General features: G+C 39.8%; 3 protein-coding genes across 3 annotated transcripts; all 3 read left to right on the top strand.

Moving 5' to 3' along the window:
• The first annotated feature begins 51,477 nt into the window (after window positions 1–51,477).
• Window positions 51,478–53,259, top strand: LOC127112070 (uncharacterized). Its single transcript, XM_051046260.1, has 2 exons — window positions 51,478–52,315; window positions 52,427–53,259. The coding sequence occupies exons 1-2, from the start codon at window positions 51,478–51,480 to the stop codon at window positions 53,257–53,259; spliced, it is 1,671 nt and encodes a 556-aa protein (XP_050902217.1).
• A 3,236-nt stretch (window positions 53,260–56,495) lies between these two features.
• Window positions 56,496–57,333, top strand: LOC127112067 (centromere/kinetochore protein zw10 homolog). The gene has a single exon (XM_051046258.1). It carries the CDS (start codon window positions 56,571–56,573, stop codon window positions 57,258–57,260), a length of 690 nt encoding a protein of 229 aa, XP_050902215.1. The 5' UTR covers window positions 56,496–56,570; the 3' UTR covers window positions 57,261–57,333.
• A 3,607-nt stretch (window positions 57,334–60,940) lies between these two features.
• On the top strand, window positions 60,941–62,788 carry LOC127112069 (uncharacterized). The gene is made up of 3 exons (XM_051046259.1): window positions 60,941–61,192; window positions 61,373–62,362; window positions 62,477–62,788. The coding sequence occupies exons 1-3, from the start codon at window positions 60,941–60,943 to the stop codon at window positions 62,786–62,788; spliced, it is 1,554 nt and encodes a 517-aa protein (XP_050902216.1).
• Window positions 62,789–72,089: the final 9,301 nt, after the last annotated feature.

The following is a 72,089-nucleotide window of genomic DNA, read 5'->3' as shown; positions in this document are numbered from 1 at the left end:
TTTCCATGAAAATAAATCAATGGAAAGACTCAGTTGGGGAAAAAGGAAAACTGCATGTATTGGGATAACACCAATACAACAAGAAACATCTGTTGGGGAAATGCATAAATCAGAGCAAAGCTGAAATACTCGAACGCGACAGGGCACTGACGACTTCACTAGGGAAATACGCACTCAAACTCAACTAGGGAAGAATAAAATTCAACACAGGAGTAAAAGAGATGTATTATCTACTACCGGTTACTGGGTTAGAAGATTAATACAATCGGACAGAAGGACATCCATTAGCGGTTAGGGTAAACATACCAAGGATGACTCGCTGAGGAAAATGAGGCATATTTGTTACCGGTTAGGGTAAACATAACCTACTGGGAAAAGATGTCAAAATAGGATTTACAAACACCTGTTACTGGGCAGAAGACCGAAGGGAGAGTATCCGTCACTGGTTAAAGTGAACATGTCAAGGATAAACTCACAAGAAAGAATATCCGTCACCGATTAAGATGAACATATCAAGGATAGACTGCCAGGAAAATAGGAGTTACAACTGCCAGTTACTGGACAAAAAACCAAGCAAAGAGAAAATCTGTCACTGGTTAAAGTGAACATATAAAGGATAGACTCTAAGGGGATAATGGGTTTAATATCTAATATTCACTGGGCCGAATACCGCAAATAGGAATTACAACTACCGGCTACTGGGTAGAAGACCGAAGAAAGAGACAATTCATCACCGGTTAAAGTAAACATATCAAAGATGAACTCTTATGAGGAAAATAGGAATTACAACTACCTTTTTACTCGGTAGAATACCAAACAGGAAGAATATTCGTCATCGGTTAAGATGAACATATCAAGGATAGACTTGCTGGGGAAACGAAAAAAACATTTCCGCTGGAGAAAAACAAAGGAGTAAATTACCTTTTACCTGTTACTGGGTAAATTAACACATGTAAAGTACTCAACACCAAGAAGAATATTACCAGTTACTGGGAAATGAACTCTCGGGGGACCAAAAGATCTATCTAGTTAAGAACTAGAAAGAAACGGTCAAACAAGACTCAACCCAATGAGGATATAACTCAAGGGGAGGGGTTCCATCCAAATAATGAGCCGGAGAGGAATCTGAAATAGTAATCGTCCACTAGGAAGTAACTCAGTGGGTAAAAGAGAAAAGGTAAACTTTTTCCGCTTAAGGGGCTGACACTCTACAATTGAAGGAGAGACACACCAAATCTGCATGGGGAGACAACGTCACCAATGCAGGGGTTTGGAAGAAAAATCAAATGCAATAAAATGCACAATGAGATATCTGATGATGTGTTTTATGCATGCATATGTACGTGTATGATCATGCCAACAAACAAGCACAAAGGATACAAGTAACAAAGATTTGAATCATCATAACTAGATATTCGGCTAATCTCAACAAGATGGAGCACCAACTGGAGAACCTGCTAGGGATGAAAATAAATCACCGAGGACATAAAATCTACTCAAAATGACTTCAACTCTGGTTGGGGAAGTGGTGGAGAACATGCATCCAACCAACATGGTAAAATCCGCGGGGGAAGAAAGCATTACTGAAAAGTATCACCCAATCATGCTGAGGAATAACGAGGGATCTGTCGAGGATCCTATCAAGTCCATGCTGTGGGGAATTTTAAGTCACCACCATATCAAATGGGGGACAACCTTGTAGGTGACATCACTAATACTGCTAAGAACCGAGCACCTATTGGGAAAGAGATCCTATCACAAGATGGAAGTTCATCGGGGTCTTAAATCACAATCAAGAGATAAAGCTCTGAGTGAGGAGAGCCAAATGATCTACTGGGGATTTCATTACTAAACACTTTTATGAAGCTTTGTTGGGGACACTATGATCTGCCCGGACACATCAAAGACCATAAAAATTCAACGATCATCAAATTCTTCTTGGAGATTGAGAAATAAACCAATTCCAAGGCACAACAACAAAATCAACTGGATCTGCTAACTCACACAGGGGAGAAACTGTCATGGCTATGCAACATTAATAAGTGCACTGGGAATCTGAAGACCAAATAAAGGTTCCAAGATAATCCAGGTTTCATTCATCAAGTCATAAATTGGGATATGAGAATGTCTCAGTTGGGGAAAGATGAATCGTAGAAGGAAACATAACATCAGCTCAGCTGGAAGAAGAATCGTCCACCAACTCTACCAGGGAAACAAATTACTCAAAAAGAAACTTATCAACCATGATGGGAATGAATGACGAACTGTGGGTGAGACTGAAGTCATCAAATGCTCGGGGAAGACCAACGAGTACTTCACATATCAAGACTTACCGTCCTTGAAATTGATGTTGACATTCCTTTTTGAAATCGATTGATCTTAAAGCAAATGCCTTATTATTTTAAGAAAAAATTATTATTCATTGATTGATTTATTTCTAAATTATCATTATAAAAATTCAATTTTAAAACAGAAACAAATAAGAATAGAAACAACTGGATAAAAGCTCAACTTTATTTAATAGAATGATAGTCCGCAAATGGCGGGACTCCATGGATATTTATAAGGTTTGAAAATGGTAATTTACATGGAAAAAGGGATACATTTATTACAATGATCACTACTCTCTCTCCCAACTTAAAAATCCATTGTGTTTGCCTTTAGTTGATAATGACGAATCAGAACTAAATGACCGCTCAAAACTGCTTCAATGATCAAGACCAACCGAATGCAGTTACTTGCCATAATCCCTAATTTTTGCCTAGATTTCCCCAAGGTGGGGTACTCAATCTACCGGGATAATTTTTATATTTTATGTCTCTAACTTTTGCCTAGATCGCCCTTTCGGGTTTTCAGTCCACCGAGACGCTCATTTTTGCCTAAGCCGCCCTTTCGGGTTTTCAACTTAGCAAGCTGTTATTTTCTTTTTAGGCGAAGTATTTCTTGACTGCATCGGCATTCATAGGACAAATGAACTCTTCACCATCCATAGTTGTAAGAAACAAAGCACCGCCTGAAAAGGCTCTCTTAACAACATATGGGCATTCATAATTAGGAGTCTATTTTCCCCTGGCATCAGGTTTGAAATATAAGATCTTCTTGATCACGAGGTCAACTTCTATAAACACACGAGGCTTAACCTTCTTATCAAAAGCTTTCTTCATTCTCTGCTAATACAACTGACCATGACACATGGCAGCCAATTTTTTCTCTTCAATCAGATTCAGCTGGTCATACCTGGTCTGACACCATTCAACTTTTGTCAACTTGGCTTCCATCAAAACACACAATGATTAGATCTCAACCTCCACGGGGAGCACAACCTCCATGCTATAAATGAGAGAGAAAGGGGTTCACCTATTGAAGTGAAAATGGATGTATGGTACCCATGTAAGGAAAATGGGAGCATCTCATGCCAATCTTTGTACGTTACTCCATCTTCTGAATAATCTTCTTAATGTTCTTGTTCGCAGCTTCAACAACCCCATTCATCTTGGGTTTGTAGGGAGAAGAATTATGATGTGCAATCTTGAAGTATTTGCAAAGAGCTTCCACCATATTATTGTTCAAGTTCGATCCATTATTAGTAATGATCTTACTTGGCACACCATCACAACAAATAATTTGATTCTTGATAAACTAGACCACCACCTGCTTGGTCAGATTTGCATACGATGCCGCTTTAACCCACTTCATGAAGTGGTAAATAGCCACCATAATGAAACGATGTTCGTTTGATGCTTTAGGCTCAATCATGCCAATCATATCAATTCCTCACATGGAGAATGGCCATGGAGAGGAAATGACATTCAAAAGTGTCGGAGGAACATGAATCTTATCCGCATAAATTTGACACTTGTGGCATTTTTTCACAAACTTGCAACAATCAGATTCCATTGTCAACCAATAGTAACCCACTCTCAACATCTTCTTTACCATAGCATGTCCATTGGAGTGAGTACCAAAGGACCCTTCATGGACTTCAGTCATCAACAAGTATGCTTCGTGTCTATCCATGCATATGAGCAAAACCATATCGAAATTTCTCTTATAAAGCACATCACCATTCAGGTAGAAGTTACCAACTAATCTTCTCAAAGTCTTCTTATCTTACAAAGATGCCCCAGACGGGTAAATCTGACTTTGGAGGAAATATTTTATATCATAATACCATGGCTTTTCATCTTTGACTTCTTCAACAACAAATGCATGAGCTTGCCTATCAAGATGTATCACAGTCAAATTAGGAACCTCATTCCAAAAATTCACCATAATCATTGAAGCCAACATTGCGACAGCATCTGCCATCCGGTTTTCATCCAGAGGGATATGATGAAACTCAACTTTTGTAAAGAAAGTTAATATCCTTCTCGCGTATCTCTGTATGGTATTAAACCGGGTTGATTCGTCTCCCATTCACCTTTGATCTGATTTACAACCAAAGCTGAATCTCCATAGACGTCAAGATATTTAATTATGAGATTAATGGCTTCTTCAAGCCCCATAATACAAGCTTCATACTCATCCATATTATTTGCACATTTGAAGGTCAATCTAGCTGTAAACTAAAAATGAGTGTCGTGAGGAGTAATAATCAATGCCCCAATGCCATTACCATATGAATTAACAGCTCCATCAAATACCGTGCCTCAACAGGAACCACACTCTGGACCTTCTTCAAGCAATGGTTTATCACAATCTTTCATCTTCAAGTATAAAATCTCTTTGTCAGGAAAATCATACTGCACAGACTCGTAATCTTCAATAGGTTGGTGGACCAAATGGTTAGCCAAGATACTACCTTTAATTGATTTTTGAGATCAGTATTCAATATCATACTCGGATAACAACATCTGCCAATGGGCAATCCTCCCAGTTAAAGCAGGCTTCTCAAAAATGTACTTGATCGGATCCATCTTGGATATCAACCATGTAGTATAATTCAACATATACTAGTGCAGACGCTTAGCAGCCCAATCTAGTGCGTAACATGTTTTCTCAAGCATAGAATAACGAGTCTCACAGTGGTGAACTTCTTACTGAGGTAGTAAATGACATATTCTTTCTTTCCAAATTCATCTTGCTGACCAAGAACACAACTCATACTTTCTTCAAGCACAATAAAATATATGATCAACGGTCTTCCTTCAATAGGTGGAGACAGAATAAGAGGCTCAAGCAAGTACTCCTTGATACTGTCAAAAGCTTTCTGGCAATCTTCGGGCCAATCACATGACTGATCTTTCCGAAGAAGCTTGAATATAGGCACACATGTGGCAATCATATGTGATATAAATCTTGAAATATAGTTCAAGCGACCTAGAAAACCTCTTACTTGCTTCTAAGTTGTTGGTTCTAAGTGTTGGCAGTAATTTTGGTAAAACAAAGAGTGTTCATAAGATGTTATGTGTGATGTCTTAACATGAGATATCCTATGTACCTGCTGGAGTTCAAGAACATAATTATGCAGGATTGTTTCAGAATGTCATACACAAGGTCATGGCATCTGATATGTGTACCTGCTGGAGTTCAAATGGAAAACATGATCATGCAGGATTGTTTCAAGATGTCATACACAATGTCATGGCATCTGATATGTTTGTACCTGCTGGAAATTACTAATGGAATTATGGAATTATGTAGGATTGTTCCAGGATGTCAGACCCGATGTCATGACATCCTGTACACAGAACATTCAGTGTGAATGTCTGGTGTTTTGTGATTGCACAATTAATGGCAATCTATGTATGATTGAAGATCTGATTTGCAGGCGCATTCAATCATTGATTACAACCTGATTTACTTATTTTCCAAGGAGATCTAACCAGCTGTCATGAGAAGATTTGATTGGAAAATAGATTTAGGGTTTTCAAGATATCCAAGCCCAGCTGAAAGCTTCTATAAAAAGGGACTTGGAAAACATGTTTTAACACACAACCAATACTGAGCGAAATACAGAGAGAGAGCTAGGGTTTGTGTCTTGCTTAGTCGTGAGACTTGTAAGCCATTCAAGTCATCATTTGATGATTGAATTGGTCTGATTTGTGGTTGTAATTTGTCACTCTAAAGCTGTTAAGCAAGAGTGTGTGTCTACTTGATCAAAGCTGTTAAGCAAGATCAAGTGTGTGTCTTCTTAATCAAAGCTGTTAAGCAAGATCAAGAGTGTGTCTTCTTGATTGAAACTGTGAAGTAAAATCAAGAGCGTGTTATTGAAAAGTGTTTTCTTTTCTCAAGGAATTGTTGTTTAAGACCACGGGTGTGATTGTAGGGAAGTGAGTGGGTTCTCATATCTAAGAGTGCTTAGGTAGAAATTGCATGGGTAGAGAGATTAGGTGAGAAAGACTGTAACTTGTTGAAGTGTACGGAGAGTCTTTGAACTGATTCTATTTTAGTGAATTTCCTTCCTGGCTTGGTAGCCCCCAGATGTAGGTGAGTTGGACCGAACTGGGTTAACAATTGCTTGTGTCTCTTGCATTTACAATTCTCTATATGTATTCTGTTTGCATTACTCAGATATTAGTGTCGTGACATTACCTTCGACATCTCATATCTGATACCAGAATTTCAATTGGTATTAGAGCAGGCATCCTGCTCTGGTTCTGGGTGAGATCTAGGGACAACACTTTCTGGTACAATGGAGAGAGATAGAGGATCTATTCACAGGCCACCAATTTTGGATGGATCTAACTATGACTACTGGAAACCTAGAATGGTAGCCTTCCTAAAAACTCTTGATAATAAGGCTTGGAAGACTGTGTTAACAGGCTGGTAGCATCCAGTAATTACTAAGGAAGGAGAAGCCACTGCTGATAAGAAGTCTGAAGATCAATGGTCCAAGGAGGAGGATGATCTAGCCCTTGGAAATTCCAAAGCAATGAATGCCATCTTCAATGGAGTAGACAAGAACATCTTCAGATTAGTAAACAACTGTGAAGTGGCTAAAGATGCTTGGGACATTCTTAAAACCACTCATGAAGGCACCTCTAGAGTGAAAATGTCTAGACTACAGCTGCTCACCACCAAGTTTGAAAACTTAAGGATGAAAGAAGATGAAAATATTCATGAATTTCACATGAGTATCCTTGAAATTGCCAATGCCTATGGAGCTTTGGGAGAGAAGATGTCAGATGAAAAGTTAGTAAGGAAAATACTCAGATCACTCCCTAAGAGATTTGCTATGAAAGTAACAACCATAGAAGAATCTCAAGACATGTCAAATATGAGAGTTGATGAGCTAATTGGATCCATCCAAACATTTGAGATGGGAATATGTGATGGATCTGAAAAGAAAGCCAAGAGCATAGTCTTCATGTCAAACACTGAAGAGGAAGACGAGGAAGGTGGTCAAGATATTGATGAAGATCTGGAAAAAGAGGTAGCAATGCTGGGAAGACAGTTCAACAGACTTATGAAAAAGATTGATGTGAGATCTAATGTCAAGAACACCGCATCTGACATCAGTAAATCCAACAGTCTTGGTAGAAGAACAAAGTCTAAAGAAAAGCCCAAAGAAGTTCAGTGTTATGAGTGTAATGGGTATGGTCATATTAAAACTTAATGTGGGACCTACCTTAAGAAACAAAAGAGGAGTTTTGCTGCTTCTTGGTCTAATGGAAGTGAAACAGAAGAAGCTGCAAATCATGTTACTGTATTGACAGGAAGATGGGATTCTGATGAAGAGTCAGGAGATGATGAAGTAACCTTTGAAGAGCTGGCCACTACCTACAAAGAGTTGTGCAACAAAAGTGCAGGAGTGTGCAGACAAGTTGAAACTCAGAGGAAAGTGATTGCTCAGCTGGAAAATGAAAAGGAAGAATATGTGGAAACCATCTCCAAGTTGAAGACTGAAGCAGTACTCTTAAAATCTAAACTAGATGAGATGACCAAGTATGTAAGAATGCTTAACAATGGATCTAACATCTTAGACAAGATTCTCCAGACTGGACAAATAATAGGGGACAAATCTGGCATTGGATTCAATGAATCTAAGGTTGAGTGCAGTTACACTGGTTGTAAACCAAAATCCAAACCTAAGTACAGCCATGTTAAAAACAAACCTGAGATGTCACATCATATGTCTCAACATCAGAAGGGAAAACAGCAGAAAGGGAAGCATCAAAAATGGATATGCCATTACTGTGGAAAATTTGGCCACCTGAAGCCCTTCTGCTATAAGCTATATGGTTATCCTACCCCTGAGCAGACTCAATATCAATCAAGATCCAAACCTCACAGGCCTGTCAACAAAAAGCAATGGATTCCTAGGACAAAGGTTACAAGCCTAATAGCTCACACTTCCTTCAGAGTTTCAGCCAAAGAAGATTGGTAATTTGACAGTGGTTGTTCCAGACATATGACTGGAAACAAAAATCTGCTAACTGACCTTCACCCTCATGCCATGAGTTATGTTACCTTTGGTGATGGATCAAAGGGTGAAATCAAGGGAATGGGTAAGCTGTATTGCCCTGGAGTTCCTGACCTTGACAATGTCCTACTGGTTAAGGGCTTGACTGCAAATCTAATAAGCATCAGTCAACTATGTGATCAAGGTCTGAATGTAAACTTCACTAGAACTGAATGTCTGATTACTAACAAGGAAAATGAAGTTATCATGAAAGGAGTTAGGTCCAAAGACAACTGCTACATGTGGAGCTCTCAAGAAACTGGTTACTCTTCAATGTGTACCTTAGCCAAAGAGGAAGAAGTGAAGATATGGCATCAAAGATTGGGCCACCTGCATCTTAAAGGTATGAAAATGATCATATCTGTTGAAGCTGTTAGAGGAATTCCCAACTTAAAGATTGATGAAGGAAAAATCTATGGAGAATGTCAGATTGGTAAACAGACAAGGATGTCACACCAGAAGCTCAGACATGACACCACTACCAAAGTTTTGGAACTCCTCCATATGGATTTGATGGGACCCATGCAAGTAGAAAGTCTTGGTGGGAAGAAGTATGCATATGTGGTGGTGGATGATTTCTCCAGATACACCTGGATCACTTTCATAAGAGAAAAATCTGATGTGTTTGAAGTCTTCAAGGAGCTTTGTCTAAAACTACAAAGAGAAAAGGAAAGCCTTGTCATCAAAATTAGAAGTGATCATGGGAAGGAATTTGAGAACAACAAATTTGCTGAATTCTGCTCTTCAGAAGGAATTCATCATGAGTTCTCATCTCCCATTACTCCCTAGCAAAATGGAGTGGTGGAAAGAAAGAATAGAACTCTTCAAGAATCAGCCAGAGCTATGATTCATGCTAAGAAATTGCCCTACCATTTTTGGGCTGAAGCCATGAACACGACCTGCTATATTCACAACAGAGTGACATTGAAGAAAGGGACTCCCACAACCCTATATGAAGTCTGGAAAGGAAGAAGACCTACAGTCAAATACTTCCATGTATTTGGTAGTAAATGCTATATCTTGGCTGATCGTGAGCAAAGAAGGAAGATGGATCCCAAAAGTGATGAGGGAATATTTCTGGGCTATTCAACCAACAACAGAGCTTACAGGGTCTTTAATTCCAGAACTAATGTATTGATGGAATCCATTAATGTTGTGGTGGATGACCAACATACTGATGTCATAGACGATGTTGAGACATCTCTGAATGATTCCCCAGCTGACTTCTTAGACAAAGAGAAGGAAAGTGAATCTCCTCAAGCTAAATCTGAAGATGACAAAATCAACAAGGGACCCTCTGTCAGAGTTCAGAAGGACCATCCCAAAGATCTTATCATAGGAGATCCAAATAAAGGGGTCACTACTAGATCTAGAGAAGTGATCTCACATGGTTGCTTTGTGTCAAAGATTGAACCTAGGAATGTCAAGGAAGCCTTGACTGATGAGTTCTGGATAAATGCCATGCAGGAGGAGTTAGGCCAATTCAAGAGGAATGAAGTATGGGAACTGGTTCCTAGACCTGAAGGAGTAAATGTCATAGGTACAAAGTGGGTATATAAGAATAAATCTGATGAACAAGGGGTTGTTACTAAGAACAAAGCAAGATTAGTAGCTCAAGGATATACTCAAGTTGAAGGGGTGGACTTTGATGAAAGATTTGCTCCTGTAGCTCGCCTTGAGTCAATTAGATTATTGCTTGGAGTGGCTTGTATTCTGAAATTCAAATTGTTCCAAATGGATGTAAAAAGTGCCTTCTTGAATGGCTACTTAAATGAAGAAGTGTATGTTGAACAACCTAAAGGATTCACAGATCCAAATCTTCCACAACATGTGTACAGATTAAAGAAAGCCCTCTATGGGTTGAAGCAAGCTCCCAGGGCTTGGTATGAGAGACTCACAGTGTTCCTCACTGACAATGGATACAGGAAATGAGGTATTGACAAAACTCTATTTGTGAAGAATGAAGGACGGAAGCTCATGGTGGCACAAATATATGTAGATGACATTGTATTTGGAGGGATGTAAGAAGAGATGGTTGAACATTTTGTTAAACAAATGCAATTTGAGTTTGAGATGAGCCTTGTTGGAGAACTGACCTACTTTCTTGGGCTACAAGTCAAACAAATGGAAGACTCTATCTTTCTATCTTAAAGCAAGTATGCCAAGAACATTGTGAAGAAGTTTGGCATGGAAAATGCAAGCCATAAAAGGACACCTGCTCCTACACATGTGAAAATCTCCAAAGATGAAAATGGTGTCAGTGTAGATCAAAGTCTATACAGAAGCCTGATAGGCAGTCTGCTATATCTCACACCAAGCAGACCTGGCATTGCATTTGCTGTTGGTGTTTGTGCTAGATATCAAGCTGAACCAAAAGTCAGTCACATAAACCAAGTGAAAAGAATACTGAAATATGTCAATGGCATCAGTGACTATGGGATGTTATATACTCATGGATCTGGATCTATGCTGACTAGGTACTGTGATGTTGACTGGGCTGGGAGTGCTGATGATAGGAAAAGCACATCAGGAGGATGTTTCTTCTTAGGTAACAATCTAATATCATGGTTTAGCAAGAAACAAAACTGTGTATCTCCATCCACTGCTGAAGCTGAATACATAGCAGTTGGAAGTAATTGTTCTCAACTGGTCTGGATGAAACAAATGATGTCTGAATACAATGTCACACAAGAAGTCATGACATTATACTGTGATAACCTGAGTGCTATAAATATCTCCAAAAATCCTATTCAGCACAGTAGGACAAAGCACATTGATATTCGGCATCACTTCATTAGAGAACTTGTGGAAGAGAAGATCATAGCGCTGGAGCATGTTACTACTGAAAAGCAATTAGCTGAGATTTTCACTAAAGCTTTGGATACCAATCAATTTGAATGTTTAAGAGGGAAGTTGGGGATCTGTATTCATGAGAACCTATAGCAAGTAAAGGAGTTTGTGGTTAATATCCCAGAGGATATTTCTGGGTTTTGCAAGGTGTGTTGTGATGAAGTTGTAGTTGTTGATGTTATGGAAGCTATTCAAGATTTTACTGTTGTTTTGAAATATGTATAATTTGTGGCAGTCCTTATTGATGCCTTTTTTAATATTTTGGGCTCTTGATGAGTTCCATGGATTTGTTCATCATCTCAGCTATCATCTCCTGAACAATTATGTTTTAACATTTTGAATGTTATAACATCTGATCTGACATTCTCTGCTAGACTAATTGACATTTATTTTGTCTAATTGGTCACCTTTGGTCAATTTTGACTAAAAAGGGGGAGAAGTGTTTATGTGGAGCTGGAGCTTTGAGGAGATGTATGTGGCTGAACGGATGGACAACTATTATTGGAGGAGATGTGTTTGTTGTAAAACAGAATGCTGTTATGTTTACAGATGTCAAAGGGGATGTCTGATGTGGTGGTGCACAGGTGTTGATGTTGAAGCAGATGTCAGAATGACATTCTGATTGTTACAGGTGCTATGATTACATGTGCTATTATTATCAAAGGAGATGTTTGTGATGCATAGATTTAGGGGGAGAAGAAGTACCCTTGTGCATTTGTGTGTCTTACTAGTTGCATCCATAACTAGTAATTTTGTTTGTGTTGCACAGATTAGGGGGAGGAGAAGTACCCTTGTGCATGTGTGTATTACTAGTAGCTATAGCTAGTAATTGTGTTTGCTTCTGCTGCTGTTTAAACTGTTGTTTAACTGCTGATAGTTTTCTTGTGAACAAAAAGGACAGATATATGTTTTAGCCAAAATTTGCCAAAGGGGGAGTTTGTTGGTTCTAAGTGTTGGCAGCAATTTTGGTAAAACAAAGAGTGTTCACAAGATGTTATGTGTGATGTCTTAACATGAGATATCCTATGTACCTGCTGAAGTTCAAGAACATAATTATGTAGGATTGTTTCAGAATGTCATACACAAGGTCATGGCATCTGATATGTGTACCTGCTGGAGTTCAAGTGGAAAACATGATCATGCAAGATTGTTTCAAGATGTCATACACAATGTCATGGCATCTGATATGTTTGTACCTGCTGGAAATTAATAATGGAATTATGGAATTATGCAGGATTGTTCCAGGATGTCAGACCCGATGTCATGACATCCTGTACACAGAACATTCAGTGTGAATGTCTAGTGTTTTATGATTGCACAATTAATGGCAATCTATGTATGATTGAAGATCTGATTTGCAGGCGCATTCAATCATTGATTACAACCTGATTTACTTATTTTCTAAGGAGATCTAACCAGTTGTTATGAGAAGATTTGATTGGAAAATAGATTTAGGGTTTTCAAGATGTCCAAGCCCAGCTGAAAGCTTCTATAAAAAGAGACTTGGAAAACCTGTTTTAACACACAACCAATACTGAGCGAAATACAGAGAGAGAGATAGGGTTTGTGTCTTGTTTAGTCGTGAGACTTGTAAGCCATTCAAGTCATCATTTGATGATTGAATTGGTCTGATTTGTGGTTGTAATTTGTCACTCTAAAGCTGTTAAGCAAGAGTCTGTGTCTACTTGATCAAAGCTGTTAAGCAAGATCAAGTGTGTGTCTTCTTGATCAAATTTGTTAAGCAAGATCAAGAGTGTGTCTTCTTGATTGAAACTGTGAAGTAAAATCAAGAGTGTGTTATTGAAAAGTGTTTTCTTTTCTCAAGGAATTGTTGTTTAAGATCACAAGTGTGATTGTAGGGAAGTGAGTGGGTTCTCATATCTAAGAGTGCTTAGGTAGAAATTGCACGGGTATAGATTAGGTGAGAAAGACTGTAACTTGTTGAAGTGTACGGAGAGTCTTTGAACTAATTCTATTTTAGTAAATTTCCTTCCTGACTTGGTAGCTCCCAGATGTAGGTGAGTTGGACCGAACTGGGTTAACAATTGCTTGTGTCTCTTGCATTTACAATTATCTATTTGTATTCTGTTTGCATTACTCAGATATTAGTGTTGTGACATTACCTTCGACATCTCATATATGATACCAGAATTTCATAAGTTTTCAGCGCATGCATCTCTTGTATTGCTTTGACCTTGGCAGGATCAACTTCAATACCCTTCTCACTGACAATGAAGCCCAACAACTTACCAGAACGAACACCAGAAGTACACTTATTGGGATTCAAGCAGAGTTTATATTTCCTCAAACACTGGAATAACTTCATCAAATGCTTAACATGTTTTTCTTCATCACTTGATTCAGCAATCATATCATCAATATAACCTTCAATCTCTTTATGCATCATGTCGTGAAAAAGAATGGCCGTATCTCTTTAGTATGTTGCACCAGCATTCTTCAAATCGAAGGGCATCACTCAATAACAGAATCTTCCCCAAGGTGTAATGAATATGGTCTTCTCCATATATTAAGGTGCCATCTTTATATGAGTATAACCGAAAAATCCGTCCATAAACGAAAAGACTTTCAATTTAGTTGTATTGTCTACCAACATATCAATGTGTGGTAGAGGAAATTCATCTTTCAGACTAGCTTTATTCAAATCTCTATAATCAACGCACATACGGACTTTTCCAGCCTTCTTCGAAACAGACACAATATTGGTAACCCATTACGGATATTCGGAGGTAATAATAAAACCAGCATCAATCTTCTTTTGCACTTCCTCTTTGATCTTCACTGTATTATCAGGATGAGTTCTTTTCAACTTCTGCTTAACTGACGGGCATTCTGGCCTTAACGACAACCTATGCTCCATAATCTCAGAATCCAAACCAGGCATGTCTTGATAGGACCAAGAAAACATATCAGAATACTCTCGAAGAAGATCAACCAAACCCTTCTTAGCTTCCGGACACAATTGAGACCCAATCTTGACTTCCTTCACATCATCATCAGAACCTAAGTTGACAAATTCAATCTGCTCTTCAAATGGATGAATGGCTTTTTCCTCGTGCTCAAGCAAACAGGATAACTCATCAGATACTTCTTCATCACCCTTCTCTTCCTCAGCTTCAAACACAAGGAAATCAAAGTTTGGAGAAGGAGTAAGATCATTGCGTTCAATGGGTTTGAGAAATAACCTGCATAATGATTTGATGTTTTGATTTTACAGAAGTGGAGTGCGAACAAATATTATGCAGATGGAAAATTATTATTTATTTATGTTTCTTGTGATTACTATTTTCAGAAAAAATAAAAAGTAAAAGTAAACATCATAGACGTGGATGAATAAAATTGTATTTTATTGATGATAATAAGAAAATACCCAACAATGTTTCACTTCTCCCTTAGGCATAGGAGAAGGATTTTTCTCAAAATAATAAAGCAACAAATTACTTCGAGCGGTGAATTATAATAGGAATGTCAACAACAACCCAATTGTTGCAAGTCTGGCCATGCGTTACAAAGTTGGCGCAAGCCTCGTCTTCATCATCACTGTCTTCAATAATGGCAGCTGAGTGTTGATCATCCTTCTGAATGAATCCTCCACTATGGAAAACTGGTTGCATAACCTTGACATTGGTGTTAAATGGCCCTTGCTGAAATCCCAACCTTGTTTTGTTCTTGTTTTCAACGACTTCCACGAAGCGACCCCATCTGTCAGTGCTACCAGTCTGAACAATCTCTTTTACATCCTTCAAGGAAGACATGGGTGCCCCAGCCTTCTTCAATTCATTTAATGATGACCCAGTATCAACCAACACATTGGACAAAGCGTCCTCCTTGCAGTTCATTGAAATGTGAAGCGCCAAATTATGATTCCTACCTTCCTCGGGAAGTTCTTCATCATAAAAACTCAGGTTGTTACAGGAAGTGATGTTGGCAACAATGTGGTCAAATTGATCCATAGCAACATCGTGTTCAACATAAGCTTGTTCCAACACTTTCTGTAAAGCTTCTCTGTGTGGCTCAGAATTCATCAATAATGACAACACAAAAATCTTTGATGGCGTTTGGAGCAGCTGCTCCACAATGTTAAATTCACTCCTTTTGATCAGACTTAATATCTCATCATCATCATTAGTCTTCAACTTGCTGGACTCACCAAACTGACATCTTAGAGCACTAACTAGATTAACTGCAGGAATATCTGCCTTCTTCCCTACGGAAACATCTTCCACAATCTTAGGTAAAATCGGACTGAACATACGACCATTACGAGTCACCTTCACTACATCTGTGATATTTACCACTGAATCTGCAACTGGGAGAGGAACCTCTTGACCCTTTTCAAGCATTATGGTATTATACTGATATAGCACAACTTTATTGAATGCATAGGGGGTAGGGACGCTAACCGTATAACCAACAGTGATATCGATCTGTTGACATTATTTTTGTTGCTGCTATCAAATTGAATGACTAACCACTCAGGGGTCTTGAACACTGTCACGATGACATTCACATCATCTCCCATATCCCTTGACTGTTGAATTTGGATAACATTCTCATCCATCAAATTTTGAATGTCCCTTTTGACAATTACACATCCACGGGGGTTCATACTGAAAATGACACAACCATCATGGTCATGTTCACAATCGCTAATCAAACACAAAGTTCTATACATCTCCACCAAAGACCTACGGATATGACATACATCAAAAACTCTGAAATTCTCTAGACAACCATCCACCATGTTGATAGAAGTGTTACCATGAGCAGGCAGCGAGTTGGCTTTCACATTCGGTGCTCTATCCTCAATTGACACCATACCACTCTTAACAAGCTTCTGAACTTCGTACTTCAAAGGGTAACCGTTTTCAATGTCATGACCAGGGGCTCCCTGGTGAAGAGCACAATGTAAGTCTGGTTTGAACCACATGGTAGTGTCTCAGGTATTTGAGGAGGGTTCCTTGGTTGGATAAGATTCTTATCAACCAAGGAAGGGTACAATTCTGCGTAGGTCATAGGAATAGGGTCAAAAGAGACCTTCTTCCTCTCAAAATTCTACTGATGATGATTGTTGTTGTTGTACTTGGTACGTTGTTGCGGTTGTTGTTGATGTTGTTGTTGCTGAATAGGAACTGATTGATTCATTGAATTGTTGAAAAAGATTGGAATTACTGATGAAACTTGGTGTTGATGTTGGCGTGACTGAGAATTCTTCCTCACACGAGGCCTCCTTTGCCTCCCAACTGATACTGCATTAGTTCCTCCTTCCTTCGTTTTAGAGGAACTCCTACCATACTTCTTACTTGTTGACGCTTCATCTTTGGATAAACGTCCCTCACAAACTCCTTCTTCCAATCTCATCCCCATGTTTACCATCTCGGTAAAATCATTGGGGGCACTAACAATCATTCGTTCATAGTAAAATGAACTCAGCGTCTTCAAGAAAATTTTAGTCATCTCCTTTTCGTCCAAAGGTGGACTAATCTGAGCAGCCAACTCCCTCCATCTATGGGCATACTCCTTGAACGTCTCTTTGTCTTTCTGAGACATTGACCTCAACTGATCTCTATCTGGCGCCATATCCACATTACACTTGTACTGTTTAACAAAGGCCTCTCCTAAGTCATTGAAAGTACGAATGCTAGCACCGTCTAGGCCCATATACCATATAAGGGCAGCTCCAGTCAAAATATCATGGAAATAGTGAATAAGCAGCTGGTCGTTGTCAGTTTGAGTAGACATCTTGTTAGCATACATGACAAGATGAATCAACAGACAAGTATTCCCCTTGTATTTTTCAAAGTCCAGGACTTCGAATTTCACCAGAATTTTGACATTAGGAACTAAACACAACTCAGCAGCACTCTTCCCAAACAAATCTTTCCCTCTTAGAGTTTTCAATTCTTTGCCCAACTCAAGGAATTGGTCATTCATTTCATCCATTTTCTCGTAAACATTCGGACCTTCAGACGACTCAAAGTGGTATATGGTGTCCTCGACACGAGGCATAGTATGAACAATAGGAGGAGGCACTGACAGGACCGAGCTAGATGCCAACACAGAAGCAAAAGTAGGCGCATACCCTTCAGGCACAAAATTGAGTGGCATTCCCCACGGGAATCCAGTTGGCATGGCAGGAACAGACTAGCTAGCCACCACAAGCACAATTGACGAAGTAATCTTTGAGATGACAGTTCTCTAAGGAGGAGGAGTTGCAGGAGATGGAGACTGTTGGTTCTGAGAAGCTATTACAGACTCTATCAGGGCTGTGAGTCTGGAAATCTCGTCCTTTAGGTCTCTGTTCTCTTGCTCGAGGTGCTCCATTCTTTTCAAATAATTAGCTCGGGTGTTGTAAGGATGAGTCAGCTTGGCTGATACACAGAAGAAGAACTGATAAGACACCTGGCGGGAGAAACCGGCTATGCAAATGATGCATTAAATGCAATGTTCTTTATTTTAATTTCAAGGCACATATGAAGTCTTATTTGCAAATATTAATAATAATAATTCAATTGACCATAAAAATATCTTTTTATTCATAAACTTTGGAAGGATTACACAAAGTATAATTTCAGAAACCAAAGTACAAATACAAGAGAAAAGGAAACTATCATCCTAAGGAATCCCTAGAAACTGTATCATACGATCTGGCTATGGGAGCATACTTCCTTCGGATGCATCGAATCTCGAACTCAAAGGATGTCTTCATCTGAGTCTTCTCGAGGACAAGCTGGTCAACAATCTTCTTCCAAGTACCGGAAGGTTGAGGCATACTAGAGGAAACTAAACCCTCTGCTTCTCTCTGTCTCTTTACTGCACACTCCTCAAGAATCTCAATAAGTGCATCTTTGTCTTTCGACTCAAGATGCAACTCCTCATGCTTTCGGTTCAAAGCATGGAACCGCTCTTCCCACAAGTCTCTCTCTTGCTTCTTGGCAAGTGCGTCTTCCAACTCCTCTACATCTTGGTTAGGGAGAGTTGACGGCTAAACCACAACCACAAACATAGGTCTCTCACAAGCGTATGACATCTTGAGCTCCAAAGCTCTCTTCTTCACCCAAATAGTGTAAGCTTCCAAAGCTACACAGTTGCATGGACCAAAATCGGATCTTCCTTTCCTATGCACATTGTGCCAAGCATGCACCATTCTAATCTTCATAAGTTGGGGATCTTTACCCTCTTGATAGAATAGACCTTCTAACTGAGTGTTATTAGGTTTATCTCTAAAGGGGAACCCAAGTTGACGGTGGACCAATGCTGGGTTGTAGTTGATTCCTCCTTGCGTATCAATGAGAGAGACGTTAGAGAACTCACCACAAGTATCAATAATGTCCAAGCTACCCAATGCAGAATCATACCAAACAATATCATTATTAGTGAGATACATAAGTGTCCGGGACCATCATAGACATTGTCGGTTCTCCATGAAAGCATGTGCCTGAGGCAAGTGCAAAATAAACCACTTGTATAGAAGAGGAACACAACACACAATAGTCCCACCACCTTTAGAATTCCTCAAATGTAAAGAGAAGTGTAGGTCACCCAACCGAGTCGGAACAGGATTGCCAATCAAGAAGATTTTAATGGCGTTAACATCAACAAAATCGTCAATGTTAGGGAACAAAGCTAGACCATAGATGAGTAGAACAAAAATAGATTCAAAAGTATCCATGATACCGGCTTGAGCAAAAACAGTAGCTTTACCAATGAGGAACTCAGAAGTCAATCCAAGAGTACCTCCTTTCTTCACCAAATGAGCATCAATCTCAGATTTCTTCAGATGAAGAGCTTCATCTATGATATGAGATCTCGGGATCTCCTCTAATACACTGAAAGATACCTTGTTAGATGTGGGTATACCTGTTACACCCCAAAATTTGCCCGTTAATGTTACAAGGCATTTTTTAAGGCACTCCAACTTAATTTTTAAAGCATTGATCTTAAAGGAACAAAGACCCAGCACACAGGTGGCCAAATCCAGAAAATGGCCCAAACTGGCATGCTCACTAGGCGAGCAAATCCTTCGCCTAGCAAACCCTTCGCTACACCACTCGCCTAGCGAAGCTTGCGAATACCAGAAATTTTGGGCCTCATTCTGAGCCCATTAGGTCACGAAAAAGCATTATAAATACCAGCACTTCAGTCAAGAAAGAAAAAAGAAAAAGACGGAGAAGAAAGGCAAACACCCACAGACAGCAAACCCTGGAGGCTAACCCAGAGAATTCAGAGCAACCCTAAAGGAAACCCTGAAGGAAACTCATCTACACAAAGGTTACCTCCGCCCAATTCAATCCGGCGCCAACCCCAAGAGTGACTTGCCAATTCAAGGTTGCAATTCAATTGCAAACAGGTTTGCATTACTATTACCGCTTTATATTCTTAATTTACATGTGATATCATAATTGAATTCATAAATATATTTGAGGTTTTGCCTGTGGATTTAAATACATCTGAATATCTTGAATGTTTAACCATATAATTTATGTAATGGAAGCCATTGGGTGTGAAGCTTGCTGAGATCGTACTGTTTTAAAATTCAAAACCCGCAGCCGTTCGCTAGCACATCGCTAAGCGAACATGTAGCGAGTACTCGCTAAGCCTTCGCTAGGCGAGGCAGCAGCGAACATGACAGTCGCTGCTTTTTGCTGTTCTGATCTTTGCTCATTTGACATGTTTTATCATAAGCCATGCATTGTTTACCTGACCCTATTACTGTTGTGATTCCTTTTGTTTGGTGCAATTCTCGATTGCACCCTGATTTGGTATTCTGACCTGTTTGCTGAATTTTGTAAGGGTTCACATACTCCCGGAAAAGGTAGCGTGCTAGGTATTCCACTTTATTTGTGGGATACCCTTGTGGAGATTCACCCTAATTACCTAATTGATTATAATGTGGACCTAATTACTTAATTGATTACAACTACCTAATTGATTATAAAATATTGCCTTTGAATATGTGATCTTGGACCTCTCTTTGTTGCCTTACGGTATTCCGGTATTACGGTCATGTCCCGCGAATGTGGGGATACACTTAGCAAAGACCCTTCGATTAAATCATCATGTCCCTATAAAATAAATCATTATCCCTCGGATGTGGCCTTCGAATATATGATTTGTCCCTCGATGACCCTTCGTTGTAGCCTACGGTTAAATGATGATCGTCCATTCGAATGCTAAGGTATCCTTACAAATGTTGCCTTCAATGACCAAACGATGACCCTACGATGTCCCTTTACATCCAAAGGGATAAGACTACTTACTTCTCAATAGTAAGGACAGTTTTACCCTCATAAGGATAGGAAATACCCATAAAGACCTTGGGCGGGTTTAACCCTTAATTGCTGAATCACAACTCAAAATACTTTTCACACCTCACACTTTGCAAAACATACTAGAAAATCACCACTTGGTATACATTCGTACTAGAATCATTGCCAAGTTATATTTTTCTAAACCGCTTTCAAAATTAAACGAGATAAACACTTTGTATACATTCGTACAAGAATCATTACAAAGTTAAACTCTCTTTTCAAAACATTTTCTAAGCAATTCACAAACACTTTTTTCAGACAAACATAAGTGATCTAGCAATTAAGAGCCCATGGATAACCATGGATACAAAGGGTGCTAACACCTTCCCTTTGTATAATGTACCTCCCGAACCCAAAATCTAATTAAGGTCTTTCCTGTTCTTTTCCACCTTTCCTTATTGGATAAAAGAAAAGTCGGTGGCGACTCTTGCTATCCGCGACATTTGCTTTCCAAAGCAAAAACACACAAGGTCAGTTCACCGTATGACAGAACTGACGACTCTGCTGGGGACTTAAAAAGAGAGGTTACCTTAAAAACAAGATCACTTATTTAAGTTGTCTGATTTACTTTCAAGGGATTGCTTGGGTATTTTATGCTTGAGTGAAAGATCCTACACCCGGATCTAGTGTACCTTAGGTAAGTAGCAAAAGATCATCGCGACTATCCGGCGTATACTGGAATGGTCAAAATGATGGCTACGGTTAATGTGACACTTGGGATGTCCTGATGTTCCTCATGTTTACTTGAGGAAAAATTTGGCTTCCGCGTGGTGTCATCAAAGCATTAACCAGACCTTTAGAACCCTAATTGACTCATCCTAGCCATTAGAAAGTAGTGAGATAACTGACTTCGGTTCCGACTGGGGTTGGTTGAGACTCGGTACTACACTCTTTGAGATTGGACTTTAGGGAAGCTTCGGTCAACCACTTGGTGTTGCACTGAAGTGGACTTAAAGGAAGGTCAATGATTTGAGATCCTTCTAGAACCCGGTTACTATTCTAGGACAGGTTGAACCAACCAGACTTCAGTGGGGAGGGTACTTACCTTTGGAACTCATGCAAGCCTTAAAACTTAGGAATGATGATTGTGTGACTTGCTTGTGCTTGTTATTTACATAACATCATAACATCATAACATCATAACATCATAACATCATAACATCATGGCATTGTACTAACCATTTCAAGGACTCTAAACATTGAAAACATTTCATACATTGCATAGCATAACATAACATTGCATAACAGGTACTCTAAAGGGATCAATGTTCTCACGATCTTCCCATTGCAAACAGAAAAATGGACCTCGAACAAACTGTCAAAGATCTCCAAGCTCAGAATGCTCAATTCCAGGAGATGATCTTGAACTTATCCAAGGGGCAGGAAGAACTGAAGGCTCTCTTGCTCGAGAAGAAAAAAGACAAGAAACCTGTGAGTTACATTAACCCGGGAAGAAGGCTTAAAGGACAGGTTACAGGAGTCAAGATTAGAATTCCGAAGGATCAAGGAGAGGAGACAGAGAGTGATTCGGAAGAGGAGAATGTTGATCTCTTCAACCATGAGGACGACGATGAAGATTATGAAAATGAACAGTACTCTCCAAAAGATGATAAGTATAAGTTGCTGGAAGAACGCATGCTAGCTATGGAGGGTCAAAAGACGCCCAGTCTGGATTTCGAAAGTTTAGGTCTGGTCTCTGATGTGGTCATTCCCCGCAAATTCAAGGTCCCTGCTTTCACTAAGTATGATGGGGCATCTTGTCCTCAGATGCATCTGAGAGCTTATTTGAGAAAGATTCAGCCGTATACCACTGATAGGAAGCTATGGATCCATTTCTTCCAAGAGAGTCTATCTGGCACACAGTTGGAATGGTATTATCAGCTCGAAAGCTCTAACATCCGCACCTGGACTGATTTAGCAACAGCTTTCTACAAGCATTACCAGTATAATTCTGAATTAGCGCCTACTCGGCTACAGTTGCAGAATACGACTATGGGATCTAAAGAAAGCTTCAAAGAATATGCTCAAAAATGGAGAGATTTGGCTGGCAGAGTCAAACCCCCCATGACTGATCGAGAATTAGTGGACATGTTCATGAGCACACTGACTGGCCCATTCTACAGCCATCTATTGAGAAGTTCCTCATCGGGTTTCACTGAACTTATATTAACAGGTGAGCATGTTGAACGCGGCATTCGAAGTGGAAAGATACAGGCGGCTACCTCTGATCCTCCGGAGACTCCTAATGACATCACTGCCCCTCTGCCTAACCATGACGAGACTGTCAATACTGTGGAAGATGCTGATAACGATTGTGACTTGGATAGCTGGATTTTCCCAACAATTGGTGACGGGCTCAATAATTGGAAGGCTGAAGACACTATCCTGATTTCCTTTAGTCAGGAGTAATTGTTATTGCTTATTTTAAATGTATTAAATTTTGTTAAAGGTTTTGTCATTTTCATAAGCATATTCACATTCAATAAATCAATGGACCTTTTTTGCATTCAAATATTGCGCTCTTTATCTTTCCTGTCATCTTTCAAATAAGCTATGTTTTCTTGCACACACTCACGTAACAATTTGCCGATCCATATCCACTCTGGATCCTGTTGGTAATAACTCTGCTACTGTTCATTATGACTTTGAAAATCCGATCTACCAAGCCGAGGATGGAAGTTAAGAAGATTGTGAAGTCCCTGGAGAACTTGCCAGACTGTTACTGTAAGAAGAAAAGACTATACAGCCGCATGAGGAATCAATTGAAATTGTAAATCTGGGTACTGAAGTAGACAAGAACATTACTGAGGAAAAATCAAGAGATAATATGGAATGATGAATGTCAAGAAGCTTTAGACAAAATCAAGAAGCATCTCCAAGAACCCATAAATCCGATGCCACCAGTTGAAGGAAGGCCTCTAATCATGTATTTGACCGTGTTAGAAAATTCAATGGGGTGTGTGTTGGGGCAACATGACGAGTCTGGTCGAAAAGAGCATGCAATATACCACCTTAGCAAAAGGTACCGACTGTGAAACAAGATACTCACAGCTCGAGAAAGCTTGTTGTGCTTTGGCTTGGGCTGCTCGCCGACTAAGACAGTATATGTTGAATCATACCACTTTATTGATTTCTAAGATGGATCTTATATACATCTGAGAAACCTGCTTTCTCCAATTTGAACAACAAGATGATTACTGAACTCTGCACGCAGTTCAAGATAAAACACCATAACTCTTCTCCGTACCGGCCAAAGATGAACGGCACCGTGGAGGCTGCTAATAAGAATATCAAGAAGATCATACAAAAGATGACAGTAACGTACAAAGACTGGCATGAGATGTTACCGTTTTCTCTTCATGGTTATCGCACTTCAGTACGCACTTCGACAGGGGCAACTCCTTTCTCTTTAGTCTACGGAATGGAAGCCGTCTTACCGGTGGAAGTTCAGATTCCCTCTCTAAGAATCATGAAAGAGACAGGTTTAGACGAGGATGAATGGATTCAAACTCGACTCGATCAGATAAATTTGATTGATGAAAAGAGACTCGCGGTTGTTTGTCATGGGCAGATATATCAGAAGCGCATGACCCAGGCATTCAACAAAAAGGTCAAGAGACAGGTGTATAAAATCGGCGACTTGGTAATAAAGCGTATCATTCTACCACAAAGTGATCCCAGGGGCAAATGGACTCCCACATACGAAGGGCCATTTGTAGTTAAGAAGGTATTCTCTGGTGGAGCCATGATACTTGCTACAATGGATGGCGAAGACTTCCCACATCCCGTGAACGCAGACATAGTCAAAAAATACTATGCATAAAAGAGACCCGCTAGGTCAACGTACCTAGGCAAAAGTAAGGGCATCCCGGCGAACCAAAAGGGTTCGGGCAAAAATTAGGGATAAACATGTAAAAATGTACACCCGGCAAGTCGAAAACCTGAAAGGGCGGCTTGGGCAAAAAAGGGTATCCTGGTGGACTGAAAACCTGAAAAGGTGGTCCAGGCAAAAATTAGGGATTAAAAGCGTATGACTATGTCCCGTTCTCAGATAGCTTCATCCAAGTTCAAGGGGCTGAACAAGCCAATCACTTCTATCCGACAGCAGGAGATGAGATGCTTGAAGACATAATGACAGTAGTAGAATTAAAATCAATAGGACTTTTCCTTCATAGCTTTTTCTTTGTTTTCTCGACAATTTCCTCTTACTAGGATTTCTGTCTCCTTGTACACAAATTGCCTGTTTATAGGCCCTCTTTCAAAATCAATACCATTCCATTTCCAAAAAGATGCTTTTGTTTTACTTTCTCTGTTTTGTTTGCATAAACGTCCATTGATTTAATTTGAATTGATATATGCATTGGAATATGATCGATGTTTATCAAAATACATGCATAAAACGGAAATAGCAATTACAAAAGACTTCAGGATCGAGGAGAAGGTCTAACCATGCATTCCAATGAGTCCGGTTGCTAGTTCCATTCCCCAACCAAAACAGCTATTTCCCAGAAGAGGTTGGCATCACCAGACAGACTGGTCATCTCTTCCGTCCCCAGCCAGGCTCTGTTGAGTGTTTCCACCATCAAACAGAGATCAAGTATCCCTAGCTAAGAAAGGGTCGTCAATACAAGTATCTCCAACCAGAAGATGGGGATTTATTTTCCCCAGGGAGTCGCCAGGAAAAACTTTCCCCACACATAATTCATTCATTACATCATTTCACAGCATACGCATGCATACAATGTTCGCATTTACTTTCGAAAGCATAAAATATCTCATGCATCATGACATAGCATGAAGCTAACTTTATTTTTCAGGTTAATTATCCTCCTGGTACAGTAAAAACAAAGGTCCATTCAGACGGACATCTTTATCAATTACATTCAAGATTCAACTACATCTCTCAGATACAATCCATATGGACATTCATTCCGACAAGCACTCTGATGGTGGCATCTTTAAGCCCACCCCAGATATTCATTGCAAATACAACATATACAAATACTATCAAATATAGCCTAGCGTACGGTTCATTCTGACTCAGCTCAACATATGACTCCTTCAACTCAGATACGATCTAACGTACGATCCATTCTGACCTACAACTACTCCAATACGGTCTAGCGTACGACCCATTTGGATCTTCAAATCCTCAGATGCTGCCCAGCGTACGGTACATTCCGAGGTGTAGTCTAGCGTACGACTACTTTCTTCTTCAGATACAGCCTAATGTACGGCTCATTCTGCAACTCCAATGCGGTCTAGCGTACGACCCATTTGGATCTTCAAATCCTCAGATACAGCCTAACGTACGGCTCGTTCTGCAACTCCGATACGGTCTAACGTACGACCCATTTGGATCTGCAACTCAGATACGATCTAGCACACGATCCATTCTGATTCTACCTTCGTCAGATACAGCCTAACATACGACTCATTCTGCAACTCAGATACGATCTAGCGTACGATCCATTCTGATCTTTCATCCCCAACGAAGTCACCCGCCTAATGGATAACTCATTCTGCTACTCAGATATGATCTAGTGTATGATCTATTCTGATCCTTTATCCCCAGCAGTGTATGACCCATTCTGATCTTTCATCATCAAACTTCCTGGATGGCATCTTTAAGCCCATCTCCATCAGGAATAACCTTTGATTAACAAGTGCAAATTTTTGGGCTTTTGTGTTCAATCCCCTTCAACCTTCCAAGTCACGAATGGCACACAGGCCAATCTAACTCCTCAGGTTTCAGAAAATTGAACAGGGGCAGCTGTTGCACCCCAAAATTTGCCCGTTAATGTTACAAGGCATTTTTTAAGGCACTCCAACTTAATTTTTAAAGCATTGATCTTAAAGGAACAAAGACCCAGCACACAGGTGGCCAAATCCAGAAAATGGCCCAAACTGGCATGCTCGCTAGGCGAGCAAATCCTTCGCCTAGTGAACCCTTCGCTACACCACTCGCCTAGCGAAGCTTGCGAATACCAGAAATTTTGGGCCTCATTCTGAGCCCATTAGGTCACGAAAAAGCATTATAAATACCAGCACTTCAGTTAAGAAAGAAAAAAGAAAAAGACGGAGAAGAAAGGCAAACACCCACAGACAGCAAACCCTGGAGGCTAACCCAGAGAATTCAGAGCAACCCTAAAGGAAACCCTGAAGGAAACTCATCTGCACAAAGGTTACCTCCGCCCAATTCAATCCAGCGCCAACCCCAAGAGTGACTTGCCAATTCAAGGTTGCAATTCAATTGCAAACAGGTTTGCATTACTATTACCGCTTTATATTCTTAATTTACATGTGATATCATAATTGAATTCATAAATATATTTGAGGTTTTTCCTGTGGATTTAAATACATCTGAATATCTTGAATGTTTAACCATATAATTTCTGTAATGGAAGCCATAGGGTGTGAAGCTTGCTGAGATCGTACTGTTTTAAAATTCAAAACCCGCAGCCGTTCGCTAGCACATCGCTAAGCGAACATGTAGCGAGTACTCGCTAAGCCTTCGCTAGGCGAGGCAGCAGCGAACATGACAGTCGCTGCTTTTTGCTGTTCTGATCTTTGCTCATCTGACATGTTTTATCATAAGCCATGCATTGTTTACCTGACCCTATTACTGTTGTGATTCCTTTTGTTTGGTGCAATTCTCGATTGCACCCTGATTTGGTATTCTGACCTGTTTGCTGAATTTTGTAAGGGTTCACATACTCCCGGAAAAGGTAGCGTGCTAGGTATTCCACTTTATTTGTGGGATACCCTTGTGGAGATTCACCCGAATTACCTAATTGATTATAATGTGGACCTAATTACTTAATTGATTACAACTACCTAATTGATTATAAAATATTGCCTTTGAATATGTGATCTTGGACCTCTCTTTGTTGCCTTACGGTATTCCGGTATTACGATCATGTCCCGCGAATGTGGGGATACACTTAGCAAAGACCCTTCGATTAAACCATCATGTCCCTATAAAATAAATCATTGTCCCTTGGATGTGGCCTTCGAATATATGATTTTGTCCCTCGATGACCCTTCGTTGTAGCCTACGGTTAAATGATGATCGTCCCTTCGAATGCTAAGGTATCCTTACAAATGTTGCCTTCAATGACCAAACGATGACCCTACGATGTCCCTTTACATCCAAAGGGATAATACTACTTACTTCTCAATAGTAAGGACAGTTTTACCCTCATAAGGATAGGAAATACCCATAAAGACCTTGGGCGGGTATAACCCTTAATTGCTGAATCATAACTCAAAGTACTTTTCACACCTCACACTTTGCAAAACATACTAGAAAATCACCACTTGGTATACATTCGTACTAGAATCATTGCCAAGTTATATTTTTCTAAACCGCTTTCAAAATTAAACGAGATAAACACTTTGTATACATTCGTACAAGAATCATTACAAAGTTAAACTCTCTTTTCAAAACATTTTCTAAGCAATTCACAAACAATTTTTTCAGACAAACATAAGTGATCTAGCAATTAAGAGCCCATGGATAACCATGGATACAAAGGGTGCTAACACCTTCCCTTTGTATAATGTACCTCCCGAACCCAAAATCTAATTAAGGTCTTTCCTGTTCTTTTCCACCTTTCCTTATTGGATAAAAGAAAAGTCGGTGGCGACTCTTGCTATCCGCGACATTTGCTTTCCAAAGCAAAAACACACAAGGTCAGTTCACCATATGACAATACCCAATAGAAGGGCATACTCCTCCAACATGGGCACAAGATGATAGTCGGGAAAAGTGAAACACCGATAAAGAGGGTCATAGAACTGAACCAAAATACTCAAAAGTCCTTCAACCACATCAGTAGATAACACAGACAAGAGTTTCCCATGATGTTGCTTGAAGTCCAAGGGATCTAATACAAAGGATGACAACTTCCTTAACTCTTTCAAATCAGGACATCTGAAACTGTACTTCTTAGTGTTCCTTCGTCCATAATCCATGGTATGAAAATATTTGCAAACAAGACGTTAGTTCCTTGAAATTTATTTTTCTGTGATGAATGTCATGATGCGCATGTATGCATGAATGCAACAATCGTACAAAGGGATCGCAAATAAGGTAAACACAAACAAAGGTCAAGGGATGGATCAAGTCATCATCAATATCAATCATCCATTTTGGTGGGTTACGGTTTTCACCTTATCAACACCCAAGTTCCATTGATATTGGCAAGACTTGATCGGATTAACTAATAATCAAAGGGTTTATTGTGAGTCATGAGCATGGAGTCAGGTTAAGAACTATCCCAAAGGAATGTACTAAGAGTAAAAACCTGCAAATCATGTTCTACAAAAGTTCCCAGAGTCTTAATCCCATCTATCGCGTAAGTTTACAGCTTAGGATGACTGACTCATCAACCCATAGTATTCTCAAGAGAAACTCGTCAGAGTGTAGTATCACATAACAACTATTATCAAGTCTACACTTGAACAGTCTCCACACTATGTCCTAAATAGGCCAAGTTAGGTTAAATGTTCTACGATCCTTAACTTCTCAGACCCCCAAATTAGAGAAAGTAATGCCTATCCACAAATTACTTGTGTGGCATCAGTAACTCTAAAGAGGTCTCCACTGAGTGGGGGATATCATGTCAACTCTTTCAGGACTACCCCTTCAAAGTCAACATGACTATACCACCCTCTTATCTTAATTGCACTCAAGTTTGGGTTAGAACTTATCTCACCATACAAAGATCACCAAGCACAACAGAAAAAGTATCACACAATAATATATAAACAAACAATCAAATATACAAATATATACACACAAAAAGTAGGCTAAACCCACTGAGGACTACTCCCCAGCAGAGTCGCCACTTAATTTCTATAGCGGTATATTCATGACCATTAAGCTATGGATAAACTTGACAACAATAAAACCAAACTCACCACCGCGCTTTTATTGTTTTCAAAGGAAAAAGGCAAAAGTACGAACAAAACCCAAAGATAAGAAGTTTTCAAATCAAAACTAATAAAATGTCAGAGATTAAAGGTAAGGGGGTTGGTTACACAGAGGGAATGTATTAGCACCTGTTGTACCCCTAAATTTGCCCTCCCTTTTCTCACTTATGTATCTGATCACTTGATTAAGAGATGACTTGCATACATCCATAACTCATCCACATGCATCATTCCTCATGAATTCAAAAGAAACTTGGGCCCAGGAAGCCAGGGTTCACACAGGTATCAAGATCCAGAGGCATGGTCTAACCATATCAACAGCATGGGGGATGTGAAATCCTAATGATGGTGATGAAGGTTTGATTTCAACAAAAGTGGGACCAGACAATCTAGGGCCTTCAAAGCCCTAATTCCTCAAGGCATGACTTCATGGAGCTTCCCATGGCCTCATCTTGGTCTCTAAATCCCTAATCGGAAGATGGTGAATCAGATGAACTTGGTGGCTTCACTGTGCATTCATGACCCCCTCAATCTTCACCCTTTGTCAATTTGCTTGGCTTAACCTTTCTTGGAGCATTGGTCTTGGTCCAAAGTCAATGGTTTTATATGGTTGTGGATATATCTTTGATCCTAGTCATATGAACAACCAAACTTCTTGTATTTTACGCCACTTGTTGGTCATGCCATTGGTTCATAGATACTATGTCAAAACCCTAACCTTGTGGTCCCATTTCATGGTTTTGTTCATATACACTATCAGTCAAGTTATTTTCTTTGCAAAAGTCAAACATTCAAGCCAAGTGTGGAACCAATCTCCAATCATTTTAAAAAAAACCATTCCAATCCATTTCATCCATTTTAAACCATTACATGTGATTCCATACAAGAAAATACAAAATTTGGCTTTTTGACCAACTATTGACTTTGGTCAACAGTTGACTTTTTGGTCAACTTTGACCAAAGTCAACCCAAATCCATTAAACCCTAAATTCACCCATAATTGTCCATTGAATATCCATTTACAAAGAAATCATAAAGAAAACACATTTGACCATTTGTTGACTTTGGTCAACAGTTGACTTTTGGTCAACTTTGACCAAAGTCAACTCAACCTCTTTGCATCCTAAAATCCTAAGTCTTCCATCCTAAACCTTAATCCATCACTCTATTGTTCATGTTTGCTTGCTTCCATCATGAGTACTTCATTTGCAAGTTATCCTTGGCCAACCATGTTTATGTTCAAGCCATGCCTACAAGAGCAGTCAAGTTACACAAAAAGAGCAAGTCATAACCACTTCAAACCAACCAAAGTCATGACATCCTCAAGAATTTAAGCAAAGGGGATTTTACATAACTATGGACCATGTGAAGTAATGCTATATGAACAAAAGCCAACAAAGGAAAACCTTGCCACAAACCATCCACTTTGTTTATGAACAATGAGACTTGGCCAGACAAATCAACATACTAGCTTCAACCATCAGGCTTATGGACCTGTCTGCAAACCTAAAACATGTCAAACCAATAACAGAAGTATACACAGTCGAGTGAGCCTACAACTTTGCAACCCATCCAGACCTACTACAAAACATAACAACAATGGTCATCAATACCTATTGCAAGTCCACAAAGTGCCTACTTCTACAAAAGCCATGACAAAACACAAAGTCTTGCTATAACATGAAACCAACCTACCAATTACAGAACCACATTGATGCAAGCTACTGAATACAAACTCCTGTCATTTAACATATATGACAAATTCAGTTATGCATAACATGAAGCAAAACCAAGGTAAGAACAACACAAGGCCAGGATTGAATCTAACAACTCACAAATATCATACATGCTACAGAAACTAGTGCAGAAACATTGGTCAAGTTGGAGCTTTGAGCAGCATACCATTAATTGGTCTACAAATCCAACACCACACAACCTATAAATGACAAACAAAGCATGGTACATCAATTGGCATTCAAAAACTTACCATGGTGTGTACATCCATCTGCTGCAACCTGCACTTTGTAAGGTCTGCTACAACATACTTGCTGCTCAGCACCAGGATTCAGCATCACATGCCCACTGTGCCAAATCAAGACCACATCCTGCTTAAACCAAGCTACTTCATGAAGTAGACCATGCCAGAGATGTAGTGTACTGTAGAACTAATAAGACCATTCACTTACTGCAGTCAATTAGAATACTTTGTGAACCTAGCAAGACAATGTAATGCAAGGTCAGAAAAATGCATATGCTACATAAGACCAAGAAAAAGAGAACCATTCCAAGCAGCAACAGAGATATGAACTACAAACCAGTAGGATGAATAACCTAGCATGGCAAGAACCAATGGGGCAACTGGAAGCAGGGTTGTGGCTCAACATAAATAGGCCAACCATTTGTAGTTTACAAGGCCCTGTTATGCTTTGACCATTTGCTACCTGACCTAAATGTTAACAGCAATTGACATCACAAGCAAAATATGCAGAGGGAGCTCAATAAATTTTGATTTAGACAGGTTGTATATGAAATTCTGGTATCAGATATGAGATGTCGAAGGTAATGTCACGACACTAATATCTGAACAATACAAACAATATAAAAGATAAAGAACAGTTATGCAAGAGACACAAGTAATTGTTAACCCAGTTCGGTGTAAACTCACCTACGTTTGGATCTACCAAGCCAGGAAGGAAATCCACTAAATAGAATCAGTTCAAAGACTCTCAGTAAACAACTTCAAGTTACAGTCTTTTCACCTAATCTCTACCCGTGTGACTTCTACCTAAGAACTCTTAGATATGAGATCCTACTCACTCCCCTCAATCACAACAGTGATATAAAACAAGAATTACAATGAAAAGAAGACACTCTTCAAAGGCACATACTTGATCTTGCTTAAAATCTTCAATCAAGTAAACACACACTCATGCTTCAAAGCTTAGAGTGGACAAATTACAACTCAAAAATCAGTCCAATTCAATTATCTATGGATGAATGAATGGCTTACAATACACACAACCACACAAGACTAAAACCCTTATTCTCTCTCAATATTTCGTTCGTTATTTCTTGTGTATAAAACCAGGTTTTCCATGTCCTTTATATAGAATCATTTGGCTGGGCTTGGACATCATAAAACCCTAAAACTATTTTTCATTCGTATCTTCTCATGACAGTTGATTATATCTTGTTGGAAAATAAGTCAACCTGGTTGTAATTACTGATTGAATAACACGTTTAATCATCTCTTCAATCATACATAGATTAGCATAAAAAACGCAATCACATAATACATAACATTCAGACTGAATGTTCTGTATACAGATGTCATGACATCGGGTCTGACAACTCAGTAAAATCCTGCATATTCACATTTTAAACACTCTGCAGGTACATGTTATCTTATGTCAAGACAACACTTGTGACAACTTGTGAACACTCTAGGTTTTACCAAAATTGTTGCCAACAAACTCCCCCTTTGGCAAATTTTGGCTAAAACATACATCAGACCATTTGTTTGTTCACAAGAGAAAAAAACATATCAGTACTTTAGCAGTAGAAGTAATAAAACACACATTTACTAGCTATAATAGCAACTAGTAAACACATATTAAACACATATGTGCTTCTTCTCCCCCTAAGTCCGTTCAACACAGACATTTTCTTCAACAACACCTGTAACCTCCATCACCCCATCTGACATCATCTTCAACATCACCTGTACTACACAAAACATCTTGTTCAACATCATCTGTCATCTATTTATAGCATAGCTACTTCATAGCACATATTAACTGCAACTCTCCTTTAGCTACTTCTCCCCCTTTTTAGTCAAAATAGACCAAAGAGACCAATAAGACAAAATAAATGTCTATTAGTCAAAGAGAATGTCACATAGAATGTTAAAACATATTGTTTGGTGTCACAGAACCACAAATAAACACAACTATATAAGCTGAGATAAAATCCAGAGACATAAAAGAGAACCCAAAAATTACATCAAGGCATCAAAACAAGACTGCAAAAAAAAACATCAAACATCAAGGCATCCAGAAGAGCACATCATCATAAAAGGGGAACAATCTTCACCAAAACTCAGTCAGAGGAGCTATAATCTTCATCAGCTTTAGATCCAGAACTGCCACTTGATTTATCTTGAGATTCAAACCTCTCACTAGAGGTGTGGGCTTCTATTTCCTTGGCTTGTCCAACATTATCTCTATCACCTTGCTCCAAGCTATTAATCAAAACCTCCAAAGCTTATTTCCTGGCTTTAGCTACCCTTATCCCAGTCTCCAATTCCTTACAGGTCTCTTTCAGTTCAGCAATCAGACCACCTTGAGAGGCTGGCTTCTTCACCGAAGATGTCATGACAATGTCGTTGACATGACTTCCTTCAAATAATTTGTAATGAACTGACAAGGGAGGTTTTCTTCTACTAGGGATATCACTTGTGCTCAGAATTCTAGGTTGCTGGCTCAGGATTATCCCACAAATCATTGAGGGAAAAGCTATGGGCAGCTTCACTGCATTTGTAGAAGCATGTTTGACAATTTGTTCAAACATGAATCTACCATAATCAAAATTAAGCTTGGTTCCAATAGCAAATATGAGCCTTCCAAGAGCATTTGAGATTGTAGAGATGTGATTTGTTGGTACCTAGTTTGCTGACCCTATCTTGTGCAAGATAGCATATTTCACAATTAGTTTTCCAGTAGAGAGATGCTTCTTGCTTGGCCATTCCTTGACCTGTCCAACAGTTATTTCCCTACAGACCTCATTGTCTGTGGCCTCTAGTTCACTAGCACCTTTTGTTCCTCTTCCTAGGAACTTATTAATCATAGTTGGAGAAAACTTCACACACTTTCCTCTAACAAACACCTTACAAAACTCTTTGATGTTCTTATCAGCAATGTCCTCAGGGATGTTCACCATAAATTCTTTAACAAGACCTTCAAAACACTGAGATAACCCACTAACAGTTTTCATTAATCCAGCAGACTTTATCAGGTCCATGACCTCCTTAACCTCCATAACATCCTTTCCCAGTTCTCTTTCCACAACCACTCTCCTTTGGATTACAAATTTCCACTTTGCCGCCCCATCTTCAAGATGGAAGGAAATGTTATCCAAGTGTACATCAATAACCTTTGCAGGGGATTTTCTGACAGTTGACCTTTTGACAAGAGAGATGTTAGGGACATCGTCTTCAACATCTTCCTCTGAATCAGAACTTTCTCTTACTTTTCTCTTCTTTACCTCCACTTTACTCCAAGACTTTGAGGGGCCTACAGCAGTACCCTTCTTAGCAGTTTTGGCTGTCATCATCTTAGCCACAGACCTACCCTTTCTGGTCTTCATCCTCTTAGCAACACTTGGCTATCATCTTCATCATCTGAGCTCTCATCTTCCCAGTCGATCACCTTCTTAGCAGAGTCATGCTTCTTAGACTGAGAAGCATCTATAGATTTCTTACTAGGCAAGGTTTGCCCTAAAGAGCATAATCCCTTAGCAACTATATCTTTTTCAGACCTAGATGACTCATCATCTTTCTCATTGTGAGGTCCAACCTCAGGAGAGGGGTCCCTTCTCGATAGAGGAGTAGAAACTCCCTTTACTGAGTGTCCTTCATTAAGGATCCTCGTGACAAGATTTCTAATGATACAATCAGTATGATGCATGTCATCCTTAGAGCTAGGGTTATTAGAACTATTACCTTGAGTATGTCCTACAGTGGAGGATGAACCAGGAGCGTCGTCTGGGATGACTGATAGGGGAATCACTTCCAAAATGTCTTCATTAAGAAAATCCATAGGGGGTGTTCTATCTTTGTGCGTAGGTTTGGTGTTTTTAGAACTAGAAGGTGAAGGATGTTGTGACATCTTGTTGAGCTTGTGGAAGGATTTCGGTTGCCCTAGCAGAGAAGGTTGATGAAGTTTGAGGAAGGTGGAAATGTTTAAGCTGAGGTTGCGTGTGAAAATGCTATAGATGGAAGTTCCAATACTAGGTAATGATTTACCATAAATGGGGCACTTTCTTTTAAGCGGGCAAACAATATTTTTATTACCTTTTCCACTCCAAATCAATTGCTATAAATTCTCATAGATACAAATCCCTAATTTCCCTCTTAGACATTCAAATTGATTAGCATCCAAAGCCTTTGTAAATATGTCAGCTAATTGCATTTCAGTAGTAACATGCTCCAGGACTATGATTTTCTCTTCCACTAGTTCTCTAATAAAATGATGACGAATATCAATGTGTTTTGTCCTGCTGTGCTGAATAGGATTCTTAGAAATATTTATAGCACTCAGGTTGTCACAATACAATGTCATGACATCTTGGGTGACATTGTATTCAGTCAGCATCTGTTTCATCCAAACCAGTTGAGAACAACTACTTCCAGCTGCTATGTATTCGGCTTCAGCAGTGGACAAGGACACACAATTTTGTTTCTTACTAAACCATGATATTAAGTTGTTCCCCAAGAAGAAACATCCTCCTGATGTGCTTTTCCTATCATCAGCACTTCTAGCCCAGTCAGCATCACAATATCCAGTCAGCATAGATCCAGATCCATGAGTATACTGAAGGAGAATTGTCATCCAAGGCGCAGCGGAATTTAAAAATTTCTCCATTTAGTGATCCTTACGAATGGGCATGATCAGTGATAGAATCGTTACCTCTTGTGGCGATTCAAACCTTTGGTGCAGATCTCTGATAATGATCAAAACCTTTGATACAGATCCACGGGGCGATCACGAACGTTGAACGATGACAACGTCTCTACTCAGTCCACACGAACGGATTCCTTCAATCGCAGTGCTAGCTGTTATGAATGAAGGCTTTGAGTGAGAGAGAGATACGAAATTCCAACTCTTCAGTTGTGTTTTCTGTCTCAGTGAGTTACAATGCTTCTACCCAAGGGGTTCTATTTATAGAACCATTTGTGTGGGCTTCAAGCCAAAAAAGCCCACTTAAGTGCATTTTGGCCCATATCTCATAATATGCCAAAATCACTTAAGTACTTGGTACCTTACCATATTTCGTATTCTACTTAAGTACACCGTACCTTACGATGTTCCTTAAATATTCTATCTCTCATCAATCCGTCCTTTGTGTGTGACCCTATAGGTTTTCGCGACGTTGGCAATTATATTAAATCACGTATTTAACATAATAAACAGTGAGCGGTATCTAGCAACACATCACTGCTACCCAAGTCACGAAAATGTCATGTGATCTGACAAAACCTCCTGTGATAATAATTATGTGTATAATTACCCCTTTGCCTTTATGTCTATATTGAACACAAGGTATATACCGTGTCACCCTTGTCCAATTCAATATTGGGCCCATAGACATTTATCCTGTTACACAGGATTGGCAAATTCCATCTAGGACACTCATGTCCCTCAGCATGCTTCGTGGAGTACCCATCAACTGTCTTTATGGTTATCCAGTTACGGACAATGTTAGATCAGCAACAAAGCACTCGACTCTACATCTAGGATCCATAATGGTTTCAGGTCGAAGAGTGGTATACACTATTATCACCATGAGAATAACTTATGACACTTTGCATAACTTTCTATATAGTATTCTCATAGCGGGTCAATCCGGTATAAATATTACTCCTAATATTCATACCTATGTTTAAGACTTGATAACTCTTTATCCATGATCCATGAGATGTGATCATCAGTCTACAAACATAATAGTCTTAATGCTTTAATGTTATCCCACTTCACATTAAAGCTCGACTACGGATACTTTAAGAATAGTGTCCTTATGTTTAATGTTTTATCATGATTAAGTCACACTTAATACATTAAACGGACTATCTATTCCAGGGACTTTATTAATCAACCATAATAAAGAAAATGCCTTTAAATAATTCGATACAAGTACCAAAAAGTATTGGCCTCTAGGGCTTACACCAACAATCTCCCACTAGCACTAGAGCCAATCAGGCATACCCCGTATGCCCATTGATCTAGTATGGCCATCATGCTTCTGCTGCGCAAGAGGCTTTGTCAGTGGGTCATCAACATTGTCAAGTGTAGGTACTTTACATATTTTCGCACAACGCCTAAGTATGTGTTTGGATCGTTGGTGAGATCTAGGCTCCTTTGCTTGTGCGATAACACCATTGTTATCATAATAGAGACCAATGGGATCCACAATGCTAGGGACTATGCCAAGTTTATTGATCCAAACAGCTTCCTTTGCTGCACTTAAGGCAGCAATATGCTCGGCCTCGGTTGTAGAATCAGCAACTGCATCTTACGTTGAACTTTTCAAGCTCACAGTGCCACCATTTAAGCAAAACACATAACCAGATTGGAATCATTCATATTAAAGCGTCTCAGCACTTTGTCTATGTATGTACTCTGACTTAGGCCAAGCAGTTTTGTGATCTATCTCTATAGATTCTGATTCCTAATATATAGGCTGCTTCACCCAGGTCCTTCATTGAAAAGCATTTCCCCAACCAAGACTTTACTTGTTGCAGGGTAGGGATATCGATTCCAATGAGTAATATGTCATCTACATATAATACCAGGAATACGATCATGCTCCCACTAACCTTCTTGTAGACACAAGGCTCATCTTCGTTCTTGATGAATCCATACAGTTTTACTGTTTCATCATAACAAAGATTCCATGAGTAGGTCATAGGCTCATCTTGATCCATGAGTAATACATCACCTTGATCAGATATCCATATATCTCAGGTAGGTGACGTATCCTGCCTGACCTACATTGGTCTTGTTCTACTTGAGCAGGTTGCTCTTACACAACTACTTGTGTTTCCTGCTCTAATTCCTCCATAGGTGTATTGATGCTTTGTGATTCTTGAATTTCTTCAAGCTCTACTTTCCTCCCACTGGTTCCTTTGGAATTAAAATCCTTTTCTAAGAAAACTCCAGTTCGAGCGACAAACACTTTGCCCTCAGAAGGATTGTAGAAGTAATATCCTCTTGTTTCTTTAGGATACCCCACAAATAAGCATTGGTCAGATTTGGGCTCAAGCTTAGTTGAAATTTGTCGTTTCACATAAACTTCGCAACCCCAAATCTTTATGTAAGACATATGCGGTCTCTTACCACTCCATATCTCATATGGCGTCTTTTCAACCTTTTGGATGGAACACGGTTAAGTGTGTAAGCTGATGTCAATGGTGTATGTCCTCAATAGGAGTTTGGAAGATTGGTGTGACTCATCATGGATCGGACCATGTCCAACAGGGTTCGATTTCTTCTCTCAGATACACCCTTCCATTGGGATGTTCCAGGAGGAGTAAGTTGGGATAAGATCCCACACTCTTTCAGATGGTCATCAAACTCTAGGATTAAATACTCATCACTTCGATCTGATCGAAGAGTTTTAATATTCTTACCTAGTTAGTTTTAACTCGTTAGGTTTCACCCTTTTGTATTAATGTTATTAATAGGCATTTCAAGATCAAGGACATATAGTCCATTGTTCATTTGTGCAGTAGCATAGAATATATCATTCAAATAAACTGAGCAACAATTGTTCTTTATTGTAAATGAAAAACCAAACTTGTCCAAACAAGCAATGGAAATAATATTCCTGCTAATTGCAGGTACATAATAACAGTTCTCTAACTGAATTATTAAACCACTAGGTAAAGTCAATACAAAAGTTCCTACGGCTAAAGTAACAACCTTTGCTCCATAGCCAACTCGTAGGTCGACTTCACCTTTTGCCAAATCTCTACTCCTTTTTAGTTCCTGCACATTTGTACAAATGTGAGGACCGCATTCAGTATCTAATACCCATGATGCAGAAGTAGATAAATTAATAACAAAAATACCTAAAGTTGAAGTCTCTACTCCATTCTTCTTATCTTCCAGGTACTTTGGGCAGTTCCTCTTCCAGTGTCCGGTCTTACCGCAATGGAAGCAGGTGCCTTCTTTTGCTATGCCTCCACTAGGCTTCAAAGCAGCAGTGGATCTGGGATTGGCAACTTCCTTGCCCTTCCCCTTATCACTCTGCTTAGTGGGCCTTTTGTTCTGTCTCTTTCCATTTCCGATCATCAGAATGGCCTTCCCTTTTGACTTCAGATTCTGCTCGGCAGTTCTTAACATGGCGAGCAGTTCAGGAAGAGATTTGTCCATATCAATCATATTGAAATTTAGGACAAATTGACTGAAACTATCTGGCAACGATTGCAAGATCAAATCAGTTACAAGTTCCTTTTCGAGGGGAAAACCCAATCTCTCAAGGTTTTCCACATACCCAATCATCTTGAGTACATGGGGACCTACAGGGGCTCCCTCAGCTAACTTGCTTTGAAAAAGGGCTTTTGAAACTTCAAACCTCTCATGCCTTGCTTGCTCTTGATAGAGCAACTTCAGGTGTTCGATCATATCGAACGCTGACATGTTCTCATGTTGCTTTTGCAATTCTGAGTTCATGGTAGCTAGCATGAGACAAGCAGTTTCATTGGCATCATCGACATGCTTCTTATAAGCATCTCTTTCTACCTTAGGTGCAAAACTAGGAGGTTCCTCTTCAGGAACAGGTGTCTCCAAGACATACAACTTTTTATCATGTTTGAGGACAATCCTCAGGTTTCGGTGCCAATCCAGGAAATTTGTCCCAGACAATTTTTCCTTATCAAGGATTGATCGCAGGATGTTGTTAGAGGTGTTTGCTGTCATGGTAATCTACATAAGGATTAATGAAAATATAAGTATCATTGACATATTCAATTAGGCCTTTAATTAAATATGCTCCCACTATTTTACTCAAAACAAATGACCCTCATCATTTGATTCGGAAAATCCCGTTGGAAGATTTTCTAGTGGGTCGAGATCCATATTTCACTTCGTTCTAAGTCCACGTAGGCGGATTACACAAAACTAGGTTATTTAGGTAGGAACTCCTTTCAATTGTATCTCATACAACTCTCGAAAATTTCAATTGGGTGAATAACTCCTTATTCCAATCCATCATATGGATTATTCCCAACTCTTGCTTCTAAACATATATAAGAAAATTATACTCAAGTTTGACTCATCGTTTTAGCAGTTGGATATTACAATTATCCCATCGCACCTTAACTAATACAAAACATGCACCTCGCGTAGGCGAAACCTACATTATTCGATACCAGTCTTGATGAGTGCTAAAACTTGGAAAGCAAACATATATAATATTCTCATAATTTGTTTAGTTAAGTTTGACCCATTGTTTTAACAGTTGGATATTACAATTATCCCATCGCACCTTACTAATATATAGATCATGCACCTCGCGTAGGCGAAACCTACATTATCCATTACTAGTCTTGATGAGTGTTAAAACTTGGAAAGCATAAACTTAATATTTAATTTTGAGGGAATTGCAATTTTTCTGATCTCATCGGCTTGTTTATCATATAAACCGTCTCTCACATGCATCAACATACATTCACATGCATTAACATACATACAAACAAAATGAAACAGTTATGGCCCCAAGCGCAATTGTTCTCCCAAGCCAATGAGAGAACCTAAGCTAACCTACAATGATCTAAACTTCTCCAAGCAAGATCTTCAAGGTTGTCCTCCTTTGGCACTGACTTCTTTGCTTTCTTCATATCATTACATTACATGAAAGAAACTCATTTTACATACGAGGGAGTGAGATGAGAAAAGAAGTTACATTTGGGAGATTAAGAGAGAGGCACGACACGCAGGTCGTATTTTAAAAACCCAAAACAAAACAAAGGAAAACTAAGGCCATAACCGATCACCACAAGACAATAATAAACACTTTATTATTATTATTAATTCCTTTAATTAATTAAAATCAAATTAAATTTCGACGACCGATCACACTACGCAGAGTTAGTCGGGGGTCCGCTGCCCGGACAGCGGGAACGGGTGTTCCGCTACCCGGTCAGCGGACGGTGGTTCCGCTGACCGTTCAGCGGACAGGGGTCAAGAGGGCAGCGCCCCTGCTCGAAAATTTTAATGAACAATTCATTTAAAATTGACGTCGTTTTTCGTACCAACACTTGATACTTCAAAACACTTTTTCTAGCCGAACGGGTGAATTTTTCCTTGCGTTAACCGGTTAACCACATGCGTTAACCGGTTAACACTGTTTGAAAACTTTTAGAAAATTCTTTTCTGCCTTGCATTAACCGGTTAACCATATGCGTTAACCGGTTAACACTGTTGAAAAATTTCTTGGAAAACTGTTTTCCGCCTTGCGTTAACCGGTTAACCAAATACGTTAACCGGTTAACACTGTTTGAAAATTAAAAAAAATTTATTTCGCATTGCGTTAACCGGTTAACCATATGCGTTAACCGGTTAACCATATGCGTTAACCGGTTAACACTGTTCCAAAAATGTTTAGAAGGCTGTATTCAGTTTCTCGTTAACCGGTTAACCATACGCGTTAACCGGTTAACACTGTTCGGAAAAGTGTTTAGAACGCACAACTCTTGTGCAGTCAAACCCCAATCGCATAACTCTCTGACAACACAACCCTTGTGCCGTCACTAACCCTGATGCACCAATTTCAGACCGTCAAACACATCTCGATTGTTAATTCAGTATGATTGATCAACACGTTATTGCTTCACCATACTAATGTAGGATCAAGAAGCAAACGACCATTGATCTCTCAAAGGAAAACAATCGTCGAGGGTTTGAATGAACGAAACGAGAACACTATATCATATATAATGTATTTTGCATCAGGATTACATATATCACATATATGTAACTTGATCGATCTCAATTTAACCTTTGATTCATTCTGTCTTTAATCATATTATTACAGAACAAAAACAGTTATCAGATTCATGGTTTTGTAAGTGGCTCTGATACCACTGAAGGAGAATTTCCATCCAAGGCGCAGCGGAATTAAAAATTTCTCCATTTAGTGATCCTTACGAATGGGCATGATCAGTGATAGAATCGTTACCTCTTGTGGCGATTCAAACCTTTGGTGCAGATCTCTGATAATGATCAAAATCTTTGATACAGATCCACGGGGCGATCACGAACGTTGAACGATGACAACGTCTCTACTCAGTCCACACGAACGGATTCCTTCAATCGCAGTGCTAGCTGTTATGAATGAAGGCTTTGAGTGAGAGAGAGATACGAAATTCCAACTCTTCAGTTGTGTTTTCTGTCTCAGTGAGTTACAATGCTTCTACCTAAGGGGTTCTATTTATAGAACCACTTGTGTGGGCTTCAAGCCAAAAAAGCCCACTTAAGTGCATTTTGGCCCATATCTCATAATATGCCAAAATCACTTAAGTACTTGGTACCTTACCATATTTCGTATTCTACTTAAGTACACCGTACCTTACGATGTTCCTTAATTATTCTATCTCTCATCAATCTGTCCTTTGTGTGTGACCCTATAGGTTTTCGCGACGTTGGCAATTATATTAAATCACGTATTTAACATAATAAACAGTGAGCGGTATCTAGCAACACATCACTGCTACCCAAGTCACAAAAATGTCATGTGATCTGACAAAACCTCCTGTGATAATAATTATGTGTATAATTACCCCTTTGCCCTTATGTCTATATTGAACACAAGGTATAGACCGTGTCACCCTTGTCCAATTCAATATTGGGCCCATAGACATTTATCCTGTTACGCAGGATTGGCAAATTCCATCTAGGACACTCATGTCCCTCAGCATGCTTCGTGGAGTACCCATCAACTGTCTTTATGGTTATCCAGTTACGGACAACGTTAGATCAGCAACAAAGCACTCGACTCTACATCTAGGATCCATAGTGGTTTCAGGTCGAAGAGTGGTATACACTATTATCACCATGAGAATAACTTATGACACTTTGCATAACTTTCTATATAGTATTCTCATAGCGGGTCAATCCGGTATAAATATTACTCCTAATATTCATACCTATGTTTAAGACTTGATAACTCTTTATCCATGATCCATGAGATGTGATCATCAGTCTACAAACATAATAGTCTTAATGCTTTAATGTTATCCCACTTCACATTAAAGCTCGACTACGGATACTTTAAGAATAGTGTCCTTATGTTTAATGTTTTCTCATGATTAAGTCACACTTAATACATTAAACGGACTATCTATTCCAGGGACTTTATTAATCAACCATAATAAAGAAAATGCCTTTAAATAATTCGATACAAGTACCAAAAAGTATTGTCCTCTAGGGCTTACACCAACATATACAACATCCCATAGTCACTGGTACCATTGACATATTTCAGTATCCTCTTCACTTGGTTTATGTGACTGACTTTTGGTTCAGCTTGATATCCAACACAAACACCGACGGCAAAAGCAATGTCAGGCCTGCTTGCTGTGAGATATATCAGACTTCCTATCATGCTTCTGTAGAGACTTTGATCAACACTAACACCATTTTCATCTTTGGAGACTTTTAGATGTGTAGGAGCAGGTGTCCTTTTATGACTTGCATTCTCCATGACAAACTTCTTAACAAGATTTCTGGCATATTTGCCTTGAGATAGAAAGATAGAATGTTCCATCTGCTTGACTTGTAGCCCAAGAAAATAGGCCAGCTCTTCAACAAGGCTCATTTCAAATTCAGACTGCATTTGTTTAATAAAATGTTCGACCATCTGATCTGACATCCCACCAAACACAATATCATCCACATATATTTGAGCCACCATGAGTTTTCCTCCTTCATTCTTAACAAATAGGGTCTTGTCAATGCCTCCCTTCCTGTATCCATTGTTAGTGAGGAACACTGTAGAGTCTATCATACCAAGCCCTAAGAGCTTGTTTCAAACCATAGAGGGCTTTCCTCAACTTGTACACATGCTTTGGAAGATTTGGATATGTAAATCCTTTAGGTTGTTCAACATATACTTCCTCATTTAAGTAGCCATTCAAGAAGGCACTTTTTACATCCATTTGGAACAGTTTAAACTTCAGAATACATGCCACTCCAAGTAATAGTCTAATGGACTCAAGGCGATCTACAGGGGCAAATGTTTCATCAAAGTCAACTCCTTCAACTTGAGTGTATCCTTATTCTATTAATCTTGCTTTATTTTTAGTAACCACCCCTTGTTCATCAGATTTATTCTTGTACACCCACTTTGTTCCAATGACATTTATTCCTTCAGGTCTTGGAACCAGTTCCCATACTTCATTTCTCTTGAATTGGCCTAACTCTTCCTGCATAGCATTGATCCAGAATTCATTAGTCAAGGCTCCCTTAACATTCCTAGGCTCAATCTTGGACACAAAACATCCATGTGAGATTACTTCCCTTGATCTAGTTGTGACTCCTTTATTTGGGTCTCCTATAATGAGATCTTTAGGATGATCCTTCTGAGTTCTGATAGAGGGTCCCTTAATAATTTTGTCAGCTTTAGGTTCAGCTTGAGTGAGTTCACTCTTATTACTTTTGTCTGGGAAATCAGCTGGGGGATCATTTAGGGATGTCTCAACATCATCTGTGACATCAGTCTGCTGATCATCAACCACAACATTGATAAACTCCATCAATACTTTTGTTCTGGAATTAAAGACTCTAAATGCTATGATACCAATTGAAATTCTGGTATCAGATATGAGATGTCGAAGGTAATGTCACGACACTAATATCTGAACAATAAAAACAGGATAAAAGATAAAGAACAGTGATGCAAGAGACACAAGCAATTGTTAACCCAGTTCGGTGCAAACTCACCTACGTCTGGGGGCTACCAAGCCAGGAAGGAAATCCACTAAACAAAATCAGTTCAAAGACTCTCAGTAAACAACTTCAAGTTACAGTCTTTTCACCTAATCTCTACCCGTGTGACTTCTACCTAAGAACTCTTAGATATGAGATCATACCCACTCCCCCTTAATCACAACAGTGATATAAAACAAGAATTACAATGAGAAGAAGACACTCTTCAAAGACATATACTTGATCTTGCTTAAAAGCTTCAATCAAGTAAACACACACTTATGCTTCAAAGCTTATAGTGGACAAATTACAACTAAAAAATCAGTCCAATTCAATCATCTATGGATGAATGAATGGCTTACAATACACACAACCACACAAGACTAAAACCCTTATTCTCTCTCAATATTTCGTTCGTTATTTCTTGTGTATAAAACCAGGTTTTCCATGTCCTTTATATAGAATCATTTGGCTGGGCTTGGACATCATAAAACCCTAAAACTATTTTCCATTCATATCTTCTCATGACAGTTGATTATATCTTGTTGGAAAATAAGTCAATCTGGTTGTAATTACTGATTGAATAGCGCGTTTAATCATCTCTTCAATCATACATAGATTAGGATAAAAAACGCAATCACACAATATATAACATTCAGACTGAATGTTCTGTATACAGATGTCATGACATCGGGTCTGACATCTCAGTAAAATCCTGCATATTCACATTTTAAACACCCTGCAGGTACATGTTATCTTATGTCAAGACAACACTTGTGACAACTTGTGAACGCTCTAGGTTTTACCAAAATTGCTGCCAACACATAGAACAAACAGTATATAAGTTTTCTTGTTACCTTTCTATGATCCAGTTGAACAACAAACCAATCATCAATCCAAATTGCAATTGCTACAATGAGCATATTAAAAGTACAACCTGCAACATGTTAAACATGTTACCAACCCAATTCCACCTGACTTCAATTCCACTACGACCTACAATAACCAGTCTAATTTCAATTCCACTCACTCATTAACCAACCTAAACTAACATAACTAACTGAGTTTCTCATTCACTAACCAACTGAGTTTTCTGTTAACTCAGTGAGTCAAATCCAACTAACTCCAAGCCTAAATAACTGTCTCCAATCCTAATTCCAATCCAAAAATAATCCCAAACCTAGACTCTATATAAACAGTGGATCACTCTCATTTTGGATCACTTTGAACCCTGCGAATTCTGAGCCATTTCTCTGCAATCTCTCTCACCCTCACCAAAGCTCTTACTCTCTCTCACAAAAAGACATTGAAGCTTCAAATTTTCTTGAGCTAAGCCACATTGTTCTTCATTTCCATTATTCTAAGCCAGAGAAAGAAAAAGAGACGAAGCAAGGAGAAGAAGAAGAAGTCGAGACCAGAAAACTCACAAGCAAATTATTCCGATCGTCTTCTCCGGTATGTAATTTCAGTTTCAATCGTATTTTCTTGATTTGTGCTCACCAATAGGTAGTGATTGGAATAAGGAGTAGAATCCCCATGGCTGTGAGGTTTGATTTGTAGCATACGTCGTTTAATTTAGTTAATAACTTTTAGGGTTCTTCACTTTAGAGGCGTGATTTGGCCAGTGCAGAGAGTGTCGCTCTGATTCACATCCATTTCTGTGTTCAGCTTGACTAGGAGATTAGAATGAGGTAAGAATTAGGGCCTTACGTTGAAACCGGTGCCGGCGCCGGCCGCCGGTGCGTTGAGCCAAGGAAGAGAGACGGTGAGTGAGAGTTCCGCGCGCTTCTATTTGGTTTGACTCTGTTGACTTGTCCAAGTCAACAAAGGTGTTTTGAGTGGGCTTTACCAGCCAGGCCCATGGAAATCCATTATTCACACCCTGATTCTGCTGATGCACCCCCTATGTATGTGAAGTGTTTGGGTTTGGGCTTCATTAGGCCCGTTAACACACTTTGCTTGGTTCACCACTCGTTTTTCACCTACGCCTCCCTTAGAATTGGCTGAGTTAGCATTGGGCCCAGGCGTGACCCATGCCTGTTTTTGTTCTAGATGCAATTTTTTTGGACCTGGCTTCTTGCACCAAAAAAGATGTTCTGGGCTCATCTTGCAGCCCACTGACAATTGTTGTTTGCATCCCACTGTTTTTCTTTTTTGTTTAGAATAATTAGGAAATTAATTCTTATAGAATAATTAGGAAATTAATTCTTATAGAATAATTAGGAAATTAATTCTTTTAGAATAATTAGGATTAATTCTTTTAGAATAATTAGGAAATTAATTCTCTTAGAATAATTAGGAAATTAATTCTTTTAGAATAATTAGGAAATTAACTCTTTTAGAATAATTAGGATTAATTCTTTTAGAATAATTAGGAAATTAACTCTTTTAGAATAATTAGGATTAATTCTTTTAGAATAATTAGGATTAATTTCCATTTTTAGAATAATTAGGATTAATTCACATTTTAGAATTGTTAGAAATTGATTAAGACTTTTTCATTAGAATTTTAATTAGGACTTTTAATTAGATTTTGATTAGAGACACTTAGGGTTGATTAAATTTAGGATTACCTCATTTTCTCAACATTAGGCTAATTTGTCAATTTTAAACCATGGTTAGAATTAGACATATTTTAGTAAATGACCATTTTGTCCTTATGGGCCTAATTTTGATATTTTTGTGTTGAAATTGCATGTTCCCTTTAGGATTAGAATGCAATCAATTTTAGGACTCAACATAGAATTTTATTCATGATTTTAATCAATACTTTGACATGCTCCCTTAGGATTTCTAATCTAACTTAGAATATTCAATCAATTCATAAGGCATGATCCCTTAGGTTAGTTTCTAACCATTACTAACCTCAATTAGATCCAAAATTAGTTCCCTTCAAAACTAAAATAAAACCCTCGATTAAATTGATCAAAAGCAATTTTGATTAATTAAATCCTTTGAACTTGTATAATCCTCTAGTCTAATTGAGTGACCACCTTGGTCACTTAGTAGGATTTTTCTTTCACGCTGTGGAGCTCAAGGCCTCAAGACAAGATCTTCAATCAAGGCATCCTCAGTTATACCAAGCAGCTTATTATTCAAGCACATCAAAGGCGGCATCTTCAACACTTGTTAAATCAAAGTTAGAAGAGTGTGACACGAGCCTTAAGCAATGGAGAAGGAGTGGGACTGGAGTATTCCTACCCCCATTCTGAGTATCTTTGGGTATGGGACGTATGACCCAGTGCTTATCGTATTCACCTCTATTCATAGACTTTAGCACAATTCTAACCATGCGATTAACAAGTCTATCTTCACAAAGCAAAAACAACAAAAGCAAGGACTACAATCAACAACTTATCGATCATGAATCAAGTTGTACGATACGAGTCTTAAGTAATGGAGAAGGAGTGGGACTGGAGTATTCCTACCCCCATTCTGAGTATCTTTGGGTATGGGACGTATGGCCCAGCGCTCATCGTATTCACCTCCATTCATAGACTTTAGTGAAATTCGAATCTAGCGATTGATAAGGTCTTCATCATGCAAGAAACAGCTAGAAAGATTCTTCTCTCTCCACTGGAAAGTTAGTGTGATTCTCATCATCCAGTAACTATCAAGTCTTTCTCCATTCTACTCAATTCTCAATCATTTCATTCTCAATCATTCCAATTCTAATCATTTCAATCTCAATCATCCATTTCCTCTTGCCTCCAATCAATTTCTTTTCAGCCTTAGTGGGCTGAACTACGAAAGCTCTGATTTCCTCATTGCACAATGAGGGTACGTTGGCAGGAGAACCCAGTTTCTTCGTGAGCTATCTTATTTATCAATCTACCTAATATATTGCTACACCATTCATGCAATCTATACCATCTTTTCGAGATCTATCATACTTCTCCTTGGACTCCTTGTCCATCCTTTTAGGACGTCCTGATGACAGTCCATCTCTTCAATCGAGGTTTATTTGACGCTTATCCCAAACACTAACTTCATCTTTTGTTTGGCATTTATCCCAAACACTAGCTTCATCCTTGGTTTGGCTCTCAACCCAAACGCTAACTTCCTTGTTTGGATCTCAACCCAAACGCTAACTTCCTTGTTTGGCTCTCAACCCAAACGCTAACTTTCTTGTTTGGCTCTCAGCCCAAACGCTAACTTCCTTGTTTGGCTCTCAACCCAAACGCTAACTTCCTTGTTTGGCGCTTATCTCAAACGCTAACTTCATTCTTACTCTTCGATTAAGAGTCTATCCTTCTCTTGGATCCAAGCTACTATCTTTAATTGATCTTGAACTGTCAACTCCCCAGCGAGGGATACACTACTCCTTGCACTCCATACTACCAATCTCTCTTTCTATTCTCGTAGTTCCGGACTACGAATGCTCTAACTTTCTCATTTCACCATGAGAATATGTAGGCACGAGGATGTGAATCCTTGGCGAGCATACTTCTAATTATTCCTTCTTTCGCCTTAGGGCATCACTCATATCTTCCATAATTCACTATCTACTTTCGATCATAAACCGTTCACCCAGTGACATACTGCCTCTTTGACATCGAAATACACCTTCTTTGGAATTCCATACATACCCTTTAGGACGCCTAGCGAATAGTCCGCATTTCATACCTAGAGTTGTTTGGCTCTCATCCTAAACATTTAATTCCTTCTTTTTAGCTAAAACCCTACAGTGGCGGTCCGTTAGTCCACGTATTGGTTAACGCGGTTTTCCTCTATGGTAGAAATCTCACTTCTCTTATGGATTCCAATACACTTTCACCTTTCGATTTCAAACAATACTTATCCAGTCACTTACCACCAAATACTCTATTTTGTACTTCGGTCACTTCATTCCATTCATTTCCATGATACCTCCATATTCTGCCTTCTTTCACTCCATGTGATATACCTATTCTTTGAGCCAAATACACTATACCTTTGTGCTCTATCTTGTACCCTTTTTTGTGAACCAAGAGCCGATTTGTTCGTCTTGTAAGACCCTTCAGCTTAGAAAAACATCTCCTTACTTACTTTGCAGCCATACTTAGGCAACCCTTTCTTTTCGGTTATTCCAATACAGTGATACAAGTGCTATACGCCCTCACTTGTTGGTTCACACCAGTTTTACTCTTGGGTTCGCATTTTCACCCCTGGTTGGAGTTCAAACAACATTATTCTTTGGTTCAAACCATACTTTCTATCACACTCCTTTCCACCTCCTGCCTCTAGTTCCTTGAACTACGAAGCTCTGAATTCCTCATTGCACTATGAGGATACGTAGGCATGAGGGCCCCAATCCTCACCGAGCAATTTATCTATTTCTCTTCCTTTCCCATTTTTTTGCGAGTAACCTTAGATCTAACACCTATTCGAGCGAGAACAATCAAAACGGTTCCCATGGACTACCATGGATGTTTGGGGTGCTAATACCTTCCATTTGCATAATCGACTTCCTTACCCATCATATCTTTTTTTCCCCGGGTTTTATCGATGTTTTCCCTTCCCTTTGGGGATAAATAAAGTTTGATGGCGACTCTGTTGTATGTTCGAGCGTACGATACGTTCGGGTATATTTCCGCTAGCTTCAGCTGGCGACTCTGCTGGGGATACTTCGTTACTGGGAGTATTTCCTGGTCGCTAAAAGGAGTCGAGCCTAGTTTAGGTTGTTCCCTCGCTAGTTTAGGTGTTTACCTTATAACTTTACTCGCCTTTATTTATCGCATTCGCTTTATATTATAGATATATCTGTTACACTGTTGTTGGGATAGGTTAGATTACATGAGAGGAAAGCTCTATACCCGAGCTTAGTATACACATAGGTTAGACTCGTGGATAGTCGTGTACTCCTGCGTTTCGCATGTTGGGGGTCACGAGAACCACACCCAGACTAGATTCACTTGGAAGTACTTATGTCCTGTGAGTATTCACTACGGCAGGGTATTTTCATTTCGAGTCGATGACTCTGGGAGACTTTCTAGGGACCACCTTGGAGCATAGTCCACACTTGTGAGGGGGATATGGGTTTTCATTGCAGGAAACCATAGACTCTACCTACCTTGATACTCATGTACATCGAACTTCTGAACTTGCAACATGTGGCACTTACAGATTGTCCAGAACTTGCCTGGGTTCCGACCCTATATGACTTATTATCATATCATCATTGCATTATCATTCATCATGACAAATTTTTGCATATGCATATTTTCCAGGAATCCAAGAATCTAGTCTATCCATCCAGCAATTGAAGTGAAGTATGAATCCCGAGAGGAAGAGCATCCATAATTACAAGTTTGTGGAACCTCCATTGGCTGTATTGAGAGGGCTTGGAGCACGTTTAGACCTGACTCACAAAGACGCCTTCAAGGAAACGTATGGTAACCTGCTGAGTATTCTGAACACCGAGGTCAACATCACCGATGTGCACACCTTGGTGCAGTTCTACAATCCACCACTAAGGTGCTTCACTTTCCAAGAATATCAGCTAGCGCCGACATTGGAAGAGTATTCTCATATTTTGGGTATCAGGATAAAGAACCAAGTGCCCTACATCCGCACTAAGGAGCTTCCTGAATATCGAGAACTTGCTGAAGCTCTGCATATAGGAAAGAAGGAGATAGAATTAAACCTGAAACCAAAAGGTGGAATCCATGGCTTCACCTCTAAGTTTCTCGTGGACAAAGCTATCACTTTCGCTGAGGCTGGAAGCTGGACGGCCTTTAACGTCCATCTAGCTTTACTCATCTATAGGATTGTGCTGTTTCTGAATATAGAGGAGTTCGTAGACTTGGCTGCTATTCACATCTTCTTGACTCAGAACCTGATTCCCACTCTCCTTGCTGATACTTACTATTCCATTCACGTAAGGACCCAGAAGAAGAAAGGGACTATCGTTTGTTGCACCCCTTTACTGTATAGATGGTTTATTTCGCATCTACCCAGTGAAGGTCCCTTCGTTGAGAACAAAGATAATCTGAAGTGGTCCCAGAGGATCATGTCCTTAAAAGCCGGAGACATTCCTTGGTATTCTCGAGTATATGATGGTGTCAAGCTCATCCTCAGTTGTGGGGATTTTCCTAATGTGCCTCTTCTTGGTACGAAAGGAGGAATCAACTACAACCCGAGGTTAGCATTACGACAACTTGGATATCCTATGGTGGACAAACCTGATCTCGAAAGTGTAGAAGGTTTTGTTTTGTATGAAGGAGTCGAAGAGCCAGAGTTGGTCAAGAAGATTGTCAAGGCTTGGGGGTTGATTTATCCTCAAGGAAGAGCAGAGATGGGTAAGAAGAATTGTATCGCCAAGGAAGCCTACACCAGTTGGGTCAAGAGCAGAGTCAGTGAGGTCTTATTGCCGTTCCCGCCGGAACCATCCATGGACCTCCAATCTTCTGAGCTAGAGAACCAGCCTAATTCTGAGATGGATGAATTGAAGAAGGTTATCAAGACTCTAGAGAAAGAGAATGTCGATCTCAAATCCAAACTTGCTAAAATCTCATTGGAGAAAGAGATCCTGAAATTCAATCTGAATCAGAAGAGGGACCGAGTTCACCAAGCTGATGATGAGGTACAGACCGAGGTTTTTAAAAGACTCAAAGTGGGTGACACCCTCAAAGGGACTTATGCCAGTCTGATGACCAAAAATAAGCAGTTAGCCGAAGCCCAATACCGAGCTGGTAAAGCAGAACTAGAACACATGGAGCAAATGAAGAAACTTCAAAGCCTTCTAGAAGCTTGTAAGAAGGAATTAAAGGATGAAAGAAGCTGCAACAAACAACTAGAAGTCACCCTTCGCCAGAACCAGTACGAGTTGAATCAGAAGCTAGAAGAGATCCAAAAGTTGAAGGAGCAGTCACATGGGAACCCAAACAACAGCAACATACAGTTGAATGAGCGTCCTGAAAACCCCTCCGGCCGAGGGAAGATAGTTGTGAACAATTCCCCATCCGAAGGAAGTGTGATGTTGGGAAAATGGATCGCCTGCTTGTCTCCCAAATCACATGCTTACTACGAGGAGTTGTTGTCTAATTATTTCTAGTCACTTGTATTCTAGTAGATTGAGGTCTGATTGGACTAATGTGATCTTCTTGTAGCCGATGGGCATTTTCTTGATGTATTTGTATTCTATTTTACTGATATGGAATAAAAAGAGTTTCTCGATTATTGGCGTCATAAACTATCTCTCTTTATTCGCTTCATAATTGCTTGTGTAAATAGACTCGCGGATTCCTTGGAATTTTTTTGTCTTCACAAAATAATAATAGTAATATTAAATGCACACATCAAATCTTTTGCATGCATACATGCATCACTGCATATACTTGCCAAAAACTGCCAGAAAACAAAATGCTTACACTCGCCGTTTTGCTGCAGCAACAACGACGACTCGTCATTCGTACTACACACGTTCCAGCAAAGCTAAGATCATGGCCGAATATGAAGCCGACAAAGCTGATGTTCGTGAATCCCTTGCCCAGGTGCAAGTTGAGATGAATGTCTTCAGGGGCAACATGGAGACCATCTTGGAGCTCCTCCAATCTCAGAGGAACCCTACCTCTGCTGCTGCCAACGTCACCCGTGCTGCTGGGGTGACCATTGCTGATACTGCTTCTGGCACTACCGTCGATCCTCCGACGGAAACTGTGGTGCCCAACTCTGGGAACCTCCAGGTGGTCCCCACGGATCCTGCTAGGCTTGCTGCTGCCTACCCGTGGGGAATGCCTCACCACCTTGCTGCTAGCCTCACTAGTGGGGGAGCTTTCTTCCCTCACTCGGCTCTTACCACTGCTGCTGGAAACTCTGGTTTCCCTTGGGTTCTCCCTGCTCTCCACAATACCCCTGTCATTACTGCTGACCCGGAGGACAACCAGGGTCAGGTCCCTGATGACCTCCCTAAGGACGATGAAGACTATTGAGGCCCGCACCTCCACTTCCAACTGCCTAGCTAGACTGCTCAAGTTGCGAGCACCGGTCAGATTCCCGTCCCTTTTGGCTACCCAGGGGAAGGATCTGTGCCCATGATGATGAACCCTGCATCCCAGTTGTCATACCCCAAAATTTACCCTACCCTTCACCATGATCATATATATCACTAACCTAAATATTTGCATATCATCATGAGCATACATTTCATCTACATAAGTAAGGTTCAACACAAGATGGCAGTGACTTAAATTCAGAGCTTTATGCTTACACCTAGTGGAAGCTAGGATTTCTCAGCAAACTTGGGGTTGGGGGGGGGGGGGGCAACCAAACCCTAGCACGGAGATGCTTGGGTCCTATGCTTATATCTGGTGTCAATGGTGGTTTCTTGAGGGATCAAAACCCTGATTTAGGGGTCCTCACTTGGTCATGGTTCCATAAACCCTAATCAGGTCAAACTCCTATTAGGTGACCTCCTAACCCTAGTTTCAGCTGGCACATCATCATTCATGATGCTTGATCTCCTTGCTTGGTTAAATTTGCATTCAACAACTTCTTGTTCCTGGTTCATTCATGTGGAGTTCTTGGTTGTGTTTCTGTTCACCATGCTCATGATCATTGATTCTAGTGTTTGGTTTATGTAGGTTGTAGTTCAGCATATCTTGATCCTTTCTAAGTCCTTTGTTTCATGATTATCCTGGGAGTGTCACTCATGATTAGTTCAGTCAACGTCATTATACTATCCATTTCACTCTATGTCAGTACATGTTCAAGATCCATTCATTCATATAAGATAACTTCAAATTCATTTCAAGAGCCATTCAGTTCAAATACCAATCCAAGTTCATTCAAATGAAGAAATGCCATTCATTACATGATCATAAAAGGTTCATTACATGAAAAAATACAAAGAAAGAGGTGTTGGTCAACAGTTGACTTTTTGGTCAACATTTGACTTTTTGGTCAACCGTTGACTTTTTGGTCAACTTTGACCAAAGTCAACCCCAAATTCCTAAAACCCTATATCCCCAATCCCAATTCTGATTCCATTCTCAATCTTTAATCTTTGACTGTTGTTTTTGGGTTTGCCATGTGTTGTGAGTGGTCATAAAACTCAGTTTTGGCCATCGTGCTGCTTTGTTCAACTAATCACCATTACCATATGCATTCATGGCCTACAAGGGAGACCAAAGCCATTCAGCAGCTGCATACAGGGCTTGACATCCACAGTTATCAAGCAATGTAGAGGTTTGAGGTGCTTTGCCACCTTGCTGACCAAGTTGTCACAACACCTAGCAAAAACATTGAACCACAGGTCAAAATCAGAACAGAACCATGGTCATGATATAAGGAATCTAGGTGTAGAACTGCAACCAAACAATAGTGGTATCTCACTTACAGACTCACATCCAACCTGTTATGGAAATTATAGAATTTTGCAACACTTTGCTGCTAACCCATCTGATCATGAACCAAGCCATATGCTGCAATGGACAAAGCTTCCTGCTAAAGACAAACAGTGCATTCCATTGACACATAAATCCAGTCATAATATTTCATAAACCTAGCATACAAAGCCAAAGGCATAACAGTATTACAATGTGTATAACTCAAGTTAAAGTGGCTACCTTGGCTAAACTCTGGTTTGAACATGATAGGCCAAGCCTGCAAAACCAGTGGTGCACCATAATGCTGCATCAAGATCTAAACCAGGAAGGGAATTGAGCAGTTTGTATACCGTGTGATTTATTTGGCACATGCCTGGTTGTGGCCCTGCAGTTCAGAGCATCATTAAGGGAACCACCAAGTATGAATAGAAACTTGCAGCAGAGCCTGCAGAACATTTACCAAACCCTGTCCAAAACACACATAGACCAAGTGAAACAAGGCTTCACCTGCAATAAAGCAGGACCTGTTTGGGGTACTAGAGAGCAAACCTAAACCATACTCGTTTCAAGCTGCAGCAGCAAGGCAATGCAAAACCTGCAATTAGCCATTTGGTCACTTCAACAAAGCAGACTCAGCAGTTAGTAACAGCAACAATTCAGTCAGATATACCTGTTGCAGCTATCATCACAAGCAGCTCAGCCTTGTACAACAACCAACCATGTTCACACCAGTTCAAGCAAAACTGTCAAAACCATTCCATAAGCCAGTGATCCACCTGCTACATTAGCCAGCCTACAAGCCAAGGCATGAACACCAATCAAATCATAAATCCATACTGTCATATGCTGTGTGCATTGATTATAAACCTAAGGCTGCAGTCAGTTGCAGAATGATAGAAATTTTTACCTGCTGCAGACCTGTGCTTGACTTCACATCCATAAACACCAAGCCAATTCACCAACTGATGCTTCAAAACTACCTGACTTTCAGAAGATTATCAAATGTACATCTGACTTTGAAACAACTTTAAAAGAGCTTATGTTCATTTCATCAGATGACAAGGATAACAGGCTAAGCAGTTTTGTTGAAAATGTTGAGGTTCACTTTGCCTTTAAGAAAAAGACAAAAATCTTGGCAAAAGCTAGAAATCTGCTCCTTGAATGTGACTTTTCCATTCCTCAAGAGTATACAAGGGATGGTTCTATTTGGAAGAATGATGAAACTTCTGATCTTTCATCCAGCCATGTGGTTGATTTGCTTTTCTCATCAGAGAAATGTTTGGTATCCAAAGCAGCCAAACAATTGATGGAACTAATTCATCAGACACTGCAGGATGTCTGCCTATCATCTACAAGAGTTGCTTTGGAATTTTATAATGCCGATAGAGATGCTATACTTCTTTATGAAGTGGTAGTCCCTGTCAAGCTAGAGAGGCAGCTTGGTAGCTTCAATCAAGTTGCTGTTCTGATGCATAATGACTGCCTTTATCTTTCTCAAGAAATACTTGGATTTGCATTTGAGTATCGGGCAGATTTTCCTAGTTCGAAGAAGGAGCATGCCGTGTTTGCTGATTTGGCCCCAAGATTTCAGCTTTTGGCAGAAGAAATATTGCAGAGACAAGTTCACCTTGTTATTTATAACTTGAAGGAGGCTATAGACAGTGCTGATGGATTTCAGAATACTCATCAAATGCATCAATTTGAGTCTGCTAAATTCAGCATTAATTAGGTTGTTTTCATTCTGGAAAAAGTTCATATCATAGGGGAACCATTTTTGCTTCCTTCAACTTACAGGAAAAGCATGTGTGTATCACATCAGTTGCATCATTAATCCACCAATCAGAAATACCTGCTGCAATGCCATGCTATAAGAAACCAAGCTTGCATATCCATAACACCATTCAACATCCATAATGCATAACGAGGTTAGAAATCATGTGGTAGCAAGCGAAACAAATGGCACCCCACTGCAACTTCAGAGATACCTGCAAAAGTGGACCAAGGTGATTCTAATGGCTACACCAGCAAAATCCATAACAGTTGGCAATGCAAGGCAAGAAATGGAATTTGAGTCATAATCATGGTAATTACCCTGTTGCAGAACCAAAGCCAAGAAAACCTGCAGAAACAGGGCAAGTTATCTGAGCATACCAACACAGACCTACAATCCAAAAAAAAGCAGTTCAATTCAAATCAATGAGTTTCAAAACAATAAGCAGTTCAGGAAGTTAAGGTATCCAAACCAATTTGGTTCAATGCAAATATCCGCAGTGGGGACTTCAGTGAATAAGTCAAGGAGTGAAGCGTGCCATTCAATTTTCTAAATCCCACGTGACTTAATTCATGATGTAAAAACTCACCTTCTCATTCACTTAAATGCCAGCTGGATGATTCAGATTGAACCATTCCGACTTAATTCTCCAATTTGCCCTTGGATCAAGCTTATATAAGAGGCAATCATTGCCAATCATTGGGGTTCAGACTTTTTTTCCCTCATTCCAAAAGCATTTTGCACTCAATTCCCACCTTCAGTACACGCTCTTTTTTCCATTGTTGTGAGAGCTTCATCACTCGAAGCTCTACACGGAAGAGCTAAGCCACCTCCACCGCCGGAAGCTTCGAAGCTCGCAGATCGTTATCACTCACACGCTTCCAGCTTGCTCCAACACTGTGAGAAGAGGCAGAGAGGCGCTCAGAAGTTGTGCGTGTTCGTCATCATCGTTGCCACCTCCGTCGTCGTCTTCGACAGGTAGCTCTTAATCCGTATGCTTACGCTTCGATTTATTTGCCATAAGGATGTATTGGATAGTAGAAGTTGTCACCATTGCGTAATCCTTTGTGAAATTCTGGTATAATCTCCATTATAGAACCAATTGCATTTCTGCTTGTGAATAAGCTTTGTGAATAAGCGCGTTTGGTAAGCGCTTTTCTGTTTGCGTTTTCATTTTTTTTTTTGCTACCTGCGTATGGTAGATGCCTCGTAGAGGCTTGGATCAAGCCCCTAATGTATTTGGTCTTTCACCTCCCTTGTCCACTGATCCAACCCCCCGCGAATGGGCCTTCCCTGCCATCTTCAGGCCCGTTACGCATATCTCTTCATCCACTCCACATGTTTTGGTTGTTCAGTCCATTAGCATAGTTTATTTTAGATATTAGGATGATTAGGTATTGGTTATTAAAAATAATTAGGATTAATTGTGTTTAGAATTGAATTTAGGAGTTAATTTTGTTTAGAATTTAATTAGAATTGATTTTCTAGAATTGACTTGGTAATTGTTTTAGAATTTGTTTTTTTTAATTGCTTTGATGATTCAATTTTGGAATTGATTTGGTATTTGTTTTAGAACTTAATTTTGTTAAATGTTTTGGGATTAATTATTGATAATCATTTAGAAATTAATTTTTGATCTAACATCTAACATTTACCACCTAACTTCTAATTCTTTAATTTTTTAACTCTAACATTTAATTTTCGCGTTTCTAACTTCTAACTCTTTACAATTCCGCTTCTAACTCCTTTAATTTCCGCATTTTATAATTCCGCATCTAACTCGTAACATCTAATTTTCGTCATTTACTTTATTTTCTTTTATTTTGCTTTATGTTATTCCATCATATTCACTCCATTCTAAAATGAATCTAAAAATGGTTAAGACCTAAAAAATGAAAAAGATAACAATCTCCCAAGCATGAAGAGAACTTTGGACAATGGACTTAGAGACTCATTAGGACCCTTTGCAAAAGAGGCTTTGGACAAATGTGATCTAACATGGAAGAAGCATGCAAGAATCAAGAAGAATTTGTAATATCAATTGTAATCTTTTACTTGCTTTCCCATTTAGAACACAATTGCACACACATGGCTTTCTCTTGGGCTACCTGACAATGAGACCTTTTATTTCCGCACTCCCTTGTACTTTACATGTACGCCCCTCCCATTTCCGATGTACGCATTTACTTGCTTTCTTTTATTGCTTGTTAGCTACTCCTTAGGCATTAGGAACGCACACCATTTCGCAACCAATAATCAAACCCTTGATCCAACGTCAAGCGGTCTTTTCAAATCAAAACAAATAAACAAACCCTTGATCCAACGTCAAGCGGCCCTTTTCTAAGTCAAACTCAAAAACACAATAAATGGCGATTAGGATCGTACGTCACGAGCCTTAAGCGATAAAGAAGGGATGAGACTGGAGCTTTCCTACACTCATTCTGAATGCTTCGAACACAAGACGTTTGGCTTGACCGTTTGAGGTATTCACCTTTATCCATAGTCTTTAGTGCAATCCGAAATCAATAATACTTTCTCAAAACTTAAAAACAATCCAACACATTCAAACCTTTTGTTTGAGCCTTAGGGCGACACCATCGAAAACCCTTCTTCAAGGTAAATAAAATCAACCAAACAAACCAAACAATTTCAAAACCACGAACTACGAAAGCTCTGATTTCTCACTTCAACAAGTGGGCATACGTAGGCACGAGGATCCCAATCCTTGGCGAGCACACTAATTTAAAACCTACCTCCACTCCGCAATCCTTTGGCAAGCAAGCATTCGATAAACAATACACACGTAAGCGCAAACATCCTAGATGGTTCCCATGGAGTACCATGGATGTGAGGGGTGCTAATACCTTCCCCTTGCATAACCGACTTCCGAACCTGTTCGTGGTTACGACGACCACTCTTTGGGGTTTTCTCGATATTTTCCCTTTCCTTTGGAATAAATAAAAACCGATGGCGACTCTGTATTTTTCGCGTAGCGACACTAGTATATGCAGGCAGGGGCACCCCAGGCTCCCAATGCTCAACCTGGGATGCAGTACTTTCAACCTCCCGCTGTTGCTCAGACTGTGCCACCAGGCTTCTCTTACCCGCCAATATGGTTCAACCCGAGCATGCCAGCGCCAGTCGCTCCTGAAGCCTCTTTACCCGCCAGTCAAATCGCTTTTCCTGTTGTTGATCCGACCAAACCGGCGGACTACCAACTCCTGGACGATAGAATAAGGGCCATTGGTGGCTTCTCTTATTTTGGGATAGACGCTCGAGACCTCTGCTTGGTCTCGAACGTGGTCTTGCCTCAGAAGTTCAAAGTGCCTAATCTCCCCAAGTATAAAGGTCTTAGCTATCCCCGCAGTCACCTTACTATGTACTGCAGGAAGATGGCTTCACATATTGATAACGACAATCTCCTGATTCATTGCTTCCAAGACAACCTGAATGGGGCTTCCTTGGATTGGTATATGAGTTTGGAGCGCTTAAAGATCCGATCATGGAGAGACCTCTCCGAGGAATTTTAGAAACAATACAAATACAACCTTGACATGGCTCCGACAAGGCTTCAACTACAGAACCAGTCACAAAGGTCTAATGAGACCTTCAAAGAGTATGCTCAACGGTGGCGCGAAATGGCGTCTAAGGTTCGACCAACACTATCTGATAATGAGTTGGTTAACATCTTCATGGGCACGTTGCATGGGCTGTACTTTGAGAAAATGATTGGTAGTTCATCAACAAACTTCGCCGATATGGTCACAATTGGGGAACGTGTTGAGAATGGGCTGAAGTCAGGGAAAATAACAGACACGACCGCGCCGCAGTCCGTCAACAAGAGATCGCATGGGGGCTTCGCGAAGAAGAAGGAGGGGGAAGCAAACGCTGTGATGGCGAAGGCTTTCCCCCGACGTCGAGTTCCGACAGCCCCTATGCCGTATTATCCATACCAGTACATTGTCGTAGCTCAATACCAACAGTCGCCTTTCCAGTATCAACCGCAGAGAGACAATCGACCATCAACATCCAATCAGAGAAATCCAAAACAATAATATAATCGAGCACAGAACCGAGGGAATAATTTTGGGAACCGCCCCCAGTTTGACAAAATCCCGGTGCCGTACTCCGAATTAGTCCCCTATCTGGTTCATGTGGGGGAAATCATACCAAAGGAATTGCCCGTGGCCACTCCTCCATTCCGCAACAACCATGATCCTAATGCTTCGTGCGCGTATCATGCCGGATTCATAGGGCACTCCAAAGAAAATTGTTGGGCACTTAAGTGCAAGATTCAAGATTTGATCAACCAGAACATCCTGACCTTCTCCGAAGAAAAACCGAATGTAAAGACCAATCCTTTGCCGAATCATAGTGGCACATCAGTCAACGCCGTAATTGAGGAGGTAAAGGCCGAAGTCGTACTGAAAGTTGAAGAGGTGAAGACTCCGATGTCTGTTGTGTTACAAAAGCTTGAACAATTTGGGTTTTTGGAAGAGGTGCATGAAGATTATACAGTATGCAAGTATGATCCCGATAGTTGTGAGCAGTTGAAAGGGTGCGTGCAGACACTAATGGACCAAGGTTTAATACAGTTCTCTAAAGCTCAAGCAGCAACAGAGGTGGCAGTAGTTGAACCAATAACTATTGTATACAGGAAGAAGAAGGTTGAAGCTCCTCCCAAAAGGATTCAACCGATCCATTTCCGTGTCCCAACTCCATTTCCGTATCAGAACACCAAGGCAGTGCCTTGGAATTATGAGACCACGGCGTATTTGGGAGGGAAAGAAATCCACATTCCTGATACAAAGATTGTCAACATCGCTGGAGCGGGAGGCATGAATCGAAGTGGCCGTGTATTCGCTCCTAAATACACTCCTAGGGTGTCTCCAGCACCCACAATTGTCTCACCTAAAGAGAAGGCAACTCCTACGCCGACTCCGCAGGCAGGGGCAACTGTACCCGCCACTCCGACCGTGATGACTGCTCCAGTAATGACGAGAGTTATTGATAATGATAAAGCTGCAGAGGCCGAAGTCTCCAAAGGTAAAAGGCTGATGGTTAAAAAAGAATAGTCTGATGATCACAAGAAGAGTATCACCTTTGAGGAAAGTCAGGAATTCCTCAAACTGATCAGAAAGAGTGACTTCAAGATTGTTGAACAATTGAATCAGACGCCTTCCAAAATATCAATTTTGTCTTTATTGTTGAGTTCCGAGGATTACCGCAAAGCATTGCTGAAAGTTCTAAATGCCGCTCATGTGATGCAAGATATCACGGTCGATCAATTTGATGATGTGGTTGCCAATATCACCACCAGTAGGTATCTGGGATTTAATGAAGCAGAGTTACCTCCTAAGGGAAAGGCTCACAACAAAGCACTACATATTTCGGTCACATGTACGGACTCTCTCTTATCCCGAGTCCTTGTTGATACTGGATCCTCGCTTAATGTACTGCCAAAATCTACATTAAGTCAGTTATAGTTTAAGGGGCCCGAGATGAGAACCAGTGCATTGATCGTTAGAGCTTTCGATGGTTCTCGAAGGCAGGTAATTGGGGAGGTCGATTTGCCGATTTGTGTTGGACCACACCAGTTCGATATTACTTTTCAAGTCATGGACATCAACCCAGCCTACAATTGTTTGTTGGACCAACCGTGGATTCATGCCGCTGGGGAAGTCACTTCTACTTTGCATCAGAAGTTGAAGTACTTGATAGATGACAAGCTGGTAATTGTGTATGGGGAAGAAGATTTGTTGGTCAGTGAACTCTCTTCCTTCAGATATGTCGAAACAGATGAGAGGATCGTCGAGGTTCCGCTCCACTATCTAGAGTTTGAAGATGCCAGTTCTGCATCTACCAACAACAATCAATCATCCGCTACCATCCTATCCTCAACGAAGAGTGCCAAGCAGACATTGGAGAAAGGCCCGCTTCCCGGTTTGGGTAAGGTCGTCAATGTGGCAGAAAAGCACGACAGGTTTGGTATCAGTTATCACCTAGCAACACGTAAGGTGAGTCCAAAGAAAAAGCAATTCAACCCGGTCAAACTCAGCAGTGCCGGCTACACGACATGATTCATGAAGAGATTGAGGTTTACGTGGACGACATGATCGCCAAATCCAGAACTGAGGAAGATCACTTGGTTAATTTGAGGAAGTTATTTGTCAGACTTAGAAAGTTTAAACTGCGTCTGAATCCAGCCAAATGTACTTTTGGAGTCCGATTAGGTAAACTCATGGGTTTCATAGTCAGTCAGAAGGGTATTGAGGTTGACCCCAACAAAGTTCGAGCCATCCAAGTTATGCCAACTCCCCGAACATAAAAAGAAGTCTGAGGCTTCCTTGGGCGACTTAATTACATCTCCAGGTTCATATCTCACCTGACAGCTACCTGTGAACCGATTTTCAAGTTGTTGAGAAAGAATCAATCGATTGTGTGGAATGACGATTGCCAAGGGGAATTCGATAAAATAAAAAGTACTTGCAAGAACCACCAATCCTGGTACCACTGGTTCCGGGTAGACCACTCATTATGTATCTGACAGTGTTGGATGAATCTATGGGTTGTGTTTTGGGTCAACATGACGACACAGGCAAGAAAGAACATGATATCTACTACCTCAGCAAGAAATTCACTGAATGTGAGATCCGATACTCACTTTTGGAGAAGACTTGTTGTGCCTTCACTTGGGCTGCTCGACGCCTGAGGCAATATATGATTTGCCACACTACTTTATTGATATCCAAGATGGATCCGATAAAGTATATATTCGAAAAGCCTGTTGTTACTGGTAGAATTGCCCGGTGGCAAATGCTGCTAACCGAGTATGATATACAGTACGTGACCCAGAAAGCAATAAAAGGGAGTATTCTGTCTGACTATCTAGCTCACTTTCCTGTTGAAGGCTACCAATCATTTAAGTTTGACTTTCCAGATGAAGACATCATGTTTATCAGAGATTTTACTATGCCAGGCTTCGAGGTAAGTCCTAAGGAAGGCCCCGAACCAGGATCGCGATGGACGCTCATGTTCGGCGGTGCTTCCAATGCCCGAGGTCATGGTATAGGTGTTGTTGTCACTTCTCCAACTGGTTTCCACATCCCTTCACCGCTAGATTATGTTTTGACTGCACCAACAATATGGAAGAATATGAAGCATGTATCTACGGTTTAGAGGCGACAATCGACTTGAGAATCAAAATCCTCGAGGTATTCGGTGATTTAGCTCTGGTAATCAGTCAAGTGAAAGGCGACTGGGAGACTCGAGATAGCAAGTTGATACCCTACAAAGAGCATATCAGAAAACTGATCCCCTATTTTGATGAGATCTCCTTTCATTATATTTCTAGGGAAGAAAATCAGTTAGCAGACGCTCTAGCTACGTTGGCATCTATGTTCAAAGTCAAATGGAAGAATGAGGCACCATCCATCCAAATTGACCACTTAGATGAACCCGCACATTGTCTAGCAATTGAGGCCGATCCTGACGATAAGCCTTGGTTCTATGACATAAAGACATTTTTGGATAAACGACAGTATCCCGAGGGTATATCCATTACCGATAAGAAGGCTCTAAGAAGACTCTCCTCTAAGTTCTTCCTAAACGGTGATGTGTTGTATAAGAGGAATTATGATTTTGTACTGCTCAGATGCGTGGATAGACACGAAGCTAGTACAATCATAAGGTCCATACACAAAGGTTGCGAGGGTGTACATGCGAAAGGTCCTGCTATGGCTAAGAAGATTCTCTGGGCTGGTTATTATTGGACGACAATGGAGGTTGACTGCTACAACTTTGTGAAAAGATGCCATAAGTGCCAGATATATGATGATAAGATCTTTGTACCACCAACTCCGTTGAATGTTCTAACTTCTCCATGGCCCTTTTCTATGTGGGGCATCAATATGATTGGGATGATCGAACCCAAAGCTTCCAATGGACATCGATTCATCCTAGTCGCAATTGATTACTTCACGAAATGGGTCGAGGCTGCTTCATATGCTAATGTCACTCGATAGGTGATTACCCGGTTTATCAAGAAAGAGATAATTTGCCGCTATGGGGTACCTAGCAAGATCATCACTGATAACGCCAGTAATCTCAACAACACTATGATGAGGGAGTTGTGCGAAGAATTTAAGATCGAGCACCACAACTTTTCACCATACCGGCCCAAGATGAATGGTGCCGTAGAAGTAGCTAACAAGAATATCAAGAGGATCGTCCAGAAGATGGTCAAGACATACAAGGACTGGCACGAGATGTTACCGTTCGCCTTGCATGGTTACAGAACTTCAGTCCGCACATCCACTGGGGCAACTCCGTACTCTCTGGTTTATGGGATGTAGGTTGTCCTACCAATCGAAGTCGAGATTCCTTCACTCAGGGTCATCATGGAAGCAGATCTTGAGGAAGCTGAATGGGTTCAATCTCGATATGAAAAACTGAATCTAATTGAAGAGAAGCGTTTGACGGCCGTCTGTCATGGCCAGTTATACCAAAGACATCTCAAACAAGCTTTTGATAAGAAGGTTCTTCCTCGGTCGTACCATGCTGGAGACCTCGTGCTCAAAAGATATTCTGCCATTCACTCAGACCCGCGAGGCAAATGGACTCCCAACTATGAGGGACCTTTCATAGTCAAAAAGGCCTTCTCAGGTGGGTCTCTAATTCTCACAACAATGGATGGGGAAGATTTTCCCTCGCCGGTGAACGCAGACATAGTCAAAAAATATTATGCCTAAAAAGAAATGATGAAAAGCCCGCTAGATTGATCTCCATAAGGTGAATCTAGGCAAAAATGGCTATCCCGATGGACCAAAAAATGATTTGTCCATGCAAAAGTTAGGGAATATATTTGAAGCTCGCTAAGCCGAAAACCTGAAAGGGCGGCTTAGGCAAGAAGTAGCATCCCGGTGGACAAAAAAAATTGAAAGATCCAGGCAAAAGTTAGGGATAAAGGCATTAACTATGATTTTTGAGTCCACACGCTACAAGCTAGATATCAGAGGGTCAAAGACCGATCCAGTCACCGTCAGCTGAAGCAAGGCCTTGGGGTTCAGATTATATGGTAGATTAAGGCCAATGTTGTAATCAATGGAGAAAATCATACAAAATATTTCCCATTGCCATTTCAATTATTTTTTCAATTTTTGTAACGTCCTCATTAAGGGCGTTTGCATCCTTTGTACTTAACATATGTACATATTCCATATCAATAAAATTCAGTTGTTCCATCCAATGTGTTGTTCTATGTTTTGTATGCAAATAACTGACTTGTCTTAATCACATAATGCCTTAAAATTCTGGGGAATAATAAAAGGATACATTAAAGAGAAATAATCTGCATTACCGTTGAAATCTGATAAACCTGATAGGTGATTGTTGACTCAACTATAGTGTTGCTTGGATGCCTGTGACATTCAATTGACTAGGGTACCCTGAGGACTCCAGCCTTTCAGTGTTCCTTAACAAGCAGGGGGTTCCGTGATGGCAGCATTGACACCAATTGGAACTTCTTGGCTATCATGTTCTAATTCTTGATGACGAGTCGAAATCCTGACCATAATAAAGACTCGCCCCCATAAAAGCATGCATCATAAAAAATAAGCATACCACATGCATTGCATAAAACATACCCTCCACATTGGTAATAAAACCAATCATTTAGTCCGGCAAATTTCGGGCACATAAGTATTTAATCCTCTTTTACCTTGAAGAGCCGAAAAGTTGCCGCAATTCTTGTATTCAGGTCCAAGAAGATTAAATAGGGGCAGCTGTTGTACCCCTACATTTTCCCTCCTTTTTCTCACTTATGTATCTGATCACTTGATCAAGAGATGACTTGCATACATCCATAACTCATCCACATGCATCATTCCTCATGAATTCAAAAGAAACTTGGGCCCAGGAAGCCAGGGTTCACACATGTATCAAGATCTAGAGGCATGGTCTAACCATATCAACAACATGGGGGATGTGAAATCCTAATGATGGTGATGAAGGTTTGATTTCAACAAAAGTGGGACCAGACAATCTAGGGCCTTCAAAGCCCTAATTCCTCAAGGCATGACTTCATGGAGCTTCCCCTGGCCTCATCTTGGTCTCTAAATCCCTAATCAGAAGATGGTGAATCAGATGAACTTGGTGGCTTCACTGTGCATTCATGACCCCCTCAATCTTCACCCTTTGTCAATTTGCTTGGCTTAACCTTTCTTGGAGCATTGGTCTTGGTCCAAAGTCAATGGTTTTATATGGTTGTGGATATATCTTTGATCCTAGTCATATGAACAACCAAACTTCTTGTATTTTACGCCACTTGTTGGTCATGCCATTGGTTCATAGATACTATGTCAAAACCCTAACCTTGTGGTCCCATTTCATGGTTTTGTTCATATACACTATTAGTCAAGTTATTTTCTTTGCAAAAGTCAAACATTCAAGCCAAGTGTGGAACCAATCTCCAATCATTTAAAAATAAAACCATTCCAATCCATTTCATCCATTTTAAACCATTACATGTGATTCCATACAAGAAAATACAAAATTTGGCTTTTTGACCAACTGTTGACTTTGGTCAACAGTTGACTTTTTGGTCAAATTTGACCAAAGTCAACCCAAATCCATTAAACCCTAAATTCACCCATAATTGTCCATTGAATATTCATTTACAAAGAAATCATAAAGAAAACACATTTTGACCATTTGTTGACTTTGGTCAACAATTGACTTTTGGTCAACTTAGACCAAAGTCAACTCAACCTCTTTGCATCCTAAAATCCTAAGTCTTCCATCCTAAACCTTAATCCATCACTCCATTGTTCATGTTTGCTTGCTTCCATCATGAGTGCTTCATTTGCAAGTTATCCTTGGCCAACCATATTTATGTTCATGCCATGCCTACAAGAGCAGTCAAGTTACACAAAAAGAGCAAGTCATAACCACTTCAAACCAACCAAAGTCATGACATCCTCAAGAATTCAAGCAAAGGGAATTTTACATAACTATGGACCATGTGAAGTAATGCTATATGAACAAAAGCCAATAAAGGAAAACCTTTCCATAAACCATCCACTTTGTTTATGAACAATGAGACTTGGCCAGACAACACAAGCTTCAACTTTGCAGCTTCAACCATCAGTGTAAGACTCCAATTTTGTCCCTAAGATCCCTCATGACATCATAACATTGCATTGCATAGCCTCAAGGGTCATTGAGCATCTTGGCTCCCTTTCCCTTTGGGTAGGGATCTCTTGTGAGTGGTTTGAGATCACCAAGCATGCTTGAATTGTATATCATTGCTTTTCTTGTTTTATTCACTAACCAAAAGCACAAAAATATGTCACTAACATCTTTTGTTTGTAGCTTAAGCAATCACCAGGTCAAGAGCTTCAAGAAGATCCTTTGTGCAAGAGATGAGGTATTTTCTTGGGATAAGGATCACATGATTATTATAAGGAGCTTACATGAGCTAGGGTTTCATTTTGAAGCAATTTCACCAAGTGGTAGAGGCTCAAGTTAATCAAGACATTTCAAGGTCATCTGAGGACCAAAAGTCAACTGTGCAGTCAACTGAGGGCTATGAGATGGGGAAATGAGTTGAGACACCTCAATCATGTTCAAATGGGGTCTATTCATCATTCTAAACATCCATCTTGAAGATTCAAAGGTCATGGCAAAAGTTACTAAAAATGGAAAATGACCTATAATTCAAAGTTTCCAAATTTGCCAAGTTTTGGTCTACTTTCAACTTGACTTGTCAATGTCAAAGAAGTTTCAAATGGATTTTTGGTGAACATGAGAGTTGTATATTTTTGTCTCCCCTTTCCAAAATGTCCTAATTCATGTCCATATGATGAATGGTTGAGAAGTTATGGTCATTTGATCACAAAGTGTGCATGGAAATTCAAAATGGCCTAACTTTTGATATAATGCTCCAAATTGGTTCATTCTTTTGGCAAAATGCTTCTCATGTTCAAGACATCTCAAAATGAGCCATTTCCATGCATGAGAGAGGCTTGTATGTTCATTATTTCACACTTGTGCAAATTGAAGAAAATATTCAACATTCATTTTTTGCTTGAGATGCAAGCAAATTGATCTTCAAATCATGACCCTTGGATGTCCATAAGTGAATTGGAAGCTTAACATGGAGCTGATCACATGTATTATGGGCATGTGAGCTCATTTTGTAATTTTGCAAGATGCTTCATATCTCATTAATCATGATTAGTGGATGGAAAATATGATTAGCATTGTCATTAGCATGGAGTATAAATACTGAAACCCTAATCATAACTGAAAAGAACCACCATTTTCAGATCAAAATTCAAGAACTCTCTCAAAAATTCTCTCTCTTTGAATCTTCATTTTTCTCACACAAACCTCAAAGATCCTTGCATAATCTTGATCCTCATGCTTCACTGAGCAAGATTCATCCATCATTTGGTGCAATTCAGTCAGAATTCGAGCAGACCAAGAACATGAACATGGCAATGGAATTTGGAAATTGAATTGGATTCAAGAGGATTCAACCGTTCATTTTTGCTTAAAGCTTCATAGGAAGATCATAGGAGAAGATATGGAGCTGTAGAGCTTGAGAGAACACGATTTCAGAGAGCTGCACTTCAAGGTGACTCAAAATTCGATCTCTCCTTTTGCTGTTTTTTGATCATAGACTTGTAGATCTTGTTGAGTAGAGCATGGAGATGTGCTTAGATTTAAAAATGTGTGAGAATTGAGGAAGTTAGGTTGAATGGAAGTTTGGATCTAAAAAATGTTTCTCTTTGATCCGTAGAATCTAGGAAGAATTAGGAAGAATTAAGGTCATATTTGGAATCTACGTTGGAAGAGGAGTGGAATGGTATATGCATTGTGAAATTCTAGAATTTTTTTTGTGGCGGCGCCACCGCGCGTCTCGCCGGAGAAGACGACCGGAGTTGTAGCTCCGGCGTCTGTGTTAAATGCTAGGGTTTATGCTGACTGTGTGCCATGTGTGCCTTGCGTGTGAGAATGATTGGATGGGGTTTTGTCTGACCAAGCCACGCATACGTTGAAATGCTGATTGTGTATGCTTACTCAATTAATGAAATGCAACATTTCATTATTTTGAATGAGAGCCGTTGATTTGAGCGCGTGCCATATCCTGTGGCTGATGTTTTTTCCAACTTTATTCAAATATTTTCGTTTCCCTCCATTTCTATTTGTTATTTCAATTATTTTGCTTGTTTTGTTTAATTCATAAAAAATGCAAAAATGATCCAAATGAGTCCCAATTTTTTTCATGGTTTTGTATTGATGTCTACTTTTTTATGGTGCTGATTTCATGAATTGTTGATGGCTGGATTTTTATTTGTGAATTTTTGGATTGATGTTATGCCAATTTGACCTATTACATTCAATGCCTTGTGAAATCCTCATTTTTGAGCCATTTGATCCAATTTTTTGCATACATGACATTAATACATAATATGAATTTTTGGTCACTGGTTTGGATTTTTTCTCACATGTTATCATCATTTTTGACACATAGAGAAAAGTGTGACAATTTGTGTCACATTTTTGACATTGAATTGGTGCATTTTTGTTCACATAGCATTGACATCATTCTAGATTTGATTTTTTGCATGTTGAACATTCATGAAATGAGGAACTTATACAAAAAATCTCAAAGTCATTGCATGCATTTCTGATTTGGTATGAATTTTCTAAGTTGGAAGCTCATTTTGTGCATATTTTTGAAGCTTTTTGAAGCATTTGAATGATATTTGGAGTATGGTGGATCTTTGGCCATGGTGATTGGTGTTTAGGGGTTCATATGGTTCTGTTTGGGGCTTGTGATTTGATTCATCTCATGCCATTGGTTGTTTATGCTTTTTTGTGTTGATTGGATGTACATAAGCTAACTTTGTTGTTTTATTTCAGGATTGGATACTTAGCATTGGTAATTGGGTTTGTTCTCACTTTGTGAGATGCAAATACATTGAGTATTGACCTATTGTTGTTTTGTAGGGTTTTAATTGATGTGGTGAAGTCATGAGCTCATTTGAGTGCTAGGACACTTATGCACTGAATTGTGTAACTGTTAGAGGGTTTCACTGTTTGTCTGCTGGTTTTATGACTGAAGTACTAATTGTTTAGTCTTTGTACAGCTACCTTAGTTGCTTGCTTGCTCTAGCTCTTGCTTGAGCATTGGATTGTGGTTGACACACCACCCAGGTAGTTAGCTTCTTACTTCATGTAGTCTGAAGTCATGTCACCTTTTTGGCAGGCATTTTGCTGGCAAGTCCTCCTTCAGAGGCTCTGTTTGTGTTTGTTTAAAATTGTGCTCAAAGACCTCCAAGAAGAGGCATGTGTTATTTGTTAAGAACTCCAAGAGAAGAGGCAATTGACGGATAAAAGTGATTAGTAGCCAATCCCCCGTTATTCAGTGTGTCGTTCTTTATGCTCGCACTACGTGCTGATGCTTCTGAACATGTGCCCCAGATCTTTGTCCAGAGTCTTTCAAGTGGAAAAGGATCCCACTTTCTGGATCCCCACGCTTTCTTTGTCATGAGCTCACCCTGGCCAGGGTTAAGAGCATGAGGTCTCATCCTCATTACCATTTTGATCAGCTTCACCCTAACGTTCAATGTTAGTGGTTAAGAGCTACAGATTACCCATTACAGTTTGGCTTGTTTGTCGAGGTTGAAATGACCCCTTTTGACTAAAGCCCACCCATTATTTGAGCCTCTTGTATGGATATAGTGTGTGATGTTTGTTTACTTGTGAGTTAAGTTCTTG

The sequence above is a fragment of the Lathyrus oleraceus genome, unplaced genomic scaffold (genome assembly GCF_024323335.1).
Source record: "Lathyrus oleraceus cultivar Zhongwan6 unplaced genomic scaffold, CAAS_Psat_ZW6_1.0 chrUn0032, whole genome shotgun sequence".
Classification (NCBI taxonomy): domain Eukaryota; kingdom Viridiplantae; phylum Streptophyta; class Magnoliopsida; order Fabales; family Fabaceae; genus Lathyrus; species Lathyrus oleraceus.
Note: the sequence above shows the minus strand (reverse complement) of the source record. Positions and strands in the feature narration are given on the sequence as shown.

Coding starts and splice junctions, on each gene's coding strand:
- LOC127112070 (XM_051046260.1), top strand. CDS start 51,478: ATGAATCCCGAGAGGAAGAGCATCCATAATTACAAGTTTGTGGAACCT. Junction 52,316..52,426: donor TCCTAATGTGCCTCTTCTTG/GTACGAAAGGAG, acceptor TTTTGTATGAAG/GAGTCGAAGAGCCAGAGTTG.
- LOC127112067 (XM_051046258.1), top strand. CDS start 56,571: ATGTTCATTTCATCAGATGACAAGGATAACAGGCTAAGCAGTTTTGTT.
- LOC127112069 (XM_051046259.1), top strand. CDS start 60,941: ATGGCGTCTAAGGTTCGACCAACACTATCTGATAATGAGTTGGTTAAC. Junction 61,193..61,372: donor AGGAGGGGGAAGCAAACGCT/GTGATGGCGAAG, acceptor AATCGAGCACAG/AACCGAGGGAATAATTTTGG. Junction 62,363..62,476: donor CCAAAGGTAAAAGGCTGATG/GTTAAAAAAGAA, acceptor CAATTGAATCAG/ACGCCTTCCAAAATATCAAT.